Raw genomic sequence first — 72,089 nt, 5'->3', positions numbered from 1 at the left:
TTTCGGGGAATCATGGTTGCATTGTGCCAGAAAAGGGGGGATATCATTTACAAATAAAGAAAAAAGGGTGGGGGGCAGCACGCACCCTTGTCGTACCCCCCTTTTTACTGGTATAGCTTGGGTAAGTTCGCCATTTCTTCCCCACCTTACTTTTCCAAAATTATCAGTGTGAAGCTTTATAAGGTTAAACAGCAATTCATCCGGGACACCCATATTCCTTAAAGTATCCCAAAGTAGGGAACGTGGGACAAGATCAAACGCTGAGCGTAGGTCCATAAATGCTACATATAGGCTACTCTTCTTTAATTGGACATATTTCCAGCAAATACACATGAACCTATACACCTGATCCACAGTGCTTGTCTTAATTCTAAACCCTGCTTGATATTTTGAGAGGATTTTGGATTCCTCTATCCAGTCTAAAAGTCGGTTTAAAATATGCCTGGCAAAGATTTTTTGTAAAATGTCGATTAAACTAATCGGTCTGTAATTACCTGGGTTATAGCGGTCCCCTTTTTTGTAAATGGTAACTATTTCCGCCCCCTTCCACGTTTCAGGAATCGGGGTCCCTAACAGAATAGAGTTACACAAAAAATGTATATAGGGGCACCATACGTCAATGTTATGAGTAAATAAATCCCCAGGTAGTTTGTCCGGGCCTGGTGCCTTACCTGCCTTAATTGCCTTGATTGCACATAGAGTCTCTTCAGTACTAAATTTGGGTGAGATGGTACACGGGGGTAGAGAACCTAGGTTAATTTGGTCTGAGAACGCGTCTGCCACATCATATAGTTTTACAAAATGATCGTACCAAATTTTTTCATCCAGAAAAAAGTTCCTGTTGGAACTACCCATTGTGTTATTTTTTGATATCAGGTTCCAAAAGGTACTTTGGTCGTGCTTCCTAGCAGCATTTAGAAGATCTTCCCAGATCGAATTATCCCATTCCTTTTTTGCACTAGAAAGGAGTCTTTTGTATACGTATCTACACTCTCTTACCCTCATCTGGTCTTTAGATTTCACGGCATTAATTAGGTTACTTTTTGCTAGACGACACTGTTTGTTATACCACGGTGTCTCTAGTTCCAGTTGCCTTCTAGTAATACCCTTGTCAATACTACATGTTTTACTCAGGAGGGGAATTAATGATTCTACTAAATGGTAGTGCATTTTAAGGACTTCCTGGGAACCCAAACTCAAGTTGTCATATAGGGGGATGATGTCTGAAAAGGTGTTGTAAATACCCACAAGTGTATCTTTTTTTGCTAGTATGTGTGGCCACTTTATAGCTCTTCTGTTGTTGGAGACCTCAACCTCTCCCACCTCCTTAATAGATTCTGTTTCACCATCTGATGTAAAAAAAGGATGAGAGAGTAACCCCAGTTGTAAGGGGAAGTGGTCGCTTTCTGGTCTATTCACGACTTTAAAGGCCAACAGCAGAGGCAAAGGTCAGAAACGGGTCTATTCAGCAGAGTGTCCCCGTAGCACCAAAGAGTTCCTCAGAGGGTCACGCAGTTACAAAGCCCCAGGTTCCTTTTCAATCCTTTGCCGGCTGCCGGTTGTGGGCGGGGCACGCAGGGGGGCGCTGACCGGATGTTGCTTGGTCGCGCAGGGACTCCTGGAACAGTGAGTCCCTGCCGCGCTCCTCCCCTGCAGCCTCCCTGCACCACAGATGTAAGGTACTCACAGCAGGCACGGCAGGCAGGCGCAACAGTCGGGCAGCAGTCAACGTTGGTGGGTCCTCCCACGAAGCGGCTCCCGCGCAGCGGGAGCGGCGAGGAGCTGGGACAAAGGCAAAGGTCAGAAACGGGTCTATTCAGCAGAGTGTCCCCGTAGCACCAAAGAGTTCCTCAGAGGGTCACCTCAAACACATACCAGGAGAGGTGTTGGCGGTAATGACACAACAGTGGAGCTGTTGGGGCAGAGAGCAGGGACTCTGGCCAGGAGGTCAGTGGTTTATAAACACCTATCATGTTATTTAAAATACCTTTGGTATTATCTGTCATAAATGTAAGTATTAATATGTATTTCATAATTTCATCATTAATATGTTTAATAATCAATGAATTGTAAATAAATAATAATGTTAGGAAAAACTTTATAAAATGTTAATATTTTTATTTATAAATGATTTACTTCTCTCATGAAGTTGTATTACAATAAAAAGACAAAAGGAGAACAAAAGGGTTTCAAGACAGAACAAACAGGCTGTGGTTTTTTTACCCATAATTTGCCTCCTGAACAGACTCCAAAGGGTAACCTCCTCCGGAAGGGGCTTCTATTGGGAACAGAGCGACACCTCAAGGATTTTTCATGGGATGGGTGGGTTTAGGTTTGATAGAGAATAAAGGCAGGTAAGAGGTGAAGTCAGCAGGAGGAGTAAGGGTAGATGGAGTTGTAAAGGTTTGGGTTTTAGGGGTATAGGGAGCTGGAGTGCGTGATGTGGTTGTGTCTGTATGTTTGGCAGTTACATGTGGGTCTGGTGTATGTTGTGCATGCTTGGATGTGTGTTGTTTGGCTGATGTTTGGTATTCTGGTGAGTGTGTGCATTTGATTTCGATTGGTGTTGTTTATGTTAGTGTGCCTTTATGTGAGTGTGTTGGAATGAATGAGTGTGTTGATGTGGTGGTTGGTGTGGTTGTGGTGCTTGTGTCTGTATGTTTAAGAGTTACATGTGGGTCTGCTGTTTGTTGTATGTTTGGACGTGTGCAGTTTGGCTGGTATTTGGTAATCTGGTGAGTGTGTGTGTGTTTGCTTTTCGTTGGTGTTACTTTGTTTATAGGTGTGGTTTTGTATGAGTGTGTTGTGGTGGCTGGTGTGGTTGTATTGCTTGTGGGTGTGGTAGTTGTGGGTGTGGGGGTAGTTAGGGTGCTGGTGGGTGTGGTGTTGGTTGTGGTGGTTGTGGGTGTGCTGGTGGTTTTTATGCTTATGGGTGTGGTGGTAGATGTGGGTGTGGTGGTGGTTGTGGGTGTGGTGGTGGTTGTGGGTGTGGTGGTGGTTGTGGGTGTTGTGCTTGTGTTGCCCATAGTTGTAGATTCAATAGTGTGTATGTTGTTTGTGTGTTTCTGTTGATGTGTGTGTGTTATTGTGCAGCTTGCATGTTGTAGTGGGTGACTGCAAAGAAGTTAGTGTGCCTGGGATTGGGTGGGAGTTAGGATTGAGGTTGAGGAAGGGATATGAGTTGGGGCAGATGGTTGGTCTGGTTGGGAACCTGGGGTGAGTGAGGAGACTGCTATTTTGGCTAGCAATCTCTGCATGCCAGACAGTGAACTGTGATTGGCATCCACAAATGCAACCATTTGTTGTATTTGACTGCTAATGTCATTCCCTATCCCAGCCTGGCCTACAGAGATGCTGCGTAAAAGGTCATGAGCCTCCTTACTCAGCACATCCTGGGTGACAGGGGTAGGGGGTCAGGTGCCTGTAGTGAAGGAGACCCTAGTCCATTCAGGGGGTCAGGTTTGGCCAACTGGGGGAGGGAGAGGGAGGGTGGAGCTGTGCCTCTAGTTGGTGGACATGGATGATGGTGGTACAGTTCTAGCAGGTCCACCAAAACTAAGGACTGGTCACTTATGGAGGCTTCAGAAGAAGATGACGAGGTGGGGGCTTCCATTCAGGTACCCTCACCCTCGGTGCCACTGTGTCAATCGATGTCAGATGTTTCATGACCTACAACACAGTGGCCAGCAACTTTACCACCTTCTTGGCCAATGTCTCCTCCGCCTGCTCTTGATAATTCTGTAAAGACTTATACAATAGTTTTATTGTATCTGTGTAAATATAACTGATCATTAAGTTTTTTTCTAAACATTGTCTTCATTTTCTAGTTTCACCTGTTTCAAGGCTTTTAAACTTTTGTTTATTTTTATCTTTATCTCCTACATGTCGGAAACATCTTTAGAAACCATTTGGTCACAGTTTAGTAATTTTCTGTTATTGTTCCTATTTTATTTTTTGATCAATTCTCAGCCAATTTCAGTTCTCCAGGAGCTGTTTTACACCTCTGAATAGTTTGTATTTGTTTTTTTATTCGTGAACTTATTTCGCAAAAAGTGATATAAACAAAAATCCCTTTGGTCATTGTGTGTACCAGGCAAAAAGTGTTGATTGAATTAAATAAAAAAAGAATATGAATAAATGTGTGCTAATATTTACCGTAATGTTGTACCAATATTTGTGTAAACTGAAAGCCTGTCCTTTTTGTTTGGGCATTTCACACTGGCAAAACCTACTTCAAGCAAATTATGTATTTTTAAATTGTTAAAATTAATGTTATGGATTCTGTGCTTAAAATGCTTATGTATTTACTTATGATGTTGAGGAAATTCAAAAGCATTTTGGGGGTAGTTTCAAATTACTTATACAACATAAGCAAATACATAGGGCTTGATAAATCTGTAATCCACTTTAATACAGATATAAAATATCTTAAATTGATTGTGAACATAAAGTTTAAAAAACTTCTGCCTCTCTGTTTAGTCAAAAATGGATACATTGTAGTAAATTTTAAATACATTGATACATATATATTTTAAAACTTAAAAATCAAAAATCAAAATGTAATCTACAACATAAATAAATTAAACTGCAATGCATTTCAAATATTTCCTTATGAGTCATTGTTTGTGCATGATTTTGAGTTTTGCGGATGGGATACCTCACCATATATATGACGGCATCTTCCATCTGCAAAAGTCCCTTTAAGTTATCTATTTTAGTTCATTATTGACTTACCACCTGGACATAACAAAGGACATACAATTACTGTTCTTGGGTATCTGTTACTCTGTCACCAATGTGTTCACATTCCTGTCTGCAAAGTATGGCTATCAATTTTTTTTTTTTTAAAAAAGACAGCCTTACATGCACATTAGTGAATGAGTTGCTAATCTGTCATTTTGTTTTACATAAATTAAATTGTTTATTTTAATTACAAACTTAATTTTAATATGCTTTTAATAAAAAATATAGCCATTTGATCTTATGTTTCTAGTCATTTTGGCCCACATGTTTACTATTGATTGTTTATAATACTAACTTTCAAAGGTGAAGTTTGGAACCTCCTCGGCATCATTAGTTCATTTTATGCTATGTTACTTGTAATAGGGGTAATATAACATTCAGCACAATTGTGACGGAGCATCACACCCGACAAAAGTAAAACTGTTGTTGGTTTTGGTACATTTGTCCCTTATAACATCAAACAAACACATGTTTTATTATTTTTATGCAAGCATGTGCCTGCTCAAAACAGTCCTTTGAAAGTGATCTGAAATATATTGGTATCATGTTCCACAAATTTATATAAAAAACATATCACGATACACCTTGTGCAAAACTTACACCTTCAAGAACTCTTCTTGTGCATTGGTCATGTTTCAAACTTTATGTGATGCCAAAATGCGTTGCTACAACAAAGAGATAGTTATTAAAATGAAAATCTTGAATAACAACATACCCCCTTCATGCTGCTGTCTTACTCTCAACTGCCCATCAAACTAGGGATAGGCCACTCACGTTTGGGGGCCATTAGGGGAGTCAGGGTGTGGGACACACACTATGAATGTTGGGAGGACTGGTTGAGTTGGACTTCTGCTGACTTGTTGGACCAGCTTTGTAGGTCCTCCCATCTCTTCCTGCAGTGAATGCTGTGCTGCTTTAGACTCCCAGGGTCCGTACCTTCTTGGTGATGGCTTTCCATATCTCCTTTTTCTGATGCGAGTTGACCTGTATGGATGCTAAAAATCAATCAGGATTTTTAAAAAGTTAAAATAGCATAGTTTTTTGCTGGTTTTTGTTATAAAAAAATGCAGTAACCTGTTGATTAAGCATATTCTTTTGTTATGTCTTTATTTTACTAATCCAGGCCAGTGACATCATTTAGGCTGAGTTATTAGTGGGATTATGAAAATGCAAAAATATATTTATTTAGGTATGACATGAATATATATGTATGATAATTTGCAATAAAATAAATATTTTTTAAGTTAACATAATGTCAGTTTTGTAAATTTCACATGACATTTTGGAATATTCGTATACATATATGTGCAGAATTACACACCCTAAAAAAATAAAAGGTTGTCAAACACACAGCGCATAAACATTTCGGGTTATTGTCTAATTTAAATGTCTTTAAATAAACACTTCATATTTGTACTATGTAATTACAAAAATAGAACTTTCCCTTCAATCAATACACTTCACCCAGGAAATAAAAGGTCCACTCCAGGACGTGGCTTCGTGTCGAAACCGCATGGCCGCTTGCTAGAGTTTCTCTGAGGCCCGCTTTCCTACCCCGGCAATCCATCACACTAATCCATATTCCCTGGTATTGGATTCTTACACTGGAGGAGCAGTGGTGCTCCTTCCCTAAACCCCGATCCGGAACAGACGTCGGGGGCCGGAGATATCCTGTCCGGCATTTGAGGCCTCCAGCACTGAGGAAGCCGGGTACTCGAGTGAGTGCGCCTGCTGTCCCTGACGCTTTGTGTTCAGGCAGATTCCCCTCCGCCCCACCCTGGAGGGGCCGCGGACCACCACCAAAGGCTTCCAAGACATCCGGCGGCCCCCGCGGTCAGAGAATCTGCATTGCTGCACCTCGGTTCACAACCTGAAACTACTTGCAGGACCTGCTATGACGGGTCAGGACCCTGGGGGCCGGATCGGGGAGCTATAACAGCTCATCTGCTGGGAGGTACTTCTGCGTGACTTAGAGACACCTGCACTCAGCCCTACAGCCAGGGCAGGACTGGGAGGGGGACCGGCCGAGCACCTTGCCAGGGCCGGTTTTCAGCCGATTTTGTTACAGGGCCGATTTTGCAGCTATGCTGCAAAAACGGCCCTGTAACAAAAAAGGCCTCCAGGGGCCCAAATCCGGCCCCCACCCGTGCGGTGCACCGTGGGATTACCCGGTGCCCGCTATGGCCAGTCCGGGCCTGCCTACGACCTGCAACAAAATACAGGCCTAGACTTGGGGGCTGTAACACTCGCAAATTGGGGGCCCCACAGCTGCACAAATCAAGATCGGATACAGATGCAACCACCGCAGCAGAACATGATTGAGGCATTGTGCTCCCCATTTGACACACTGAAGTGGCAGCTAACCCCCAGCGTGAGGTTTGCTGGCATCGTGCACGGCCCCGGACCCATTGACATTGTTAGCCCGTGCTCTTCTCGGCTGACTGACCTCTAATCACTTGTCCTACACTGAGTGGACAATTGGTTATAACATAAAGAGGCCCAGGAAGGGCCCACAACCGTGAGTAAGAAGCAGGCACTCCTGGGTCATTGCGACTTTGTTGGGCCCACCGCTGGCTTGCAATCCTCATCCCAAGCGCCCCCCCCCCCCCATCAAGTGGCCATTACTCGGGGTACCGCATTTGTACTCAGGGGTGACAGGTCTGACCCAGGTGACCCTACCAAGCAGTGGGCAGCTGGCCATAGGTTTGGACTAAGCCCCCATCATCTCCAACGCAAAGGGTGCAAAAACGTCCCAGCAGAGCAGGCTGGACCGCTACACTTGTCCAAAGGCAGACCTACCCGATTTAAAGGGACTTGGCAAAAAACAACAGAGAGGGGCAGTACACAATCCTATGGAACCCACGATGAAGGACCTAATGGCAGCCATCACTGGAGTGCGCACTTCCATAGACACTCTATCCTCTGAGGTGACTCTGATCAGGGCTGATGTCAGGAAATATAGGGAGAAAGTCAAGCAGCTGAAGCTCACCACCACCAGCCTTTTGGAAGATGCCTTGCAACTACAAACGGACATCAGGGAACTACAAGCATTCCGCAAAGTCACAGAAGACAAGCTGGACGACTATGAGGGACGCTCGAGACACAATAACATCCGCGTTCTCAGTGTGCCGGAGAAATCAGAGAGTCCCGCCACTGACCTCTTCATCAAACACCTAATCACAGCGAAGCTGCAACCAAAGGGCCTATCCAAGCTATTCGTTGTTGAACGAGCACACACAGTACCTGAGGGTCGCACTAAACCGGGAGTCCTCCCCATCCGATATTGGCCCGGTTGCTAAACTACAGAGACATCATTCTGCAGGCTGCCAGAGTTGCTCCTCCTGTTACGATTGACAACTCAGAAATCACCTTCTTTTCCGACTTCACACAGGCGGTGTGGATGCGTCGACGCTCCTTCCTTAATGTCAAACAAAGACTGCGTGGAAAATGTCTTAAATACACCATGCTCTTCCCTGCACGTCTGCGAGTCAAGGCCGATGGGAAAACTCGCTTCTTTAATCTACCAAAGGTGGAATCCCACTGGTTGGACACCTGGAAGACATCCCCAGAGAGGAGCCCTAATGACCACTGAAATGGACAACCCGTCATCATTGGACAAACTCTTGATCACTACAGACCACCTGCTCTTTCCACATGTTGAACAATATTCACAGTCTCTTGTTACTTAAAGACGTCGAACTGTAAGCTAATGTATTGAAATACTGTTCAGTCTGTATTCTGTCTCGCAATTAAGACATGCACATGTAACTCAGTAATGGTAGGAAGGGGGGCCATCGGGGCACTTTGGCCCTCCCCCATTTTCTTCTCTTAGTACATTGTTGGGCGACAGGCAATCTGCATTTGAGTATCATGGGCAGTTCTGAGCCCAGAGTGCAGGGGAGCAGGGTGGGGGTTTGTTGGGAGGGATTGTTTTTTCTTAATTGTTATTTTTTGTGTTACCTGACCTCGATGGTGCAGTCCCAGTCTGTAACAAACAAAACTTCTATACTCCGCATATAAGTCAATGGGTGTGCTGTGCAACAAGGAAGTTAAAATCTTAAGTTGGGACGTTAGCAGGCTGAGGGACAAAATTAAGAGATGTATAGTATTTCAACATATCAGGAGATTATCATCTGGAATTGTATTGCTTCAGGAAACTCATCTTGTAGGTAACACATGCAATGCTATGCATAGATGGGGCTACTCAATGATAGCGCACGCAGGTTTTGTGTCAAACTCCAGAGTGGTGTGCATCATGCACAAAAAGTAATTCCCCCTGTCACTTGCGTCCACCTATTTGGATGACCATGGCAGATATGTTGGGATTACTGGCTCGTGGGAGGGCCGAACCATTACTTTAGTGTCGATATATCCACCTCCAGGGTTACAAGCCGCAACATTTGCCGACCTTAGCTCTGTGCTGCTAGCGCTACCGGATGGGCACTTAGTGCTCGGCTGTGACTTCAATTCAATAATATCGGGCTCACTAGACAGACACCCCTCTCGCACAATCCCTCCCACTGCACACTCCTTTTCTAGTTTCTTGGAGGCGATGGGCTTGGTAGACAGGTGGAGAGCACACAATCCGGATAAGGTCCAGCACACTTTTCACTTCGGGACGCATTACAGCCTGTCCTGTTTGGACTACATAATTATCCCAGCTCCACAAGTTGCGAACATCCAGGAGATACGACATCTGGCCAGGTGTATCTCCGACCATTCCCCCTATGGGTTCAATAGTCCTGGACCAATAACAAGTAGGGCGCATTGCCCCAATCAATCCTTGGTACTTCAAAAAACCAAAAATACGCAAAGACCTGATTAAATCCATTGACAACTACTTCTTAGAGAACAAACACATTGTTGCCTCCCCGCAAATATTATGGGAAAACCCCCAAACTAGAACAACTCAACTCTTCACACCAGAGAATATGTGTGCTGCACCTCTCAACTGGCCATGGGCCAACCCGTCTCAAATATATGTTGGATGATGAGCTTTTAGCTCTTGTGGTGTGCACTGCCACTGCCCCTGTTGTTCCCAAGAGGCAATCGTTTAGTAATAAACAACAAAAGTTCCACCCACTGTGGGTTGCACCCCATATGTCAATAACACAAGTATTAATGGAATCAATGAAAAGTGTCCATAAGTAGTTATTTGCTTTTTTAAATCTTCTTTATTCAATTTTCATTGGGTAGCCAACGCGTTTCGTTCATAATAACTTTGTCAGGGCTGTAAAAACATTTTAAAAACTTTTTATAGTACTATATACAAACACTAGCAGCCCGTCCCGACCTTGTCTGGGAGCAATCCGGCTTCCCCGACCCCCGCCTCCCTCGATATTGTCCAGCATTTCAGGCCCCCGCCCGCCCCGACCCCCGCCTGCCCCGACATTGCCCCCCGGAGCCTTAAAAAGGCGACATATGATAGTCACAGCAGTGCACTATAATGTAAAACCGTCTCACTGTATTGCAGCTATTACTCCAGCCTTTGTCTGGAAATTACCATTTCCATTTGTTTAGAGTGGGGATAAACCGAACCAGATTACCTGGCTTTCCTTCGGGCTGTTTGCTTTCCCCGTCCCTGCCCGCCCCCTCCCCCGCCTACCCTGACCCCCGCCGGCACCGACATTGTCCCCCGGAGCCTTAAAAACGGCGACATATGATAGTCACAGCAGTGCGCTTCGCACTGTTTGCTTTCCCCATCCACATGAAAGTACCACGAAAAGAGGGCACAGTTAAACACGGCTCCGAGGTTGATGGATCACTTTCGCCTGTGGGGTCTCTTTGAGCGGGGTTTACTCTTGACGGATCTCAGCGTGCCGAGATTCCAGCATAGTAACATAATGCCCGCATGTCAACCTAAACCCTTAAAGCTGAAACGCTGAAACGCTGGCGCTCTGCAGTTCAACTTCCTGAGCTGTGTTTGAGGTAAAACTAATGAGCGTGATCGTGGTAGTTTGGAGCCTTACATCACCCCCGTCCCCCCGCCTGCCCCGACCCCCGCTGCCTTACCTCAGCGGCTGCTCCTCAGTCCCCTGCTCCTCGCCGCTCGTCACCGCTCCTCCCCTGTGCCATGTCCGCTGCTCCTGGACGCCGCTCCTCCCCGTGCTCTTGGCGTCAGCACGAAGGTCGCGGCCAGCGCTACTTCGAGGGAACTACATTTTTATAATGTACATTTTTTTAATATAACGTATTTTATAACTTTATATAGCCTATGTCCATCTGCACACCCTGAGGATTCCAACGATGTATCGGGTGTGTGGATTGGTGCTGTGGTTCCAGAGTTTACCCGCCTCAAAGCCTCAAAGTTCTTCCTTTATAATAGTAGTATAGATTGAGCCTCCAATCATAATATTCACAATAGTAAGACAGAGGCAAGTTTCTTTTACACACAATTCTCTAATCCTATAAAACTCTCTATTACATATTTACAAACTATACAATAAATACATCAAAAGAATTTGATATACTCGCTGTCTGTACAGTGAGACTCTAATTCCTTGTGTATACTCCATATTTATCCACTTTAGGGCTATACTAGCATCCACTTTTGTTTATCCTCATATTCACAATTTCAGTTGCAATTAACAGCATCTAGCAATGTCATAGAGTCAGGGAAGGAACTAAATTTCTACCATCATTGTCATCAGAAAAAACATTTTCTTGTATGAACCAATATAATCCAAATTATTCAAATGGATCTCATATTTCTTTGCCTATCCAGAACAACGAGTACCATCCCATTAGATGTCAGATGTCATCTGATAATGTCTATAATACCACATTTCTTATTGTCAGTCCGACAAATTGGCATGTATAACTCCACTCTTATTACCATATTACCTGGCATCGTTTACATGTTTTGATGCCTAGTTTTATCCCCAGCAGAATCAAGAAGGAACCAATACAATCAGTTCTATTGTTTAGAAAATCCATACTGCTGTTTCCAGTGCGAGTTATTTTTCATATTTACAAGCTATGTTACTGCTAACAGCAAGTAATTAAAAAAGTCAGATCGCCACTAATCTAGAGAGAGGACAAAGTACATGATCTTAAAAAAAATAATAAAACATTTTTTTATATAAATTCTGTAAGACAGCCTCTTACCGTGCTGACTGTGTACAATATGCACAGACTTCACATCTTGTCCGTCTTTGTTCAATATCCAATTGTGTGTGAATGGCTACTGTGCACAGTAGCCGTTCACACACAATTGGATATTGAACAAAGACGGACAAGATGTGAAGGCTGGAGGATGCAATCATAGTCTCCCTTGATGCCACTATGGCTTTTGATACGATTGAATGGCCCTCTCTATTCACTGTGCTCACAAAATTGGGATTTGGGCCTGGTTTCTGCCGGTGGGTGCGCTTGCTATACAGTACTCCTATCGCTCAAGTAGTTGTAAACAACAAAAAATCTGAGACCTTCACCCTTAGACGAGGGACTCATCAGCATGCCCCCTCTCTCTCCAGCTATTTGCTTTGGCCCTACAACCCCTTGAGGCATGGATCCGTAGGGACGTGATGATCCGTGGAATACAGTGGTCGGCAGACCGGGAAGACCGCATTTCATTATATGCAGACGACTTCCTTCTGTACCTCACGTCCCCCAAGAGATCCCTTATTGCCATTTTTGACATCCTAGCCATTTGTGGCAGCTACTCTGGGTTTTGTATCCACTGGCAGAAATCTCGCCTATATGTCCTTTGTGGGGACTCTCCCCCGCTACCCCGAGACTGCCCGATACCGATAGTCTTAGACAGCTTTAAATATCTTGGCATATTCATTTCTCTTGATTGATCACTCCGATATGCCCATAACTTTGCTCCCCAACTACAGAGACTCAAACGGCACATCACAAACTGGAAATCACTACCACTCTCTCTACTGGGCAAGGCTGCCCTTTTTAAAATGATGTCCCTTCCCTGCTTCCTCTATTTCCTGCAAAACTCGGCCGACCCTGTCCCAAACTCGCATTTTAAAGAAATAGAAGCCAACCAGTGGGACCTTCTTTGGAGTGGGACACCGCTCATTCCTTTGCAAAAACTTACACTCAGCTGGTACGACAGGGGAATCGGATTACCCAACATAAAAAAATACTAATGGGCAGCACACCTTATTGCAATAAATCACTGGCCCAACAACCCTGGGTTCAATATGGACAAATTTCTTCTTCCAAATGGGACCTACACCCGAGCCCTGTACTCCAAACCAAACAGATAACCACTTACTGGTCCTACCAATCACAAAATTAATGTCTGGCATTCGGCAACTAATTCACTAGGCTGGAACAACAGATTGACTCTTGCCAAACCTCTCTGGGACTCGCAAAAACTAGGAGTCCTGGGAAACTCCAAAGGCTTTGACAAATGGGATCTAATTGGTATTTCCCACATTAGGGAACTCTGGGACAAAGAGGGTGTGAAGCCCTTTGACACCCTCCAAAGTCAGTACGCTAGGGCAGATTCGGAGCATTTTTGCTATCTGCAAGTCTGGCACGCATTGCAAACTGTATTGCCCCGCAACTCCTCCCCACCAGAATCTTCCCCACTAGAGGACAGGCTTCTAGACCGCACTTACCCAAAAAAAGCTATCTCCCTGACTTACAGAAAACTCATCAATAACATAGATGATCTCCTGCTGTCCCTACGAGAAAAATGGGCTGGAGATGGTATTGAGTTAGATGATGAAAGCTGGCAGGCAGCGGTCTCTTCCCCCAAAACTGTTGCTATCCCGGCACGTCTCCGTCTGGTGCAGCTAAAGATCCTACACAGAACTTACATAACAGGTCTTCAACTGACGCATATGGGTGGTCCGGCAGATGGGTCTTGCAGGGGTGGGTGCACCCAAATGGGCATGTTCAGGCACATAATATGTCACTGCGAGCCAATCCAGGAATATTGGCATAAGATACATGAAATAATGAGCGAGACACTGGAGATTGAAATTAAGCAAGAAGCCCCTAGATGCCTCCTCAACATCTGGGAACCAACTGACCTTAACACACATGCCACACAATGGGTCACACTAGGCTGCATGGTCGCCAAGAGAAACATCGCTCAACTCTGGGGGGCATCGCATGCACCCACGGTCACCGATTGGAAGAAAGACCTTGATTGGTGTATGATGAGGAAAAAGACAGTGTCCATGGCCCGGGGATGCCCCCGAAAATGGTCAAAGATCTGGGCCCCCTGGAATGAATATCGTGGCAACATATGTCCTCCTCCATGTACCTTTGATTGCGATGATCCCCCTCCCGTGATTTTCAATGCATTATCCTATTGTACCTATTTGTATTTTGATTTCATTGTACTTCCTATGTTTGACTTAAGTGGAACTGTACCTTTATGTCAAGGTTGTTTAATAAAAAGATTTATTAAAAAAAGGGACACTCTAGCCTGTGTTTAAATACCCAAAAAGTTAGTCAGAATTACAATTTAATTTAAAACATATACCTGTTCCTCACCAGCCAGCATCTCCAGCTCCTCTGGTGAGAGGATTGAGGTCCTGTCTACTCCTTTGCATGGAATAATTGCTCTCAGAGGTCATAATCAGCAGCAACAGTTGAAGGGGTGTTGTTGGTGGCACTGATAGGAGGCAAGTGAGCTTTATTTTTCACAACGCATACATCTACACAACGTGCAAGATTATGAACAGAAACTGACACATCCATTGGCTTTTGTATGCTGCTTTCACTCACGTTAGCCTATGGCTGTGTCCATCGTGGAGTTTCCCACCCACTACATGGTCAAATTCCACCGACATCTGTCTAATATCAAAAGTCCTGACGGCGAGGTCAGGCATCCGCAATTTTAGATTGTAAAATTATGTGTTTGTGAATGGTAAGTGCATTACCACCACTCATAATGACGGGTAGTTTTTTATGTATACAAAATGTTGTTTTGCCCAAAAAGTATTATGTAGTCCAATACTGTGGTTAAATGTGATAATTGCAAAAAAAAATTATTCACACTTCTTTTGTCAGAATTTTTGATAACTTTTTAAAAATATATAATGTGTAAATAATACATTTAAAATATATTATTTACATATTTCTTTATTTAAAAAAATATACTTGTCTAAAATGTAATTTAAAAACATATTAATGTGTAATATTATGCTTTGGAAAACTTAATGAAATGTGTGTATTATTTAAAAAAATATGTTAGCCAAAATGTATAACAATTTAAACATATAACAATTTATACCACATGTGGTAGGTGACCCAAAGCATAACAATCTCCCTTCACATTGGCAAAGTTCGCATGTCTCAACATTGAAGAAAGAACTTCTTGTTGCACATTTCTTAAAGTTGGTTGTGACATTCCACTTGATACTTCAACAGTGTATTGGAATGTTCATGTGGCCACAGAAGGGAGTATTTTCCATTATTTTCACTATTGCTAGTATTGATTTGGGTTTCCTATTGTGGGGCAGAAGATTTGGCTCCAGTTGGTGACATAAATCTATTAGAGTTTGTCTATTTAATCTAAGTTTTTTTGATTATGTCTCATCATTCCATAGTGGCAAGGTCTGGAACTGTAAATAAAAATATAGCATGATATTTTGGGATTATGCATGGGTTCTAATATATTAGGAAAATATGAAAATGCATGGACACAGGTTTGCAAATGTTGTGCCTCCCTGTGTGCTTCCACATGGCATGAGGCACCAGGGGGTTTCCTCCCTGTCACACTTTTCATGGCGGTCGCACCACCATAAAAAGTGTGTAGAAGAGGAAACTCGTAATATGCCTGGCGGGGCCACAGCGACCCCGCCAAGCATATTGTGACTTCAAAACTGCTGCACTACAGCCAGGGATCTCTGATCCCTGATGTTTGCGGTGGTCCGACTGCCCTGGTCGTAATGGGACAGTCAGAAGACTGCCAACACAGTGTCCCCGTGAGTCTGGTGGGCCATGGATCTCCAGACTCGTAATAAAGCCCTGAGTCATCATATAAACTTTACAAATTACATTTATTATCAAATCAACATTAATTCAGCATACAGCATAACATACATTAAAAAATGTAATTTAACATACATTGATTTGTGAAACAAATAACATCAATTCAATGAAATAACAAGAAATTGACAACATACAAAATTACACAAAAAATGACAATTCCGAACATAGTATAAACTAGAGATGGATAAAACCATAACACTTACATGTGCGAAAATGTGAAAGAAATGAGAGAATGACCAAAATAACATTGCAATAAAATGTGGATGAAATATTATGTCAGAGCACAAATTTCTGAGGGATTTGGTAACGCTCCCACGAAACACCACTTTAACACCATTAATGTACGACATGGGTAGGCGTCCGTTTGCAGCTATAGCCACGCTACGACCTTTACTGTTCTGGGCTTGCCTACTGCGTACCCAAGAGCTTACCAACTACGCCTTAGCCCTAATGGAGGTAATGAATCTGGATGTGAACCATAGGGTTAAGTGGCTATCATGTGTGAAGAAAGCAATGATGCAACTTGGCCTTAAAGATTCATGGGATACCCAGAATCCGCCGTGTAAAGCGGAACTTAAGAGATACTATTGGGACTGGTTTGACAGGCAAGAATTATGCAAGCCAATGTTGGGTAGATTGACAGAAGAGTTTCTCTTGTTTAAGCAAGTCAGATGTCTGGAGCCTTACCTAGAAGTGATCCATGTCCCACTAGATAGAACCCTGTACATTAAGTTTAGGTTTGGCACGCTCCCTGTTAACACCCTCATGGCAAAGTGGCATATAGCTGAGAACATGACAGAGCACTGTCCTTACTGCGGAGCGATGGTTGAGTGCATTGCCCATGTCCTCTTTGCTTGCCCTGCATACGCTATAGCTAGGAGCAAGTGGATAAAACCAATATTTAGAGACATGGTCACCTGTGACTTCCGGTCTGCTCTGCGCATTCTAAAATCCGAACCTAGTGTCCCATTTTCATGTGGAGTGGCCAAGTTCTGAGGCCAAGCCTGGCTAATCAAAAATAGAGCCATACAAGGAGTGACCCTAATGTAGATACACAATTTATTATATGTGTTTAAAATAGATACTATATTGGTCTGCAATGTAACTCTCAAAATATTAATTATGATATGGATAGCAATAGCACCATACACATTGCTTTACACTGCTCACTACAACTGACTTGTCCCGTTTATGTACATAGTGCCCCTGAATGAATTCTCTTTTATTATACTTATTTAATGTTGTTTTAACCAAATATGCTGCTATTAATTCTATCTTATGAGATTTTTAAATAGCCCTCTGTAGTACATGATCTTTTTCTCTTGTTATTGTACAGATTCTATTTTATTGTATATATGCTATTCGATGCTTTTATGACACATGCTGTAGAATAAAGCTATTTGTTTTTTAACATTGCAATATTATTTTCACAAAACACAAACAAGACATCATGGTAGTTGTAGTCATTTCAACTAAACATTAACAACTCTTGCAAAATTGTAAGTTGTACATACCTACTAAAATATATGCAGTGAAAATTAACAGACATTTACAATACGAAACACATATATGAAATATGTTATTAGGTGAAAAAATACATACAAGCACCATTACATCATGTGAAATTAAGAGGAGATTAAAACCTTTTTTCCTAAGTACAACAAAATACATTCAAAGAAACAAGGCAAAAAATTGCACATGAAGAAAAACACACATATTGGCAATATTAGCAATTAGTAAAACAGGAAAACAACAATATTGCTACAAATGTCCAAATGTAAATGAGAAAAATACATTTATAAATGGATTTATATGTTTAAAAAAGGTGTAAAACACATTAGCAACATCTAAACTAAAAGTAAGAAAGGCATTTAGGTTTAGCTACCATTTCCTTGGGGCTTCAGATGTGCATTCTTATGATGCTCGAAATTTAATCCGACTAGGAGCTCTCTGAACTCTTCGCTGATGAACAGCGGACCGTTGTCATATTTGAGAATGGCGGGGGTACCGTATGCTGCAAAGATGTTGTCCAGCCGCTCAATGGCCTTGTCATGGGGTGTTGATTATATCTCCTCTACCAAAGGGAAATGTGAATATTCATCAATGACCACCATGAGATTATGTCTGTTTCCAAGGGAACCAAATAAATCAACTGCAATCAGTTCCCAAGCTTTTGTAGAAAGGTCCAACAAGGGCAATGTATGTTGAGTCATTTTGGGGGAAAGGCAGTTGTGGAGCCCTCAAAGAGGACACTCTTTGAGCTCCCCTCAACTTGCGTGTCTAAGGGCGTGTCTAAGGGCAGAATGTGACGCATCTATGAAGCTGCGTCACTTTCCCTGCGCCACTTTGAGGAATCCTTGCACCACTATGGATGCGCCATATTTACAATACGGCACACCATGGTGCAAGGATTGACAGGCTTCAGGAATCCTGATGCATCTGTTGATGCCGAAGTCACGCATTGCTAGAGTTGTGTTGCAAGCACAACGCAACTCCAGCAATGCAGGGGGAGGCCTATCCTCATTGTGATGTGTCACTCCTTATGCCTGCTTCAAGCAGGCATAAGAATTTGACGCAGTGACGTCCTAGAAGTGGCGCAGTGTAATCTTGTAGATTTTACTGCACCACTTCTACGAGGCTTTTTGCATTGGAATACCCACCCTTCATGCATTATACCTGTCGCAGGTATAATGTGACACAGGGCTTTAAAACGTGACACATCTTCCTAGATGCATCACGCTGTAAATGGGCCGCATTTTTACACTACTGCTGCGTCACAAAACGTGACACAACTGCAGCGCAAATACTTTGCAAGGGGCTTGTAAATCTGCCCCCCTCAGTCTCTTAGGGCTCTTTTGGCAGCTACAATACCACTATGTCCGTCATGGGATACTTCAATGACTAGGCTCTTAGGTATGACAATTCTTGAGCCTCTCAATACAACATCGTCTTTGGTCACAGACAGTTCATCCTGCGCATTTTAGAATTTTTTTAATTTGACATTGTCAGCAAGAGGCTGAACGCTTCTTTTGCCAGATTGACACAGAAGGATGTCTTTGAGGATGTGCATGTTCTTGTCAGCATTGGTGGTTTCAATAATCCGTTCTATTGATGTGGCTGCTCGAGCACTGGACTTCACAAAGAGGATATACTCCTCAGCTGTCTTGGATGTGGAACTGTGACGATGTAGTGGTACTCGTGAAAAATAATCAGCAGGGTTCTTGTTTTTTTCTGGCTTGTGTACAATTGCAAAATCATACTCTTGCTGTCTCAGACCACACCTCTCAAAGAGAGGAGGTATCTTGACTTTTGAATTTCCAAAGATGGTGAGTAGCACTTGCTAGTCTGTTATGAAGTGAAATGTTTTCCATACAGAAACACAGGAAGTGTTTCCAGGCCTACACTACTGCAAGACTCTCCTTCTCCGGCTGAGAATAGGCACGTACTGAGGTTCCGTGACGATTTGAACCCGTGTTTTCAATATTGTCGGAAATACATAATATTGGTATCAGCGAACCGCAAATGATCCATTTAGCATATCCTGGTGTTTTCGCTATGCTACGAGCAAGAGTACTCTTGTAACCAACGCATTTCTGATCTACCCATGGCATCCATCTTAGATCATGGCGGCCATTTTGTGTTTCTTGCCCTCACATAAGCAATAACCTCCGATCACTTCATTTCAATTAAGGACACGTAGCCTTAGCCGGAGATTCACCTCTTCAAGGGACACGTACACCTTGGAACAGAACACGCTGTAGCTGCATGACTCGACAAAGGCTGCCTCCTCTGCCCGAGGCCAGCCCCACCGAACTGGTTCTCGTGTCCATTGTCCCGATCATGATTAGGCGGCCGAAGCCGGTAGCCTTGCCCATTTACAACCCACAAACATCCCTTATCCCACTTTTCTATCTTCCACACCTGGCTCCGTTCCTTTCTTTCTGAATCTTTATTAGGGGGAGGTAACGAAATTTACGATGAGGCGGTCCGGCTCTTGAATGCAATATTGACAAGGGATTGTGATGAACTAGTGGGAACCCCTCTTCGTAATGTTTTGGCCTCAGATATTATCGACGGCTCCTGTGTAACGCCAAATATTTATTGTTTTAGACACAAAGGTTTTGGGAATGTATTACATGTAAAGAATTTGCCCCCAGCTTAAAAATCAGTATATAAGGAGCAACCCTCTTTGTACAAATGGAACAGGCTCCTAGATTCTGCCCGTGTGTAGTATCTGTGACTTCTGTGTCCCTGCAGTAATAAACCTTTGGTCTTTGACGCCACCATCGAGAAGCCCGTGTTTCTGTTCATTTGTGCACCAAGGCAGGTGGAACTCCGGGGTCTTCGGGTGTTGTTCTCTGACACCTCTGGACGGAACCAAAAAGTCCAGAACTCCAATTGGCGCCCAACGTGGGGCGACGTCATTCGGTACCGGTCCAAAAGCCTGAAGAGTTCGAGAAGCTTCGTGTGAAGATTCCTGAGGGAGGCGCCCCACTTCATCGATCCCGGCATATCGCAAAAGTGGCCCGAAGTTCTCTTCCACGAGGGTTCCCGTTCAGGACGGCTGCAGTGGGCCGTTGCCTTGACCGTCGCCCTGTCTTGGACCCGAGGTGCAGTCCTTAGTACAGCGAAACGTGACGGGTTTCTCCTTGGTGACGTCTTCAGTACCTCAGTTAAGTATTTAGTGGTTGCTAGCTGGTTACTTCGTGAGGGTTGTTAAAATCCTTTTTGGTTCTTGGTTTGGTTTGGTTTCGTAAGATTATCACTGGTTGTTCTGGTTACGATAATCTATTTGGTTTAGTTTGGGTATCGATACATCAGTTCGTTTTTGGTAGGCCTAAGTTCTTGGTTCAGGTGCACATATCTGTTTCGTGTTTTGTTTGTTCTGTGTTCCGGATTGCAAAATGGTAAGTCGGAGAAATTGTATATTGTCTTGTTTTGGTTGCAACAGTGACTCACGATTGGAGGACTCATGTCTGGTTCCTCCGATTGGGACTCCCTTATATGACTTGTACTGTAAACATGGTGTGGGTCCTATATCTTCTAATGAGGTATGGGTCCGCTATACGAAAAAAGATGGTGTCCTTAGTTGGCCACTGCATGGTAGTTTTGAACCCGAAATCCTTGATAATTTAGAAGCGAAATTGTTTAGGAAGAAAGCCCGGCCGGCAATGTTTGATTCTTTCCGTTACTGGCGAAAAGAATCTAAACAGAGAGAAATTAAAAGATTGAAGAAGGAACAGAAAGAGCAAGAAGAGTTGACTCTAGAGCAAGCGGCTAAACAGCTGCAAGTCAACGAGTCTGAAAAGGCCATAGAGGTGGCCATTAGAGAGCATAATTTAGCGATCGACAAGTGCTATCCTGCCTTGCCATCGAAAACAGCTAAGATACTGGAGGACCCCGAAAGCGATCCTCTGTTGTCTTACTTGTTAAGGTCACCTCCACCGTATGCACAAGGTGCTACGGCTCCACCTTTACCGAATGTTCAATTGCCGGTTGCTGGACAACCTGGTATTCCTGCTCCTGCTCCTCAGAATCAAGCTCCTGTACCTCCTGTGGTCAATGTGAATATTCCTACGGCTCCTCCTCTTCCTGGATTGCCGACTTCTATACCTGTATCTGTGTCACTTACACCTACTACTCCACAAACTATTTTCCTCGATACTCCTACTGTCCCGCTATCTGTTCCTACCTCTACTGTGTTCTCTGCGTCTGCTAGTGTGTTGACTCCACTTTCTGTTCGTCGAAGAATCACTGATTCTGTTTCTAACATTCTGTCCCCTTTCTATAAAACTTTAATCAAGACTTCTACTCCTGACTCTGTTCAAAGACGTAGTCAGCTTCCGAGTACTGAGGAACGGGGAATTTTAGATTCCACGGCTCTCAGATGGATTTCGAAGAGTAGGAGATACAGTACGAGAGATGTGCTAGATACATTTATGCAGTGGAAGGAACCAACGCAACGGTATGTCTTTGATGAGATGTGCTCGCTGTTACGTGAGGAAATAGAAGAAGATGATGTTGAATCGAATTTAGAAGACTTAATTAAGGTTCAGAAAGAGTTTGCTGAGGGAATGATAGTAGGTCAAAATATAAGAGAAGCGATGGAACTGATTTTAAGCTATAGGAGTGATCCATCACTTCGTTCACCAAGAGATTTAGAGAAAAGTAAGACGAAGCTAAGTCGCCAATATCCAATGAGGGAGGTTCCTCCAATTTGGCGCGAAGCTGTACAAGCTGATAATGCCAATGGTATTGTAGCCGCTCCGGCCCAATTCCAAAGAGTGTGGATACACATTCCATGGAAACGAGCCGAAGTGCTAGCAGTGAAGCAGGCCTTGCCAGACCCGCATAAGAACCCTGCCGGATACTATAAGGAATTAACGCAGACAGTTGAGGCTTGTATAATGAACTTAGCGGACATTGATATGTTATTTGGAAATGTAGTTCCGCAACCAATTTGGGCTAAAATTCGTAAAGAGAATCATCCAGTTGCCCTAGGTGGTGATTGGGCAGCTATCATTGCAGCGGATGGTCAGCAAATAGGTGGTGCAAAACCCGAACCCCTAATTGCTAATCTTCCTGGTAGGATAATCGACTTAATGAAAACTCTGATGCCCGCATTGCGTGTTAATTGGGACAAGTTGTCCGCATGCAGGCAAAAGAAAGACGAAAGTGTCTCCGACTTCTTCACGAGGTTCGAAGAGACTTTTGTAGATCATAGTGGTCAGGATATGAGCACAGAAGGAGGACAGAGACTGTTTGTGGATAAGTTCGTGCATAATTTGTTACCTGAGTTATGCAATAAATTAAAAGATTCCGAGAGTGCGTGGGCTGTCTCTACAACTGCGCAAATACTTGCAACTGCACAGTATTATGAAAATAGGGATAAAGAGGAGAAAGAGAAATCAGATAAGAAAACGAAAGACTTAAAGACTAAAGTTCTCTTGCAACAGGCGTATCCGCCTCGCATGAATCAGACTAATACGCAACAGAGTTCGTATCAAAGAACAGATTATAGCTCACCTAGGCCTCAATATCAGTGGAATCAGTGTGCGTACTGTAAGAAAGAGGGTCACTACAAAAATGAGTGTCCGATCTTAGCGCAAAATAATGCAGCAGCAGCTCAGAGAGGTCGTGGTGGTTTTGTGCAAAATTCTAGAGGTCGAGGGCGAGGTGCTATGCCTCCACAGACGAATGATCGTCCTTCCAATCACTTTGATCAACGAAATGGACAGTCTGCCCAGCAAAATAGATCTCAACAGTATCTTGTTGAAGACTATTGTGAAGTGGATGAGGGATTTCAGCAAAATGGGTACTAGGACAGCCATGGACAAAGAGAGGGAGTAGTATCAGTTCCAGTAGATCAGAGTGGGCCTTATGTCGCAGTAGCAACATCAGGTGTAGTCGAACCGTTTCTGTTGGATACTGGTGCAGCAAAAAGTTCTATCATTCATGCGAAACTCCCTGGCGCACCTTTGTCCGGCTCAACAAATGTTTCTGTAGGTTTTTCAGGCGCCCCTGTTTATAACCCCATATCTGGTCCTTTGTCTATTTCTGTTGGACCGTGTCAATTGAAAGCACCCCTGATTTTGACGACGGGTTGTAATGAAAATCTGCTTGGTTTAGACTTGTTAAAACGGCTATATGCGACATTGTACTGTTCTCCGGAAGGAGTACAGCTTACATTGGGCAAAAGAATCACCTCTCCGATGTACTTGTCAATGGATGCACTCCCGCCAGAGCTGCGTTCACTCCCTGATTCTCTTTGGGCGACTGGTCCTAATGATGTAGGCCTTTTAGAAATACCACCATATGTAGTCACTTTGAAAGCAAATGTGAAATTTCCACGAATTCCTCAATATAAAATATCTAGTGAAGGTGAACGAGCACTTTTATTGATTGTACAAGATTTGATTAAGAAAGGTGTGGTTGAAGAAACTAGAGGAAATGGCTGCAACAGCCCTGTATTACCGATCTTGAAACGAACTGATCCTACAAAGCCTCCAGTGTATAGGTTTGTCATCGACCTCAGAGAAGTTAATAAGATTGTGGTCCCGCAGTTTCCTGTGGTTCCAGACATTACTGCCTTGTTAACATTGATTCCTGCTACAGCTACTTGGTTTTCAGTCATCGACTTGAAGAATGCCTTTTTCAGCATTCCGATAGCCGAAGAAAGCAGGGATATTTTCGGCTTCTGTCTAGGAGGTCGAAGTTTCAGATTTAAACGCGCTCCACAAGGCTATTGTGAGAGCCCATCTATTTATAGTCAAGCATTAAAAAGTCAGTTAGATACCTTTGTCCTTCCTCCAGGTTCTGCTCTAGTACAGTATGTAGATGATCTTCTAGTGGCTGCCGATGACAAGGAAACTTGTAAAGCAGCTACAATTTCGTTATTGCATCATTTGTCTAATTTGAATCACAAGGTGTCACCTTCGAAAATGCAATACTGCTGCCAAGAAGTGACCTACCTAGGTCATCTCTTGTCAAAGGAGGGAAGGAAGTTGACCCCAGAGAGAATAAAAGCAATTACGCAGATGAGTGTTCCCCGCACGCAGAGAGAAGTGCGTGCCTTTTTAGGTATCACCTCTTACTGTAGGCAGTGGATCCCAAATTTTTCTCTTTTAGCAAAACCGTTGGTAGCTTTGACTGGGAAAAATGTTCCGAGTCCTGTGCCATGGTCTGATGAATGTCAGGAGAGTTTTTCTGAGTTACGAAATGCACTATGTTCAGCTCCTGTATTAGGTACACCTGATTACAGCAAGCCATTCACGCTCTATGTTCACGAGAGAGAAGGTTGCGCGTTGAGTGTTCTGACACAGACATTTGGTGATAAACAACGTACTTGTGCGTATTTTTCATCAACATTAGATCCGGTAGCTAGAGCATTACCTAGTTGTTTGAGAGCTACAGCGGCAGCTGCGGCTTCCATTCGGCAATCTGCTGGTTTGGTGATGAACAACATGCTAGTGGTCATGGTTCCTCATGCAGTGGATACACTCATGAACCGAACCAAGACACAACACCTTACCAGTGCGAGATTATCTGGTTATGAGCTGACGTTACTAGCGAGTCATATTCAGATCAAAAGATGTAATGTATTGAAACCAGCAACGTTGTTGCCGGCTAATCAAGAGTCGAGTGATTCCGAGCCCCATGATTGTTGTTTTAGAACGGAGGAAGAGACAAAAGGACGTATTGATTTAAAAGACACTCCATTGTCAGATCCAGATGGCACGTTGTATGTGGATGGGTCATGTTTTAAATTGGAGAATGGTGATGTGACTGCTGCTTATGCGGTAACGACTCTAAGAACGATTGTGGAGACTGCAAGAGTGAGTCAGAATTCTGCCCAAGCTGCAGAATTAATAGCTCTAACAAGAGCGTGTGTTTTAGCTAAGGGAAAGAGAGTGAATGTGTTCACAGATAGTCAGTACGCATTTGGCGTGGCCCATAGTTTTGGCCGTTTGTGGAAAGAAAGAGGTTTCATTACGTCCCATGGGACTAAGATTCAACATGGTCAGCTAGTTAACGATCTGTTAGAATCTCTAACCTTGCCGACTGAAGTTGCGATTGTAAAGTGCAGTGCTCATAAAGCAATCACGGATGATGTTGGTCGTGGGAATGCTTTTGCTGATGAAACTGCTAAACAGACAGCTAGAGACATGATGAGCAGAATGTATGTTGCTACGTCCGCAAGATGGATTGCTGAGTCTGGAATGTGTGAGGATACAATGGAAAGTGTGAAAGAGATTCAGAAAGAAGCAACTGAGGAGGAAAAACGTGTATGGAGAGAAAGTACGGGCAAGTTGGATTCGAGTGGGTGTTGGATTGATTTGTCAGAACAACAGCGTTGGATGTTGCCTGATGCGTATGTGCTTGCAGTGGTGACAATGGCGCATGGAGTAGCGCATATAAGTTCTAAAGGAATCTGTAAGATGTTGGCTCCAGTCTGGAAGAATGATGGGATCAGTAAATGTGCAGAGAGAGTGGTGAAAAATTGTATGGTATGCCTGATGCATAATCCTGGCAAGGGAACTCCAACTCCTGCTGGTCACTTCGCTCCTCCTTCCTGCCCCTTTGAAGTGATTCAGTTAGACTTCATTCACATGGATCGATGTAATAATTTGAAGTACGTCCTGGTGGTAGTCTGTGCTTTTTCCAGATGGATCGAAGCATACCCACTAAAGGACAACACTGCCCTATCAACTGCCAAAATTCTTCTCAAAGAATATTTCCCTAGGTTCGGAATGCCACGGATTGTATGGTCAGATAACGGAAGTGAGTTTATAGGGAAAGTTATGCAGAGTGTGTGTGCCGGTCTGGGCATAAAACAGAAGTTCCACAGTGCGAACCATCCCCAGTCTGCTGGTTTAGTTGAGGGTTACAATGGCACCCTCAAACTAAAACTAGCCAAAATTCAAGCATCCACGGGTTTGTCCTGGCCAGACGCACTTCCCTTGGCTTTGTTATCAACGAGAGCAACTGTACATTCTAGAGTAGGGCTTAGTCCCTACGAGATTGTCTTTGGCCGCCCGGCAAATGTGTGGGGTGTGCCTAGGCCAAAGGAGTTTTGTTCTCTAGAATATCCTATGTTGATCGACTACCTTTACGACTTGACTGCTAAATTGAGTCTTATTCACCAACAGGTCTTCAATGCATTGCCAAAGCCTCCGGAGAGTCCAGGGCATCAGCTGAAACCCGGCGATCAAGTCGTGATCAGAAACTTCGCGAGGACGAAGAACCTTCAGCCCAGATACGTTGGCCCCTTCCAAGTCCTGCTTGCAACGAGAACTGCAGTCCGTGTAGCTGGTCGCAAGCACTGGGTGCATGCGTCTCATGTCAAACGCGTACCTTTGCCACTTCCTTACGACGACTGGGTGAAGAAGGGAATTGGTGCCTCCGAATTTGAAAAAACGCCAAAGTTCATCCCTTTCAGCGATGCCGAATTGATTACCGACACTCCGAAATCTGACTCTCCTCCTGAAAAGACTCCTTTGAACTCTGAACATTTGTCCCCTGCATCAGAAAAAACTCTATCATCTGCGAACTTGAACACTGCAACAACTACTAGTGATATGCTATTTGCCGATCAGACAGTACCTGCAAAGCAAAGATACAATTTACGACCTCGTAATATGGACAAATAAAGCAGGCAACTGCCCATTGTGATATTTTGAAATTTTGAACTTTTGCTTTCAGCCAGGAAGTTTGCTATTGTTTTATTGTTTTTAAAATTGCCTTGCCGTCTGGGTAGCCGTAGGGTCGTGACTGTGTGCCTAGTTGAATCTGCGGGGGTCTGACACAAGGTCGATTTTTCTGTTGGTTCTGGGAACTCCCAGGGCTGATAGAGGCATTTTCATCTACGTACACATCATCAGTGGTCGCGAGCGGATTGTAGAAGATGGAGCTTCCTGCGCTGCAACGAGAAAATGTGATTTATGTTCGCAGAAACAGACTTTACAGAATTCTTCACAGCAAATGCTATTTGATACAATGTGCCATTACGTTTTTGATTGTTTTGATAACGTTGGTGGGTGGAATCGTCTTTGGTATGGGCTTGATTTTTATGCCAGTAACTACAGTACCTCCCCTTGATCCTGCTACTTCTACTGTTTCTTCTATACACTCTTTTCATTCGTTTCCTGAACATGAACAAGCTCGACGCTCAGAATTCATTAATAACACTTTTGTACAGCTCTTGCACCAACACCAACTGGTAGTTAACACAACAGACTGCTGGGTGTGTGGCTTGATACCCCACACTATGGATAAAGGTATTCCTTACCTGGTTTTGCCTTTCAGCTATAATGGATCATTTCAGGCCCTTCAAACCATCTTTGCTTATGCCCTTGAAACCTATCCTCCGCGTCCACCACGTTCCACTAAATATAACTCTGCCAACAAAGCTTTAGTCCAGGGAATTATTGACATGATCAAGGACGTCAATAATACTCCATCTTACCCTAGAGACGAATTACGAGTATATTTGAGTTGGAACTCTTCAGAGTATCGCCTTAGTTTGGGAGAAAGCAAGCGTAAAAGCTCAACTCCAATCTGGGTCGTACCTCACCGAGGTCAAGTCTGTTTGCAAGGTAATGGGAGAAATCCGAGAGCTCAGCTAGGGAGGAGTGAGTGCGTAGAGACTTACGTGTTTCCGGCTAACTCTTCCCCTGCTTTTCTTACTGCTAGGGGTACCTACTTCATCTGTCGAGACAGAGCTTATACATGGTTGCCTGCCGACTTTTCAGGATCATGCTATATTGCTCGATTGTTGCCTCCAACATACACTGCTTCATCTGACTACCACAGGACCAGAGTAGCGAGAGGTGTCTTCAGCAAGGAAGATACTGCTGGTCAGGAAGCTGGAGACTTCTTCAAAGGCTTCCTTCCGTTCTGGGGGCCTATGGCCAATAGTAGAAACATACGTCAGCTAACACGGGTAGTTGAATCTACTATTACCGAAACTGCTGGTGCCCTTAGCAATCTGACAGCTGAGCTTCAGGCGGATAGACTCATGACGTTGCAGAACCGTATGGTTCTAGACGTAATACTTGCAGATCGAGGTGGGGTATGCAGAATGATCCAATCGAGCTGCTGTGTTTTTATTCCTAATAATGCTCCAACAGTCTATGAGGCAATCTCGAAGCTACACAAGATTTCCGACTCTATTCATGTAGACAAGGGAAACTGGTCCTTCATGGAGTGGTTTTGGACTCTGATATCAGCGTGGGGATGGAAGGTTCTAATGGTCATTGGTGTCATCTTAGTATTCCTCTTCTCATGCTGCCTGATTATCCAGTGTGGTCCTGCTCTGTGTAGTCTTTGTGCTGCAACCTGTTTTAGGAAACCACCTGCGTTTGGAGAAAAGGCGCGAGAAAGGATGATGATACAACAGCATGTCACTGACCTGATGAGCATAGAATTAGATTCTGACCTAGACTGAGTAATTGCCTATGTAAGGGCAAAAGGAGGGTCTGAGGTTCCGTGACGATTTGAACCTGTGTTTTCAATATTGTCGGAAATACATAATATTGGTATCAGCGAACCGCAAATGATCCATTTAGCATATCCTGGTGTTTTCGCTATGCTACGAGCAAGAGTACTCTTGTAACCAACGCATTTCTGATCTACCGATGGCATCCATCTTAGATCATGGCGGCCATTTTGTGTTTCTTGCCCTCACATAAGCAATAACCTCCGATCACTTCATTTCAATTAAGGACACGTAGCCTTAGCCGGAGATTCACCTCTTCAAGGGACACGTACACCTTGGAACAGAACACGCTGTAGCTGCATGACTCGACAAAGGCTGCCTCCTCTGCCCGAGGCCAGCCCCACCGAACTGGTTCTCATGTCCATTGTCCCGATCATGATTAGGCGGCCGAAGCCGGTAGCCTTGCCCATTTACAACCCACAAACATCCCTTATCCCACTTTTCTATCTTCCACACCTGGCTCCGTTCCTTTCTTTCTGAATCTTTATTAGGGGGAGGTAACGAAATGTACGATGAGGCGGTCCGGCTCTTGAATGCAATATTGACAAGGGATTGTGATGAACTAGTGGGAACCCCTCTTCGTAATGTTTTGGCCTCAGATATTATCGACGGCTCCTGTGTAACGCCAAATATTTATTGTTTTAGACACAAAGGTTTTGGGAATGTATTACATGTAAAGAATTTGCCCCCAGCTTAAAAATCAGTATATAAGGAGCAACCCTCTTTGTACAAATGGAACAGGCTCCTAGATTCTGCCCGTGTGTAGTATCTGTGACTTCTGTGTCCCTGCAGTAATAAACCTTTGGTCTTTGACGCCACCACCGAGAAGCCCGTGTTTCTGTTCATTTGTGCACCAAGGCAGGTGGAACTCCGGGGTCTTCGGGTGTTGTTCTCTGACACCTCTGGACGGAACCAAAAAGTCCAGAACTCCAGTACTGTGTCAGACAGGCTCTGACTGTCATAGGCCACAATGAATCTCTGAGCATTCTGATGACCATTATTTTGGGCAAGGATTGCCCCCAGCCCCACCGGGCTCACATCCACTGTGAATTCAGTGAGTAGTTTTGGGATTAAAGTAGGGCATCTCAGTCGCATTCTCAATTGCATGTTTTATTCTTTTGAAACTTTTATCACATTTAACAGACCATTGGAACGGGTCATTTAGTTTTGTCAAGTCTCTCAATGGAGCACGTATAGTAACAAAATCACAAATGTACCTTAAGCAATAACTGGCCATAGCTAGAAAGGATTGCAGCATGGTGATATCTTGGAGGGAGCAAGTAGCTGACAGTACTTTCACTTTATCAGAGTCAGGGGTCATTTCCCCATCAGAAAATATTTGTTCAAAGATTTTGAGCTTGGTCTTATTAAACTCACACTTTGCTGAGTTCAGAGTGAGACCTGCATCAGGAAGTAATCAGCACACTTATGTAAGAGCTTTGTCATGCTCCTTTCATGTTGCCCCAAATACCAGTATATCATCACTGTAATTTAAATAATTTGTGACAGATTGAATTATTTGACTAACATCCTGAAATATTTCTGTAGCTGACGAAAATCCAAATCTCAACCTTCTGTATTTGAACAAAGCAACATGAGTCAAAAAAGTAGTGATGTACCTCCAATTCTCTTCCAATTAGAGTTGATGATATCCCTTGTTCAGTTCAAGACAGGAGAAACCTTTCACACCGGTCAGTTGCATGATCATGTTCTCTATGTTTGAGGGATGTCTTTCTCTCTTGATTGGTTTGTAGGCCTGACGCATTTCAACACAGATAGGCACTGCACCCTCACTGTCCTTTTTTGCTACCAACACTATTGGCAACACCGATGGCGCAGAACCACTGGAGCGCTAACTGATGTCATGCTTCAACAGCATTTCTAGTTCTTTCTCAACAGCTTCTTGGAAGTGGAAAGCAACTCTGCGGTGCCTCCGGGCAACATGGCGAACGTCCTCATTCATGTGAAGTTGCACTTTCATTGTCTTGCGCCAGCTCAGGCCATGAAATAACAATGGGAACTGACTCACAACTTCATGTGTGTGGAGGTTGTAATTGATACCTATCAGACTCATGTCAGCAACGGTTGCAAAGCTAAGTAGGCAATTACTGGATGAAGCTCTGTGAAGAACACAAATTAACGCTTGCACTGATAATGCTTTAAGTCTCAAAGTAGCTGTGAATGACCCTTGAATCTGCAACAGTTTAGAAGCAGCCCACGTATACACTTTACTGTTTGACGGTTTGAGACATGACACAGGTGACATGCTGTTGAACATTTCAACTAGCATGACGATAAATGAAGCACCACTGTCTATAATGAAGGTTATTGGGCAACAATTAACATTTATGGTAATCTTGGGACCATGTCAAAATGAGTTTCGTTGTTTCATTTGGTGGTTTGCTTTTCTCATCGGTTTTTCCTTGCATGCAGCTAGGCCTAATGTGCGTGTCGTTCGTTGGTCGATCCCATCAGCACACCTCCATCTCCTTCACTGGTGCTCAATGATGATGTTGACAAGCCTCTATAGGATGAACTTGACAACAATCAACTTTGTCTGGGTTCTACTTGTCGTAACTGATGCATCTGTTTTGTAGTGTGGGTGTGGCGAGAAGGGTGTGGAGCTTTCTGGAATCCATTTTTTTTCTTGCTTTGACATAGTTAGTTTCTTTTTCACTTTGCAAATGAATATGAAATGGCTCTCTTTACCACAGCCTTTGCACATTTAGCCCATGGCTGGACGTTTGTCTTCATGTGACTATGAAAACACACATTGGAAACACAACCTTTTCTTTTGGTAGACGGTGACTTACATATATCTACTCTGTGTTTGTTCTTACTCTTCATGGCCAACGCTGATTCATTTTTCACCATTCTAGCATCCATGTCAGCGACCTGTTGATCTGGTCTTTCTTAGGCACTGGGAACCATTAATACTTTCTCTAAGCTGAGCATATTTCTCTAAATGCGTCTTCTGAAGTAGTCTGAAAGACAGCAATTGATGACTCAGAGACGTGTGGCTTTTTCATCATTAGATCCACTAAACTTGCATTGTTTCTTAAGCAAATCAGGTCTTTCAACAATCTCATCTAACCATCAGCTTGCTGTAATGCTTGAATGAAAATGTACCTTTCATAGTCAACGTTTAGCATCGGATTGAACTTGGCCTCCAATGCTTCCTTCATTTGACGCAATGATACTTTGTCATCTTGTGCTATTTTCTTTAGCACTTCTTTTACTCCATCACCGGCAAGGTTCTTTAGGTACTTAGGGGCAGATTTACAAGAAAGTTATGCATCTGTAGAGAAGCGTCACTTTCCCTGCGCCACCCTGAGAAACCCTTGCACCACCATGGATGCGCCGTATTTACAATTAGGTGCACCATGGTGCAAGGATTGAACAATGTGTCAGAAATTCTGACGCATCTGTTTGGGCAAAAGTCACACATTGCTGGAGTCATGTAGCAAGCATGACACACCTCCAGCAATGCATTTCGAGGCCTATTCCCACTACACAGTGTCACTCCTTACGCCTGCTTCTTGCAGGGGTAAGGTTTTGATTCAGTGGCGTCCTAGAAGTGAAACAGTGAACTCGTGTAGATTTCACTGCATCACTTTTACGAGGCTTTCCTGCATGGGAACGCCCAACCTGCATACATTATACCTGACGCAGGTATAATGTGATGCAGGGCTTTACAACGTGGCGCATCTCCCTAGATGTGTCATGTTGTAAATTGGACGCATTTTTTACACTTTCTATGCGGGACAAAAGTGAAGCAATGGTGGTGCAAAAGTGTTGCATGGGGCTTGTAAATCTGCCCTTAATGATTTTCTTATCATCCATCTCTTCTAGGGCATCAATCAAATCATTGAAAGTCTTAACCCATGCAGTTCATCTGGCGCCAATATTCTGCTTCTTCGCTGTGTTGAATGGTGGTGGTTGTTTTAGTAGCACAGTGGCCTCATACTTTAAGCTCTTCTCTACGGCCATTAAGAGTATAGGCTGTTCAGGTGACAGCATCTGTTCTTCTGGGCCAGTACCTCCTGCAAGCACTGGTTAAGTGCTTTCACTTAGATCGTCACTCTCATTCAGAGGTCGTAAGACGCCATCTTATATTATGAAGGTAAGTAATGGTTTCATCTCTCATATCTGTTCATCACTGCTTTCAGATTTTTTTTATTGTACTTGGTTGTGGCTACCTTTAGTGTTTTGCTTTGTATTGACGATGGCTCTGTGTTGGTGCAGTATCTCTTCTTGGCCTTACTAGTGAGTTTCTGGTGGGCTTTTCCAATGTGCTCCTCTGCATGACCTTCAGCTTCTTTGAGAGCCTTATATGGGCTTGAACGGAGCTTCGATTCCACACACGCCAACTTAAAACTGTTTCTCATCGAAATAGGTGCACGTAGCACGCATGAGGCGTTTACTGTAGCAAAGCAAACTTCGAGGGAGAGCAGTCATGTTTCTTCGTGGCACAGATCCCGGACCTGTCACCAGCTGCTGCATCCTACCCAACACAGGAACATGCAAATAAATACACCACACAAGGAGCTCAGGGTTGTACGTTTTTTTTCTCAGCATACAAATCTCCCTCTGTTCTGTGATTACGTCATTACCGTTAAAAACCACACCTTAATACCTCCCAACAAGTTATGTACTTCCTCTTTTGAGTCCACACAGGACCGCAAGGGTCCTAGCACACATATTCTCAGGGCACTACACTATCTGTCAACAAAAAGTGCTTTGCTGCCTTAGCCCTTGTAATGGATATGAAATTATATATAAGTTCAACAAGAAATGCAATGCAATTATAACAGTGCATTAACAGTTCTTACCAGAATACTTGATCCATGCAAGGATGACTAGCTTAAGGCTAGGGTTTGCATTATACCAATAATAGCTGCAGCCATGCCAATAAAGTCCCTAATATGTTACGGATGGGCACCATTAGGCAAGGCCCAACATTATTTCACAGAAAGCCAAAGTATGCCAAGATTGTTCCAGGTATGCCCTGGATGGTAAGCATTAGTCAAGGGCTGCCATTTTGCAAGGGATTGCAACAACTGCTGGTTGATCGGCCACAATATGTCAAGGCGAGCACATCCACACAGATCTGGAGGCTATAAAGCATATGTTAGGACAATCATTATGACAAGGAGTATTACCACTCAAATAGACACCCACAAACACATTCACACACACACACACACATAGTCATAAAGATGTACAAGCAGAGATTCAGAACGACGTCACCCTGCTAAGACCCAGAACCAGTCCCCCCATTCCGCCATGGTAGAGCAGCATAGAAGGAATGCATCTAAGTAGCTTTTTGACAAGGCAAGGGCTGGTACTTAAACCTCCCTTCTTGCAGGCATTCCTATTCCTGCTGACTTTTCTTTAACTTGTACACTCCGAGTGGCTACTCCATTGCCCTACAGCTACATGCAGTACACACGTGATTAGCAGCTCGTTGCTGAATTCAGGTTCAGTTTACCTTGAGAGTTCATGAGTGGCAGTGGCTCAGGGGTGGTGGTGCATCACCAGCAATGCCATAAAAGGTAAATTGGGGCTGGAATATAGCAAGTTAAATCATTAATTCTGCAATATATCCAGGCCACTAACACAATTACATTATTAAAATAGAGGGGTGCACTCTTCCCTGTCCCATGTATAAGATAGCATACAATACAGGTTCTTACTACTTTGCAATTGGCCCAGACAACTGCAGAATACATAAAATGTAAACACCACAGGGTTTAACCTAGAGGGTAAACAGCCTTTACACTGGGGTCAAAACACTGCGGTGCTATTACGACGTGTCTTTTACAACACAAGTCGTTACCACGACTTGCGCTGGAGGGCGCTCTAGACTAAGGAATAGTAGATTTACTATTCCAACACCTTCCCTACTGTACGTAGGCTGGAGTTGGTATAGTAAATCTTACTATTCCTAAGTCGAGCACCCTACAGCGCAAGTCGTGGTAACGACTTGCATTGTAAAAGATGCGTTGCGATGTACCGCGATCTTTTGGATCGCATTGTAACATCATACAACTACATAGAGCAAGTGGTATCCCTTACTTTCAGGCTGTGGTTTAGAGTCCAGTTTTGGAAATCAGCTACTCAAAGTTATTATGTTGTCAGGTGGGAAACCGAAGGCGTTGGAGAGTTCGGGAAAAGTACTGGATTGTCAGGAGTTAGGCATTCAATGTGGATTTCTCAAGTTGCAGAGAGGTGAGGTATTCGCTTTAAAATAGGGCAATAGTCAAATGTGTCAAGTTGCCTCATTCCTTCTCGCCTTCCAAAGAGGTGGCAATCAAGTTCAGAGCTACCTGCTTCTGTAGCCAACTACAAACATATAGAAGGCAGAATATTTTTTTTCAGGATATCGCAAAACAAAATCATCTGACATTAATATCATGTCTTATAATTTACATAAATATCGTCTAGTTCGATGTCGATTTTTCACTATTAGTTCCAAATAGACAATATATTTCTAAACAAAATTTTAGACCAAAGATTTATATAAGATGACATTCTTATTCTGGTATTGCACGAAAAAAAGACATTGGAGCAATTATTTGAGTCATATCTCATAAACAGGGCATGAAGTTGGTGTTTTAGTTTCCAATGACCATGCAAGTCAATGTGAGCCAACTACTCTGAGCCAATTGCATGACAAGACAAATGTAGCATCTTGTCAACACAAAGGGAGCGATTCCCATTTCAGACGAAAGGGCCCTGAACGACGTTTGGAGCCCTTCAGCCCACATCGTAATGTGCCGGCCGGATTCCTTTCTGACCGAGCCATTCCGATGGAAAGGAATCCAACTCGGATTTCCGGATGGCTTACGACTGGCTCGAAGAGCCCGTCCGCCATCCAGAAATCCTTCAGTACTCCCCCAGCCACCTCTTTACGACAGAGGAAGTACAATGACAGTTTTTTACTGCCTTTTTATGCCGGTGTTTCCGGCATGAAAAGGCAGTCAGAAACTGTCTTTGGGGGCCCCCAGTAGGGTCCCCATGGGTGCTAGGCTGCCGAATGGTGGCCTGGGGCCACCTTTGGTGCCCCTCTGTAGATCCCTGCTCCCGGTGGCAGGCACCTTGGGGTGCCGGCCACAGGGTGCAGGGATGAACTGCACCCTCCATTTCACAATGCGGGCATGCATTCCGCCCGGAATGCATGCTCCCATTGTGTGACATACGATTGCAACCGAACATGTTTCGGTTGTATTGTATTTGCAGGGCCGTAACCGACGATAGTGGGTCGGTCGGTCACGGTTCCTGACCGATGTCGGACGGACTCAGGTCCGTCCGACATCAGAATCGCCCCCAAAGTATTACACATAGCAGCGATGTGGAAATGTGTTAACGTGTAAAAGTAATAGACTAGTTGATGGTATTGTTATCTTTCCCCCTACAGAGCACACTGCTGCCTTTTGGCCAGGTTAATTTTATACATATGTAGCTAGATAGATAGAAAGACAGACAGACAGACAGACAGACAGACAGACAGACAGACAGACAGACAGACAGACAGACAGACAGACAGATAGATAGATAGATAGATAGATAGATAGATAGATAGATAGATAGATAGATAGATAGATAGATAGATAGATAGATAGATAGATAGATAGATAGATAGATAGATAGATAGATAGATAGATAGATAGATAGATAGATAGATAGATAGATAGATACATTGATTATTGGAATGATAACACTTTGTGGACATCGAAAAAGTAGGGATGGGTAGAGCTTGCAGAATCTCATTCATTTAATTCTGCGGAATTCAACACCACTCCACAAGATTCCATGGATTTCTGCCACCGGGGGAAACATGCACATCATGCTGCCAACGCTACAATTTAACTCCGGTAGCAGGAATATTGTGCTATGGGTTGCTAAATCTCACTTGTGCTGCCCAGCTCCCTTTCTGGAGACTCATGTTGTTCCTGTTGTCCTCGCATTGCTTGAATGAATAGAATTCCGCCACGCAATGATTGGCGGAATTTGGTGGGATCTCTGCATTACAAGGGATACTGCAGAGTCACCAAATTTCACCAATTCCACAAGCGGAATTCAAAGTTCCACCCGGGCCTTCAAAATAACAGAAGAGCACTGATGCATCAAAATCATGAAGCTGGACATCGAGGAATGTGTGGTCACTTGCCTGATACTTCACTTCCTCTCAGATAATGACACAATTGCAGAGTACCAGTCCTATGGCATATTGAATAGGTAAATGTGGTATGTGACTCAACATTCAGATCAAGGGTAATGTTAGTTAGATGGTTGATTTTTCAAGCACAACATTTCTGGGAAAACTGAGCTTCTCGATCCTCAACTGCACATAATACCTAACTAATAAGTAAGCAGTAAAATTGTAAAATGAAAGTCACGATCAGAGGAGGTCATCAAAGATCCATTTAGTTTCATTGCACCAGAAATGATTTAAGTTGTAGCTTAAAACTAGTAAAGACCTTTATCTGCCTGATGTCTTTTAGTATTTCATTCCTTTGTTTAGCACCCATCACTTTCAATAATTTCCCCCAAACCTGGTTAGACAGCAGTTTGGAATACCAAATTATGTTCTATACTGGATCATGCAAGTCTGTTGGGCATGTGGTAAGAATGCAGGTTGACCAATAATGTTAATACTTTGCCATGTAAACCTTTCCATCCCAGTGTTATACACTGGTGTTTGTTGAGGTGAGAGTGTCCCCTGCATAGGAAGCAGATGTATTCTCCCACTCTGTCCCCTGCATAGGAAGCAGATGTATTCTCCTACTCTGAGTAGTGACTAATGTATTTGGAACAGTCTTTCATTTTGGCCGTACTATTCCACTAATCTAGAATGTACAAAGAGGCTCAATAAGCATAACCTATTTGTAGGGAAAGTCGGTTACTGTAACGGTCAAGAGCTTAGCAGATAGACCATTGGTGGAAGGTACTGTGGTTTGTGAATCCGGAGTTGTCGGCAAACCTTTTATCTGTGTCACTGGAGTGGAAGCCAGCTGGCCCACTGCAGTAAAATTCTGCTTCTATTGGCTAACTCTGATCTCAATGTATGTTCTGCATGTTTATGTGTGTACCCTTTGTGTTACATGCCTGGTATGTATGAGTAAACCAAAATAATGGATGCTTGTGGGATCAATTTTGGTTACCTTAAATATGCTTTACGCACAAGATCCAGCTGAGGTATTGTTCCCAGACAGTGCAATTGTATTGCTGACATTCCTGAAGCTGGATGGAGGAGACCTAGAAATTGAAGTGAGCAAATACGATACAAGACTCCTTTAGAAATTATTTTGCTGAGAACAGCTGCTGATTTGTCTTCCTGTAAGATTACCACTTGATAGATGATGGAGTGAAGGGTGGTACTGTAGTCTCTGTTGTTCAAGGTGAAATGGAATGCTTAGTTGAGGCCAGCCTTTTGTCTTTTCCCAGATCACTCTTCAGTGTGGCTGATTAGAGTCAATTTCAGAAGTTCACAGCTCTTTGTGCCTCTGTTGGTGTTGCTCTTGGCTAATGCTACCTCGCTGTGAGAAACATCACTCTTAACAACTGTGTCTGGAGAGCAGCATGAAGATGATACTTGAAAGGGGAACCCACCCAAGAACAGTTTTAAAAGACTGCATTAACACCTCCTGTTTGCTTTAATTGTATGAAATTGAGACTCACTATCCTAGTTATCGTTTCGCTTCCCAGTTCCAAGTTCTCTATGATAAAAGGAAGGAGTGCTCCACAGAGTACTCAGATGTCTGCTGCTCATCCAGAATGGGTGTCTGACTAACAGCCAGCTTCCAAGAGGTGAGGACATCCTCTAAGCCCACCCCTTACTGCAAAAGCTTATTACCTTTCCTGAAGTGCTTGGAAACCAGCCTGCCTGCTGAAGAAAGGTTGAAGGTTGCCATCCCTGCAGGAGGAGTGACAGCCCAGGAGGACTGAGGTGTAGTGTGAGCATGGTGTGGGGAATCGGAGGTACAGTAGGACTGTACCGCACAGTCTGTGTGCCCCTGTATCAGAAGGCCCCATATTCTTCTGAGCACTTCCTGGTATGAGTCATAAAGATTGTGGTGTATCCTGAGCTTCTCTACCTATAATGAGAAGTTAGGTGGCACCTGAACCACCGTGCCTGATCTAAGAACCGTGACATGACCTGTGGCACTGTGCCCAATCTCAGATTTGCAAACTAATCTGTGACACTGTGCCTGAACCTTTGAAGATTTCAGTGTAACCTGAGCCACTGTAGTCGAGCTATGAAGATAGCAAATCATCCTGGGTCATTGTACCTGAACTGCCTATCTTTGGAGTGGCCAAAGTCATTGCACCTGGGTGTAAAGCAACGTATACCTGAGCTACAGTGCAGCCAAGATCATGGTATTCCTAAAGCCGTGGCCCATTATCAGACCCTTTATGAGGCCTCTAGCTCTACTTGAGTCCGTCCATGATAGGTCGTACCAATCTGAATCCCACCAGCTCAAACGGGCACTCACCAAAGAAGCAGTGAAGATAATCCAGCCATCCACGACTACAGCCACATTGTCTGACGCAACTGCCAAGGAGGCAGACAAAGACAGTGGGCTTTCACTCAGCTCAGAAGCGGATGGGCAAGCGAACCGCAGAGGAGCCTGAGGACTGCCAAAGAAGGTATACCCCCCCTGATGACTGCCAAAGAAGCTACACCCCCCCCCAAATTGCTAACTGAGAGAGACTTGAGGGTGAGAACCAAAAGAGAACTGTGTAAAACTTTGCACCTACACTAGAATAAGACGTTCATCTGAGTCAAATCACGCTAAGTACCTGATCTGGAGTAGGAATCCCCTGGACCACAATGGGGGCAAGGTCAGTTGAGGGAGGAGCTGTTAACTTTCCCTAAGTGCCAAATAGCTAAATTACATTGTGTACATATTTTTTATGTCTATTAATAAGTTTAAGTGTGCATTTAAAGTACTTTCTTCTTGAAAGTCAAGGACCGGGTTGGAAAATCACTTGTTATACATATGTGTGTTTCTTTACCTGTGTGCTCGAGCATCGCCACACTGTTTCTCAGAGAAGCCTGTGTCTGCTCCCTATCGCTACCACTGAGAGCCATACGCTGAAGGAGTTTGCAGAGCTGTAGTACGACGGCCATTGGGATGACAGATCCAAACAACCTTGAGCCCCCAAGATTTGAAGTCCAGAATCCTCTGCTTGTCCCATAACCCCCCAAATGGGATCTGACAGTGCTGTATCTGTTTTACAACTTGGATTCACTGTAAAGTAGCTCACTTTTGTTAGAAATAATCATGCTGCTTTGTACATAAACTGATACATATTGCTCTGTTATGGATTATTTGCAACTTAAATGATTCCTTTTTTTGGGTGGACATAAGTAAATAGCCTTATAAAAAATACATTCTAGGGAAGACAACAGCTTGAATTAACATTAAGGGCCAGATATAGGTAGGCCAATACCGGTCGGTAACGGCCGAAAATCAGTATTTTCGGCCATTACCGACCGTTATTGAGCATTTGGCATGTAGGAGTCCGGAAATCGTCCGAATCAGTAAATTTACAGAATCGGTAAAGTTACCGAATCGGAAAATTACCGAATCGGATAATTTACCGAATCGGTAAAGTTAATGAATCGGAAAAAATCCGAATCGGATAATTTACCGAATTGGTAAATTTACCGATTCAGTAAATTTACCGAATCGGTAAAATACCGAATCGGTAAATAAGAAGTGGAAAAATTGAACAATGAGATGTAAGTAAGCCCTGAAATACCGAATATGCTTCAAATTCGGTATTTAAGAGTCGGTATTTACCATGGATTGGAATCAGGTGGTAACCAGGTGCAACCTATAAAAATGGACCCAACATGCAATTCTTCTTGCACAATGACGGCATTTTATGTCATTGCAAGACGGCTACGGGAGGAAGGAGAGAGGGAATGGCTGAATCAGGAGCAGGTGTACAGGCAGAGGATCACCTTGTTCATGCTGACAGAAGCAGAGATTCTCCAGGGGTACAGGTTGGAGCCAGACACCATCTTGGACCTCATCAGGGGCCTTCAACCACTGTTGGAGCACACTACCCCAAGTGTCATGGTTCTGATTCCGGAAGGAATTATATTTAGAAAGGTTGTACATAAACCAACGAACTACATATCCCAGAAAGCCTAGCGAATAGGGAGGAGTCAGACTCTATATAGGCACCTGCGTACTGGTGAACTGTGTACGTGATTTTGACCAGTATTTTGGAGCTTGGAACTTTTGTGTATCCCGCTTTGTGGCGTTCCACCAAGGCGGAGTTCTCTCTCGAGGAAAAGTGAGCGTGCGGCGGTAGCCGTACGCCCCTTCAGGAACCTGGGTGTGCCGGAAGTCCTTTGGTCCGGCGTACTGGCACGAAGAGCAGCGTTCGAGTCATCTGGCTGCTACTCGCATTTATCGGAGTTTTCTCGGCTGAGAGAACAGAAGGAGTGGGAAGCGGCGGCTTCTCTTTAGAGCGTGTGACGGCTGTTGCACGCTGTTCTAGCACCGGCTGGTGTTAGCGGAGTCCTGGTATCGAGCGGAGTTGAAGTCATTCCGCTGTTCCGGATTCCGTGAGTTAAAACTTGGTGTGGAACTGTGGAGCTTGCTAAAGCATTTGAAAACTCTTTCTTGTACTTTGAACTTGTGGCGAATTCATTTGGCTTTGATAAACATTTGGAATTCGGCTTTTGGAACTGAGAGTTGCTAAGACGGTGTTTGGACAAAGCTTTAATTGTGGATCTACACTGAGAAGATTTTGGAGAGCACTATTGACATTTTCGTTATTTCTTTTGAAGATATTACACTATTGGGGAATTTTTGTTGGAATCACCAGGAAGGCTGGAAGGTGTGTGTGACAGTGGTACGGAAGGAGAAAGGTTTGGGCTGATTGATTGCTTGTTTGAATGCTGATTTTCTTTCTTGCATTTCAGAATAATGGTTTTCGTGGATTCAGGTTATTCACTACCTACCAAGAGGGAGAAGAAGAGATTGTAGCTAGTATCCGTGGTAGGTGGTGTCCTAGCGAGAACATTTGAGAGTAGTTAGTATTGTTGTGTTACTAATGCTGGTATTTCTCTGTTGTTTCTCTTTACAGCCTCCCGTCCTGTTCCAGTCCTGTCCTGGTTTTCTTATTTTTTCCCTCGCCTGATTACCTTATGCTCAGTGTAGTTGAAATTCTGAGCATAGGGCAGTCTGGAGGTGGACCCCATATAGCATCACCTGATCCTGAGAACACTTGATCGTGACAGAATCACGTTCCCAAGTATTGTAGTTCTCCCGGTCAGGGGGTGCTTTTGGGATGGCCACTCTAGAAGATGTGTTGCGTGCGTTGGGTGTGGTCCAACATGAACTTGAGGCTTCTAGGGCTGAAACTGCAGCTTTGAAAGAACGGTTTGATAGGCAGATACGTAACCCGTTTGATGCCACTACGGGTGGTACACCTATACAGGTAACGGTGTCTCCCCCTATCCTGTTAGCCAGCCCAGAGAGGTATGCGGGAGATCCTGCAACCATCCAGACCTTTTTGACCCAGGTGGCATTGCATTTTTCGTGTAGGCCGGCCTCTTTTCCAACTCATATTTCCAGAGTGTCCTTTGCTATATCCTATCTTACAGGGGATGCTGCCAATTGGGCGGTGCCAATGGTGAGATCTGACGATGCTCTGTTATCCAACTGGGAAGCGTTCCGTGCGGAATTTGAAAGGGTCTTTGATAGACGGGCCACCACGTTGAGCGCAGATAAAGAGTTATTGGGGTTACGTCAAGGGAAAAAAGAGCTGGTAACCTACATGACGGCCTTTAATCGTTTGGTTGTAGAGACATCTTGGCCCGAGGCTAAACGGATGGCGTTGTACTATCAGGGATTAAATGATGACATCAAAGATGTGTTAGTACAAATAGACCACCAGCCTAAAACCTGCCTTGATCTCATTAATCTCACTTTAAGATTAGATCATCGTATGTCGGATAGAGGGGGTGAGCGTAGGAAGGGGGATCGATCCGGGTATGGATGGCAGTTGGGAGGTAAGCCTAGCATAAAAGAAGTGGGATCAGAACCCATGGAGTTGGGAGCCATTCGGCCACCATTGACGAAAGCCGAGAGAGAGAGTAGAAGAGCAATGGGCTTGTGTATGTATTGTGGCAAAAAGGCGCACTTTGTTAGGGATTGTACCATGCGGCCCAAAAAGACTAATTATTCCCCTCCATCGAAGCAACTAGCAGTAACCGCGGTAGTAGAGGGTGATTTCAAATATCCCAACGTGGAGGCCTTGTCCCTGGATAGTAACCCTTCACCAGAGTGGAAAATCCCATCGTTAGAAGTACCCATGTGTAAAAGGACCGAATCTCATATTTTGTTGTCCATGTACCTCAACACCCCTTATGAGAGTCATTCGGTGGTGTCCATGATTGATTCAGGAGCTACGGGTAACTTCATAGATCAAGGTTTGGTGGATAGATTGGGGTTGGTAAAGGTGCCACTTGACAAGCCGGAAATGGTGTTGGCAGTGGATGGTACGCAATTGAAGTCTGGCCCGGTTACAGCCCATACTGAACAAGTGGAATTGGTGATGCCTGGGGAATTGAGGGAACACTGTGAAAGGATTGTGTTGAACATAATCGAGGCCCCTCAATATGAGGTGATCCTGGGAATGCCCTGGTTGTGGCAACACAATCCATCCATCAACTGGAGAGCTAGAACTGTGGAATTCGAGTCAGGGGAATGTGAGGGGGGTTGTATGAGGTTTTCGGCCCCTCATGTCTCTTCCTTAGCCCAGGGATTTGCCATCGCTACTGCGGTGGAAAAAGATGTGGAACTACCCTCTGCATACCATCAATTCAGGGACGTTTTCAGTGAAGCAAAGGCGGAAACATTGCCCCCGCACCGGGATTATGATTGTCAAATTGATCTGGTGGATGGGGCGGTGGTACCTTCGTGTAGGGTTTATGCGCTGTCAGTGTCGGAAACGGAGCATCTGAGGAAATACATCGAGCACTTTAGCGCCCTTGGCTTCATTCGTCCTTCTCGTTCCCCGGCAGCTTCGCCACTGTTTTTCATAGCTAAGGCCAACAAGGAATTGAGGGCATGCATTGATTATAGACAACTGAATCAGGTGACGGTGCGAAACAGGTATCCGCTTCCGCTCATCGCCGTCCTTCTAGACCAAGTCGGAGAGGCCAGGATCTATACTCGCCTGGACTTAAGAGGGGCTTATCATCTGGGTAGGATTAGGGCGGGTGATGAGTGGAAGACGGCCTTTAAGACTTGTTTCGGACTATATGAATATCTGGTAATGCCGTTCGGGCTTTGTAATGCCCCGGCGGCATTCCAGTTCTTCATAAATGACATTATGAAGGAATACCTGGACAAGTTTGTTATCATCTATATTGATGATTTGTTGATTTACTCGGTGTCCTCTGCACAGCATGCCAGTCACGTATTGCTGATCCTTCAGAAATTACAGGAGCATCATCTATTCTGTAAGTTGAGTAAATGTGAGTTTGGGGTGGATGAGGTAGAATTTCTTGGAGTGATCCTTAACCCTCGGGGGTTCAGAATGGCTGATCGGAAAGTGAGGGCTGTTTTGGAGTGGCCGGTTCCTTTGAATGTACGTGATATCCAGTGCTTCCTGGGGTTCTCCAATTATTATAGGAGATTTATCTCACATTTATCACAGTTGGTTGCCCCTATCACCCGCCTGTTACAGAAAGGAGTGACCTTTAGATGGAACCAAGAAGCTGGGGAGGCCTTTGAACATCTAAAGAAGGCATTTAGTTCAGCTCCAGTACTTATGCATCCCCAGATGGATGTGCCGTTCATTGTTGAAGCCGATGCCTCGGATGTGGCCATTGGGGCAGTTCTATCTAAGAGAGAGCACACAACCGGATTGTTACACCCAGTGGCATTTCTCTCAAAAAAACTTAATCCAGCTGAAGGTAACTATACCATTGCCGAGAAAGAACTGTTGGCAGTGAAGAAGGCCTTTCAGGAGTGGAGGCATTATTTGTGGGGAGGTAACCATCCAGTGACAGTGTATTCCGACCACCGTAACTTGGTGTACTTGAAAACAGCCAGGCATTTGTCTCAACGGCAGATGCGCTGGATGCTGTTTTTTGCCGAGTTTGAGTTCACCATCACCTTTCGTCCAGGAGTGGAAAATAGAAAGGCAGACTCTCTATCAAGGTGTCTAAATACGGATAGTGATAGAAAAACGGATCCCAAACCTATTCTATCACCAGAAGTGGTGGTATGTACCATCCAGGTGGAACATTTTTTGGAGGTGGTAGCCAAGCAGCGTACTCCGCAACAATGGAAGGAGTGGGCAGCGGTGGCTGGTCCTCGATACCTCAAACATGGTTTACCTATGGTGCAGAACAGGCTGTTTCTACCGAGCCATGAACTACGTCTGATGGCTTTCAATTGGTGCCATAATGCCCTCATGGCCGGTCATCAGGGTCATCAAAAGACAGTCCATGAGGTACAGAGACATTTCTGGTGGGAAGGACTGGTTCGGGATGTAAGACAGTGGGTGAACCAGTGTGAGACCTGTGCGAGGGCCAAGAACATTCCATCGAAACCGGCAGGGTTACTTATGCCGTTGCCAACGCCTTCAAGGCCATGGCAGGTGATTAGCATGGATTTCGTGGTAGGCTTGCCTATGGATAAGGGAAATGACGCCATCCTAGTAGTGGTGGATAGTCTCACCAAGATGGGACATTTTATCCCCTGTAGGAATCTACCCTCAGCGTCACCAACAGCTCAGCTGCTACTAACCCAGGTGGTTCGACTTCATGGGGTTCCCCAAGTTATCATCTCAGATAGGGGTCCGCAGTTTGTGGCCAGGTTTTGGCGTACTTGGTGTAAGGCCTTAAACATCTCGGCGGCTCTATCGACCAGTTTCCATCCTCAATCTGATGGTCAGACTGAGAGGCTGAACCAAACATTAAAGAAATATCTACGATGCTATGCAGATGAAGCGGCTGAGTCCTGGGTTTCGTTGTTGTGGTTAGCAGAACTGTCTTATAACAATGCTTGGCATGGTTCTACAGGGGAAACACCTTTCCGGGCTAATTCAGGTTTCAATGCTAATATCCTACCTGTAAACATACCTTGTGATGTGGCCAATCATCCTACAGTGGCGGGCCAAGTGAAGGCACTATTACGAATCCATCGGAAGGTGCAGGCCTCTTTGGATAAGGCAAAGGTATCATATAAGCAATGGGAAGACAAACATCGGAAGGAAGGGCCAGTGTATAAGGTGGGCGATAGAGTATGGCTCTCAACGAAAAACATCCGTTTCAGATTCCGGAGCGTGTTTCATCCCCGCTACATTGGGCCATACACGGTGGTGAGACGGGTGAATCCGGTTGCATACAAACTAAAGCTTCCAGCGTCATTACGGATTCATCCTGTCTTCCATTGTAGCTTGTTGAAACCAGCCCTTGCTGCGCGCAGGAAGGCCGCTCCTCCAGTGATGCGCGATGGGAATCTGGAGTATGAAGTGCGCAAGATATTGGACTCTCGTTTCAGGCAGCGAAGGCTGTGGTTTCTGGTGTCCTGGAAGGGGTATACTGCAGAGGATGATTCATGGGAGCCAAGCTCTGGGGTACATGCTCCGGTAGCGATCCGCCGTTTCTATGCGAGTCATCCGAGAAAGCCAGGGGCCAATCGGCGCTGGTAAAGAGGGATATACTGTCATGGTTCTGATTCCGGAAGGAATTATATTTAGAAAGGTTGTACATAAACCAACGAACTACATATCCCAGAAAGCCTAGCGAATAGGGAGGAGTCAGACTCTATATAGGCACCTGCGTACTGGTGAACTGTGTACGTGATTTTGACCAGTATTTTGGAGCTTGGAACTTTTGTGTATCCCGCTTTGTGGCGTTCCACCAAGGCGGAGTTCTCTCTCGAGGAAAAGTGAGCGTGCGGCGGTAGCCGTACGCCCCTTCAGGAACCTGGGTGTGCCGGAAGTCCTTTGGTCCGGCGTACTGGCACGAAGAGCAGCGTTCGAGTCATCTGGCTGCTACTCGCATTTATCGGAGTTTTCTCGGCTGAGAGAACAGAAGGAGTGGGAAGCGGCGGCTTCTCTTTAGAGCGTGTGACGGCTGTTGCACGCTGTTCTAGCACCGGCTGGTGTTAGCGGAGTCCTGGTATCGAGCGGAGTTGAAGTCATTCCGCTGTTCCGGATTCCGTGAGTTAAAACTTGGTGTGGAACTGTGGAGCTTGCTAAAGCATTTGAAAACTCTTTCTTGTACTTTGAACTTGTGGCGAATTCATTTGGCTTTGATAAACATTTGGAATTCGGCTTTTGGAACTGAGAGTTGCTAAGACGGTGATTGGACAAAGCTTTAATTGTGGATCTACACAGAGAAGATTTTGGAGAGCACTATTGACATTTTCGTTATTTCTTTTGAAGATATTACACTATTGGGGAATTTTTGTTGGAATCACCAGGAAGGCTGGAAGGTGTGCGTGACAGTGGTACGGAAGGAGAAAGGTTTGGGCTGATTGATTGCTTGTTTGAATGCTGATTTTCTTTCTTGCATTTCAGAATAATGGTTTTCGTGGATTCAGGTTATTCACTACCTACCAAGAGGGAGAAGAAGAGATTGTAGCTAGTATCCGTGGTAGGTGGTGTCCTAGCGAGAACATTTGAGAGTAGTTAGTATTGTTGTGTTACTAATGCTGGTATTTCTCTGTTGTTTCTCTTTACAGCCTCCCGTCCTGTTCCAGTCCTGTCCTGGTTTTCTTATTTTTTCCCTCGCCTGATTACCTTATGCTCAGTGTAGTTGAAATTCTGAGCATAGGGCAGTCTGGAGGTGGACCCCATATAGCATCACCTGATCCTGAGAACACTTGATCGTGACACCAAGGGCACACGCTATTCCACCGCACGTGCAGGTGATGTGCAGCCTACACCTGCTTGCGTCTGGTAGCTACCAGAGTGTGGTTGCTGCGGTAGGTGGGGTGACCCAGAGCAGCCTGTCAAGGTTTTTCCACAAATTCCTTGACGCCATGTTACAGAGGATGGACCGTTACATCTCTTTTCCTGCTACCCATGCTGAACTGGTCCAAACAAAATCTGACTTTTACCAGATGGCTCGATTTCCAAATATAATTGGCTGCATAGATGGCACGCATATTCCCATTTGTCCTCCTGCTACCACAGAATATATCTACAGAAATAGAAAGTCCACGCACACCATCAATGTGCAGGTGATTTGCAATGCAAAGTACCACATCACTGATCTTGTGGCAAAATTCCCTGGGAGTACCCACGACTCCTACATATTTCAAAACAGCGGCATCTATGCACGGCTGACTGCAGGGGAATTTGGTGAAGGATACCTGCTAGGTAAGACACAGTGTGTGACACCCATAAAGCCTATAGCTGCAAGAAGTACATGTATGCATGTGAGTGATGTATTCCCATTTCATTTCATGAGACAGTGCATATGCCCTCCGCTCCTTCATACTCACCCCCTACCTCAACCCCTCAACACCCAGCCAAAGGAGATATAACCGGGCCCACAAGAGCACAAGAAATGTGGTTGATCCCCACCGAGACCAGGAAGACGGTCACCCAGGCCCTCGTCACCAGCCGACTGGACTACGGCAACGCCCTCTACGCCGGTACCACCGCCAAGCTCCAAAAGAGACTCCAGCGGATCCAGAACGCCTCAGCCAGACTCATCCTCGACATCCCATGAACCAGCCACATCACCGGACATCTGAGAGACCTCCACTGGCTCCCCGTCAACAAAAGAATCACCTTCCGCCTCCTCACCCACGCACACAAAGCCCTACACGACCAAGGCCCGAGCTACCTCAACAGCCGGATCAACTTCTACGCTCCCAAACGCCACCTCCGATCTGCCAACCACGCCCTCGCCGCATCCGAAGAGCGACTACAGGAGGAAGGTCCTTCTCCTACCTGGCCGCCAAGACCTGGAGCTCCCTCCCGACCGACCTGCGCCTGACCCAAGACCACCTCTCCTTCAGGAAGAAGCTGAAGACCTGGCTGTTCGAGCAGTAGCGGCACCCCCCCCCCCAGCGCCTTGAGACCCTACGGGTAGGTAGCGCGCTATATAAGTGTCACTGATTGATTGATTGATGGTTGAGCGTACGTTTGGGATCTGGAAAAGCAGGTTCAGGTGCTTGCACTAGAGTGGAGGTGCAAGGCAGTATACCCCCATCACCTGCTGTAAGATCATTGCTGCCTGTGCGATGTTGCACAACCTTGCTGTGAAGAAGGGTACTGAGGTGGAGTTGTCAGACTATGAGGATCATGACGACGACATTGCTGTGACTGAAACACAACCTGCTGAAGTGTCAACACCAAGTGATGGAAGATACAGACGTGAGGAGATAACATGTAACTATTTCTGAGTAAGTAATGAGACTAAGACCTATGTTGAAAGCACAAAAGTTAGTTTAATCAAGTAAATATCTTGTTACGTTAAAGAACAAAAGTGCACCAGTGAGCATTTCACTGCAATGCTCACAGTGATTAAACACACACAGACAGGTGTAGAATGCACCCACTGTATATGTAGATTGTCACAACGCAGGTTTAAATGGCACAAATGTGCAACACTAACTTTCAAAATAACACTTTCTGTCCAATGGCAGTAGCCCATGCTAATAACTGTTCATTTGCGGCCACGCTTTGCACTGGCAGGTGTATGTGGCTCACTCTGTTCACTGGGCATTTGGCCTGTAACCTCCAGTCGCCTGCTGCTCCTCCTAGTCTCTACAAGAGGGTGGCTTGATGTGCTGCTCCTACTGGTGCTAGCTTCACTCCCCGGCATGTCAATAGCAGCAGTTTGTGCAGTTTGAGCATTGAGTAGAGCCTCTAGCGCACCGGTCATTCCGGCTATGCCCCTCGTCAGCTGATTACTGTTTTGAGTCAGGACTTCCTGACTGGTCATGCTGCGCCTACATAGCAGGGATGTGGCTGTTGCCAGGTGGTGAATGGCTTTCTCGGTTCTCTCTGCACGCTGCTTCTCCCTGCGCCTTGATGTCATTTCAGAGTCCAGTTTTGTGCACAGTTGCTGCATGGTTTGGGTCATGTCGTGTATCCCCGTGGCCATGCTCTTGTTTACTTCCACCAGTTCACTGATGCCCTTACCAATGTCCTGCATGTTTATATTGAGGTTACGCATTTGTCTTTGACAGGACATGATGCCCTTCCCCTGCATCCTCTGAATCCTGACCATGGATCCCTCCAGGCCTTGGAAGACACTGGACCCCTCCCCACATGCACCTACACTCCTTCCTTGTACTGTGCGGCCTCTAGTGGCAGTAGGTACAGGCTCTGCGCTGGGCTGCAGTGTGGCAGAGATGTCAGCTCCAGGCAAGTTCTGTGAATCTTGACCCACCATTTCACCAGCAGCTGTCTCCATTTCCATCAGTGGGGAAACTACATGCCTCCTGCTACGTTGTGCTGCAGGTGTTTGGCTATCCAGTGCTGCTGGCATTTCTGGTGAAGAGACCAATAGTGGGGACTGTGATGGTCTTGGGGATGCCTGCAGTTCTTCTGTGTTGTCAGGTGCTGCTGGGGAAGGTGGCTGCCCACTCGGTATACCTGTGTCCTGTGATGCACTGGGACCTGGCTCATGACTTTCATCCCTCTCGGGTGCCGTGTCCTCTGCCTCCTGTGACTGCCTTCTTGAAGTGTGACCTGTGGACATACGAGCACATATTAGCTAGATGCAAATGTCTCACTGCCACTGCAATAAAACTTTCGAAATTGCACTTATTACATGCTGCCTGCCCTTGTCTGCAATCATTTGCCTAACTTGGTGGTGACTCTGCTGTATGACATGGTCTTTCATTAACTGACTTCATGTAACATGATGCATTGCTACTGCTTTGCACAAACACACTGGGACTGGGGCAATCAAGGGGTGAGGGATGGATGAGGGTGTGAGGGGGATTGCTGTGCATGCATCTTACCTTTTCTGCTTGCAGCTTTCGCCGAGCTGTCCACTTCTCCCAGTCCATGGACGCTTTCTGGCTCCAAGGTTGTGGCCACCATCTCCTCCAGGTCAGTGAGGGGGGGGGGCTGTGTTCTTTCCTCCACCTGTTAGCGAGGCCTGTTTTTGGTGGTCAGCTAATTTTTTTTGGTGAGGCTCCTTAGATCATAAATCCTCTTTTTTAATTCTTCTATGACTCTGGGGGTCACTCCCACTGCATTTACTTTTTCAAGGATTTCAAGCCAAATCTTCCTCTTAGCAGATTCAGGCACAGACAGGGACTGCCTTCAAAAAAGTCTGTGGTGCACCTTTACAACCTCCTCCACAAGAACCTGTAGCTCAATGCTACTGAATTTGAGCTTTCTTTTTCTTTCTGTCTGCTCGGTGTCCTTGCTGCTTGCCATGTGTAAGTTTTAAAAGTGCACAAACTCCGTCTGCTGCTGCTCCCACTCTCTCTGCTCCAACTGCCTCTCCAGAACCTTCTAATTAGTTGCAGCTGCCTGTGTAGTCACTTCCTGGTAGGAAGGGGGAGGGTGGTTGCACCTGATTGGCTGTTGTCTTAAGTTTCACTTTTGCTTGCTTTCTGATTCGGTATTTACCGAATCGGTATTTACCGATTCCGTATTTCCAATGTATTCCTATGGGCCTTTTGGCCCATAGGAATGAATGGGAGATACCGATTCGGTAAATACCGATTCGGTAAATACCGATTCGGTAATTTCCGAAAGTCCGATACCGAATTTTACCGATTCGGTAAAAAATAACGATTTTTTTCCCTACATCTCATTTACCGATTTTTGAATACCGAATCGGTAAAATTCGGTATTTAAGAATCTGTAAATGACATTTACCTACATCTGGCCCTAAAAGTAGATGTTGATCGGATGACACCTAATTACCTTTCAACTCTAAACTGCTCCCTGTTGAATTCCTTGTGCTGTTTCCTCATAATCTTCATTTTGCTTCCCCCTCTCACTTACTGGTGGCTTGCAGACATAACATTGGATTGCAATGCTGTAATGCTACACCATATAATCAAAATAAGAGACAAATCTTAAGGGACTTATATTAAGACCCGCCACTCGTTCGTATACGCTTTATCCATACTAATATAATAAGGAGAGAGCCCAAACCTTTGAGGTGGGTAATCTCAGGAACCACAGCACCAATCACAACACCCAATACAGCGTTGGAAAGGGCAGTTGCAGCAGAAGGACATAGGCTATGCAGACGCCCACCATATGCATTTAAAAGGTAAAAGAACCGTCCCAGCAAAGTAGTCCCTTGTGGGTGTGTCTGCATTGTGCTGTGGGCGTGTGCTGGGGCGTGACAAACGCTGGGGTCATGTGGTACGTTCCGCCCTTCATGCCATGTCTCATATCGTGTGCTGTGGGGGTGTGCTGGGGGCGTGGGCATGTGTGGGGCGGGGGATTACGGGAAGAAAAAATGCGAGCGTTGTGCCCAATATTTCATTGTTTTTTCTTCCCAGGTTCTGTACATTCCAGCTCTGGGTGTGCTTGCCCCGCGCTCCCCTTTACACCCTAAAATCTAATTCCACCCTGCTCCCTTTAAATATCCCTGCACCCCATAATCATAACCCACCCTTACTCCTTAAAATACCCCAACATCCTTAAACACTAACCCATCTTAACCCTATAAATATACCCTGTACCCCAAAACCCAAACCTATCCCTAAACCCTAAAAATACCCCTGTACCCCAAAACCCAAACCTAGCCCTGAAACCTATAAATACCCCTGTACCTCAAAACCCAAACCTACCCCTGAACCCTAAAAATACCCCTGTACCCAAAATCCAAACCTAGCCCTGAACCCTAAAAATACCCCTGTACCTCAAAGCCCAAACCTACCCCTGAACCCTAAAATACCCCTGTACGCCAAAACCCAAACCTAGCCCTGAACCCTTAAAATACCCCTGTACCCCAAAACACAAACATACCCCTGAACGCTAAAAATACCCTGTACCTCAAAACCCAAACCTAGCCCTGAACCCTAAAAATAACCCTGTACCCCGAAACCCAAACCTACCCCTGAACCCTAAAATACCTCTGTACCCCAAAACCCAAACCTAGCCCTGAACCCTAAAAATACCCCTGTACCCCAAACCTAGCCCTGAACCCTTAAAATACCCCTGTATCCCAAAACCCAAACCTACCCCTGAACCCTAAAAATACCTCTATACCCCAAAACCCAAACCTAGCCCTGAACCCTAAAACTACCCCTGTACCCCATAACCCAAAACTATATCTGAACCCTTAAAATACCCAAACACCCCAAAACATATACCTCAGTACCCCAAAACATATACCCCATACCCATACTTACCTTATACAAACATTTAAAAAAACATGCTTTTACCATTCATGCATTTACAACGAATTTCGTTGTAAATGTGTGCGTGGTAAAAGCATATAAAATGTAATGCCATGCGTTATAATGGCATTGCGGAGTCATGGTACTTTCGTAATGAAAGTATGCAGAGTGATGGTATGCGGAAAGAAAGTTGCGGAATAATGGGTGTTTACCCTCCGGTAGGTACATTGGTGGCACGGCGGCACACATCTCCAGCAACATACACATATTTCTTCACCACCCATTTGAAAAATGCACAGGTCTCTCTCATTAATGGCCAGCACCGACATACACTTTTAGACACACCTCCCGCCACAAGTTCTAGATTTGCGAACTTTAGAGCTGGGGAGCTACGTTTGAATCTCAGCATCAGCTCAACATCCTGTGATTCCAGGCAAATCGCTCTGTCTGCCCGTGCCTACCACAAATGAATGTGTTCTTCTGTAATGTAAATTGTGCTCATGCCATGTTGTCGAGTTCGCACTATATAATATTGCAAGGAAAAATAAAGTAGGGAAACTCGAGTTCAGACACTACTGAACGTGCACTCTTAAGTGCATCAGCAGTGCACTGTGAATCGGAGCGTTTCACAGGCCTGTCACAGATAATGCTATCAAAATGAAATCCTACAACACAATATACTAGTGGCCGGCAGCAATTCATACCCGGACAATGTCGGGACGGGCTGCTAGTTCGGTATAAAATCAATTAACCAGAAAAGCACATAAATGACAGCTTAAAATTTAACAATATAAAATTTAGATAAATACAGAACAATTAAAAACCATCCATTGTTTTCCTAGTTTTGACCATCAATTAAAAGAAATTCGTAATTTGCACAGTCTGTGATCTATCTGCCAATAGTTGTAGTTCAATAAAAGCAGGGCGACGTTGTCTAAGATCAAACTGTCTTAAAATAGGAAGGATCCACTTTTTCCTGATTACGCTGTTATACTTGCAAAACAATACAACATGAATAGTCGACTGAGCGGAGATATGGTCGCAGGGGCATACACAAAGGTGACGTGACCAGTCATTTGTACTAGGAAAGGTAACCCATATGTGCGCAAGGTCAAGGCATAGGTATAAAAGTAACGTCCTATCATAAAATCCATCTATATCCTTCAAATAAGCTTGTAGTCCAGACATGCTCAGCAATAACTGGTGGGATCTTACTGTAGGTTTACCGATGTTACCTGTAAGCCTACTATCCGCCAGATATTCCATGCAGATAGATCTCAAGTATGTAATAGAATCTACTGCTAAGAAGACCAAGGGCATGCTTAATGGAAATATTCCTCTGGATGTGTGTTCTGTTTTACCCCAATTCTTTTGGGTATATTTGGGATTTGCACTAGCACAAATACTCATGGCATACATAGGTCTTGATTTTTATATGACAGCTGTGTTGTTGTGCATAACGTTTTCTTTCACTGTGATGTAAACTTTATATTATCTCTTGCTTGTATATTCCCCATTTAATTTTTATATACTCATTTGAGTGCGCATTTTCTCAATTATAAATACATATAGCAATTTGTATTGTTAGCACACGTATATAATGGTTATTTCAGCATGACTTCATAGCTCTGCAAATGTTTATAAATTACTTGAAACAGGCAATAATATTGTTTAATGTTTGTTTTAACAGTTATATATAATTCATTCAGCCAATGTTTCATAGAATCAGAAGTAGATTAATGTGCATGCTGACTGCTATATTTTTTTATTGTAAAGAGTATTTAAGCTAAATACAATTAAGTATGAGGGGGAGAGGAATCCATATGCCTCCAGGAAGCTAAGACTGAGAGCTGGAGGACTGGGCTTGGCCAGACAGGGCCTAAGCGGATAGCTTTGACACTAGCTTTCTTCATACAGAAAAGTGTCCCCATTGTTCCACTAAGGTATGTGATTGAAAGGCAAGGCCACCTAAGAAACTCATACATGCTCATATTGGTGCTAAGATATCTTAAAGGCAAGAAGGTAGAGGTTGGAGAACAAATGCAAGGAAATTCTAAAGTAATGTTATGATGCTGCATTTCTTTCTAATATTCTGTTTATTAGGTGCAATGGTTGCCAACATTCAGATTTGTTTATATAGTCACCACTATACAGATTATATGCATCTGAGTAGACTTTTGGATTTGATAAAAGTATATTCTACGTGTATATTCTTGAGTGCGTCTATTGATGATGAAAGAAGGGTTAGAATCTAGTAACAACAAGCACTCCTGTGAGTCTCACAGGAATAATCGTTGCCAAAAGGCACACTCCTCATGTAATGTGCCGGGGGTTTGTAGGTTACAGTCTACTGAGTTCCCTGTCTCAAGTTGGTATGTTTACTAGGTCAGCGGCGCCAGAGGGTCTAGAGATCTCAAAGTTCAGAATGTATTCTTAATCAGTTACAGAAAACCTATCAACTTCAATTCTCACATCTGCATTTCTAATATAATACACTTACCTATCACCCATGCCCCCCTCTGTTGACATCTGTAAGCTCACTGCTGTATGATACTGTTTCATAAGCTCCTGGATTCATGGAAATATCCAGGGAACAGGGCAAAGATATTTGAAAACAGAAAGTTTGCATTTCGGTTTCACATAGCCTCAGGGCCGGACTGGGAACGTGCAAAGTGCTCGGCCAGACCCCATTCCTCCCTCTGGAAGGAAAGGTGCAACCGTGCTCTGTGACAGGGCCAGTTTTCTGCCGTTTTTGTTACAGGGCCGTTTTTGCAGCATAACGGCCCTGTAACAAAAAAGGCCCTCAGGGGCCCAAAACCAGCCCCCAACCATGCGGCCCACCGGGGGATTGCCCGGTGCCCTCAACGGCCAGTCCGGGCCTGCATAGCCTGCACATTGATAAAGTGAAGAAGTAATTCTTATCCCAAAAACTTATGGCCACATAGGTGCAGCAACTAGACCTAATCATATAAGATAGACTGCCAATGCTGTAACATTCTTCTCTATTATGATTCATTTATCTGTCATTTGAGTAAATAATCTTTCGTCTATTCTAAAACCATAGTTAGTGTCTGCTTTTGGATACTGCAAGAAGCAGGGGGAAAATTAAAAGCCCACTTAAACTCTGGTTTGCAAAGAGCCATTTGCACAAAAGTGCAATGGAATGAAGGCTTTCACAAGTGATTATATTGGTGGTTGTGAAGCTTCTGTCGACCTCCAGACCTCTGTCCCTCTCTCTCGATCACCTTCTGGGTCTGTCATGGCGTGACTGCCTGACCCCTGTCTGCGACAGGACAGGCAGTGGAGAAAGGGGCGTGGGAAGGGAAAGGAAGTTAGGGGATTAGTAGTTCGGATGTGAGCATGATGAAGTAAAGACGTGCTTCACACCACCTCTCCTGGCTCCGGTGACTTACTGTGGGGGGAGCGCGTCACTGGCGACGAGGGTGGGATGACACTCGATTCCAACATCGCTCGAAACCCCTGCCGCCCGTGAGCGGCCGAGAACGGAGCCTGCAGCCTATGTCGGGGCGGCGCGGGTAGAGCGAGAGGAATGAAACGCTCGCACGCTGCCCCTGATTGCTGCCAAAAGAAGCAGCTGGCGAATTGTGCAAGCTGCCGCCTGACAGAGAGGAACACCTGGAGTGCGACGCCACAAGCGGCCAGAGAACGGCCGAAAGCAAAAGAAATCAGCGTAAAAACAGCGCGAACGTCAAGAAACGCCCACCGATCGGCTGCAACGATCGAGAAAGAGAGGGTGAGTCCGGGGAAACAAGATATTAGCCCATATGACTCAACAGAAATAGTGAATATCGTCAGACACCTGGGAGAAAGTATTAGGGGCTACAAGCATAGACTTTGAATGAAACCACGTGTCCCGAGCGGCGACCATCTTGAGGTCAGGCACCCCTCATAGCCTCTCATTGAAAAATTTGTGTCGGCCATTTTGAGGTCATGCACCTTTAAAATAAAAGATACAAATATCGATCAAAAACACTGTGAAAGCCACATAAACAGAAATGTCAGTCACCAGCTCATCCAGTGAGTCAGGAGGAGCACCGGCAGCACAGGCAGCACCAGGTAACCCACCAGTGGCGGCCCCAACGCACCCCCCAGTCATGGGAGTGCCATACCTAAGACCACCAGAACCCCTGGAACTGACCTCTGGCAGCAGCATGGGACCCAAGTGGAAAAGCTGGTCCGAAGATTTTGAAGACTACATTACCGGGTCACAAGTACAAGACCCCAAACAGAAGCTGATAGCTCTACGGAATCTGGTGGGAAAAGATATCGCACAGATCATTAAAGAACTGCCAAATGCGGCCACCGCCCCATACGAAGATGTCAAGGGAGCTCTTGACCGACGATTCCTACACAAGTACAACTTGGACTATGAACGGTACACTTTTAACCTAGCCACTCAGGAGAAAGATGAGCGCATGTGCGACTTCATTGTGCGTATCAGACGACTAGCCCGCCACTGTGACTTTGACGATTTCCACACTGAGGATGCATTACGGCTTCGCATAATTGAAGGGTGTCACTCTGATTCACTACGCCGGCGGCTACTGAAGAAACACTACACCCTTGAAGAAATCGAGGAAATGACACGCATAAACGACCAGGCGGAAGACCACGCAAAGAAAATGGAGGTCAACAACACGGATAGGAAGAAGCAAGCATTCAGGATGCAAGTACACAAAGATAAGAAACATCAGACAGATCGACACAAATCAAGCAGGTCAACGCATTCCACATCATCCCGGACACCGCGTTCCACATCATCCCGGAGGCCGACTGCACGCTATGAATCGCGTGAATCGCGACACAACAAATCCAGCAGAACGGCTCCCGCATGTTACAGATGTGGTCAAGAATACCCTCACTCAGGACAATGCCCATCCATCGGACAAAGGTGCCACCGCTGTGGCAGGGAAAACCATTTCGAGTCTGTCTGTCAAACCCAACGCTCAGGACGAAGATCATCAAAAACTCAATCGTCCACACGACATCACGCCCGTGCAGTGAAGGGGCGAGAAGGACACTCCTCCAGCTCTTCCCGGTCAAGTGTCCGGTCCATAAGCTCATATCGATCACGAAAGTCAACATCCAGTGAGTCACCGTCACGCACACCAGTATCACAAGACAGTGACAAATATATTTGTATGGTCTCAGATCCAGACCGTCTGAAGAAATACCCAAAACTAGACATCCGGATAGGGGAACACCCAGCGAAATTTGTTTTGAATTCGGGAGCCTCACTAAATTACATCTGTGCACTAGAATACCAGAGCATGAAACCACATCCCAAACTAGATCCGGCAGCTGTTCGAATATTCATGTGGATGTCCAGAAAGCCACTATCATGCCTAGGCCGTTTCAGCACTACCGTGTCATATAAAGACCGACAAATCCCAGCATATGTCCACGTTGTTGAGGGCCCAGATGTGGCTGACTGCCTGCTCAGTTGCCGACGGCAGAAAGACTGAGGCTCGTGGAACTTCTTTATATGACAGAGGACGCCCCGGACATCGTTGCAAAATTCCCCAATCTTTTCAAAGGACTAGGAAAGTTAAACCACTTCAAGGTCAAACTTCATATTGACGAGCGTGTTACGCCAGTGGCACAACACCACAGGAAGGTACTGTTCCATCTACAACAGGCCGTGGATGACGAACTTCAAAAGCTGCTCAAGACAGACATCATTGAGCGCACGTCAGGCCCAACTCCGTGGATATCGCCTGTGGTGGTTGAGTCAAAAAAGGGACAGGACAACAAAGTGTGTCTATGCGTAGAGATGCGTGCACCCAACGTAGCAATTGAACGAGAACGTCACCCTGGGCCACATATCAGTGATATGATTGCTCGTCTCAACGGAGCCACAGTATTCTCAAAACTTGACCTCAATAAGGGTTATCACCAGCTTGAACTTCATGACAAGTCACGCTATATTACCACATTCACAACCCATCAAGGACTCTTCCGTTACAAGCGCCTGAATTTTGGCATATCATCAGCAGCCGAAATTTTCCAAGAAGCCATCAGGCGTGTCATCCAAGGAATTCCAAACGCATTCAATTATAGCGATGACCTTCTAGTATTCGGACAAGACCAAACCGAACATGATACGGCCTTGGACAGAGTGTGCCATGCCCTGTTAAATGCAAACCTGACTCTGAACGCATCCAAATGCGAGGTCCACAAATCGACCTTGAAATTCTATAGCCACATATTTTCAAAGGATTGCATGACACCAGACCCTGACAAAGTCTCAGCCCTTGCAGACACACCAACGCCGCAAGATGTAAGTGACCTTCGCTCATTTCTTGGCATGGCGAGCTATTGTGCTCGATACATTCAGGACTTCGCCACCATCAGTCACCCCTTGAGAGAGCTCACTCGCCAAGGTCAGCCTTTCGCATGGACAGATGCCTGCGACTGCTCGTTTCACAAAATCAAGCATGCTGTCCGCTCTGCCATTAACCTGGCCTATTGTGACGCTAAAAAACGGACTGAAATTACTGTTGACGCCAGCCCGGTGGGCCTTGGCGCCATCCTGGCACAATATCAAGATGACTCGGATCAGCGCCACATCATCGCCTACGCCAGTCGCAGCGTCACCAATACTGAACAAGCATTGGAAATGCAATAGGTCTCGCATTAGAAAAGTTGGAGCTATTGGTCTTGTAAATGACAAATATTTCATTTATTTGTTGGTTTTTAAAATAGCTAAATTGATAGCTTTGTCATTTACAACACCAATAGTAATAACTTTCGCGAATGTGACACCTATAGCATTTGGAATGCAACATGTTTTGTATTTACGTTACTTAGATGGCAGCTCTGGTAGTTAGGCCACATCTCTAGAGAGCAGGGGAGAGCAGCACAGCAATGCAATAGGTTTCGCATTAGGAAATTTTGAGCTATTGGTATTGTAAAGGACACATTTTTTATTTATGTGCTTGTTTTGAAAGTAGCGAAAGTAATAGCTTTGTTATTTACAATGCCAATAGTTTTATGTTTCGCAAATGTGACACCTATTGGAACACAATATGTGTTGTAGCACTGAGTGGTGTGAGGGTGAGGGGGGTGAGGGTATGTGAGGGTGAGTGAGGGTGAGTGAGGGGGGTGAGGGTGTGTGACGGTGTGTGAGGGTGAGGGTGTGTGAGGGTGAGTGAGGGGGTGTGAGGGTGAGGGTGTGTGACGGTGTGTGAGGGTGAGGGTGTGTGAGTGTGAGTGAGGGTGTGTGAAGGGGTGAGGGGGTGGGTTAGGGGGTGTGAGGGTGAGGGTGTGAGGGTGACTGAGGGTGTGTGAGGGGATGAGGGTAAGGGTGTGTGAGGGTGAGGGGGGTGATGGTGAGAGGGCGCGAGGGTGAGGGGGGTGAGGGTGAGGGTGTGAGGCGGAGTGAGGGTGAGAGGGTTGTGAGGGTGTGAGGGGAGCGAGGGTGTGAGATGGTGAGGGTGTAAGAGGGTGAGGGGGTGTTAGGGTGAGGGTGTGTGAGTGTGTGAGTGTGTGTGGGTGTGAGGGGGTGAGGGTGAGAGGGCTATACAGATAAGGCTTAGAGTGCATGTACAGCGCTACATCGATAGAGCTCAGAGAGTGCATGTACAGCGTTACATCGATAGGCTCAGAGTGCCTTACAGCACTATGATAAAACTCAGAGGGCATGTACAGCACTATACAGATAAAGCTCAGAGTGCATATGTAGCGCTACATCGATAGAGCTCAGAGAGTGCATGTACAGCGCTATATCGATAGAGCTCAGAGAGTGCATGTACAGCACTGCATCGATAGAGCTCAGAGAGTGCATGTACAGCGCTACATCGATGGAGCTCAGAGAGTGCATGTACAGCGCTACATCGATAGGCTCAGAGTGCCTTACTGCGCTATGATATAACTCAGAGGGCATGTCCAGCGCTATACAGATAAAGCTCAGAGTGCATGTACAGTGCTAATTCGATAAAGCTCAGAATGCATGTACAGCGCTATGATCGAACTCAGAGTGAATGTACAGCGCTACATCGATAGGCTGAGTGCCTGTACAGCGCTACATGGACAAAGCTCAGTGTGCATGTACAGTACTGAATGCACAAATAGACAGTCGTTAAGCGGGGGTGTAGGAATGACTGGCTTTTGACATAAACAACCCCTCCGTCGGTCCAGCCGAGCCTGAACAATACAGCTTTTGTGTGGCGCTGCAGCTCGCACCTTGCACCCGGGGCTATTTTTCCACCCTGTCTGGGTCTGTGCACCGCGTGTGGCTCCCCGGGAACCTGGTCTGGTTTAAGTGCGGTGGAGGCAGGAGACCATGTATCCTGACGTGCTGCTGTTGTAGAGATTTTGTAGAGAGCCAACAGGTTTTTTCCAAGCGCTTCGGAGCTTGCTGCAGCTGTGTCCTTGCAAACGCGCAGGACTTCAAGAAGTAAAGGAGTGCAGTGCAGTGACAGTAGAAAACCATTGTACAGTTGTAAGTTTAGTGATTCTGTGTAAAAAAAAAACTCAAAATATCTTCACGATCAACAGGGCGGGTCACTCAAAATTACAGTTCATCAGCCAAGTAACAACACTTCCCAAAGATGTTCAACAATCAAAGACCACTTTCGCCCTAGTTGCTTGCTGCTCGGTGTTGGATGTTTGACGTGTTTTTACAGTAGCGGACGTTCTGGTGTGGCCAGTAATGACACCATGCCAAGGAAACAATGAATTAACACCTATTACTATGGTAACAATAAAACCTGTGGCCATCTAGGCACTGTACAACCCCAGAGTAGCCCTTCATTAGAGAATTTCATTCCAAAATCAGGAAACAGAAAGAAGCCCTGGGTATGCAAATTTGCTGTAGCAAATTAGCGCAAGTGACTTTAAGCCCACTTTGACCCTTGTCACATCACACGTTTGCCCACTTATCACAGCCTGACCTCTCGACAACTGACTCCTCCTAAAGTAAAAGGCTAGAGGGGGCAATGGGTGGAGTTTAGAGAAATTAAACAGAATTCTTAGAAGATTGTTTACTTTCTTTTCCTGACGCTGCCTTCGTGGTTTCTGAGACCAGGGGTAGAGAAGTACCAGCAACAACGAGCACTGGCAACAACTACCCCTTTCTACTTTTATTTGACACTCATGCCCTTTTTTAGCTTTAATGAATCCAAGCAGAAGTTCTGATCATTAAAGCCATTGGATGGTGGGAGCAGGACAGCCAATCAGATTCCTTGAAATGCAAAGGCTCTAAGATTCCTGGTTTCCGGAAGTGCCGACCGGAATATTATAGGAGGCAGCAGGCAGAACATTCATGTGCTAACAACATTACGGGCCTTCACGCCGCTCATGAAGGCCAAATAACGTTAGTTATTGACTGGCGGTGCTGCTGGGAATACAATAATGTCAATCTAAAGCCGCCGCAACTTTAAATGGACACTAGAAAAAGACAGATAGCACTCAATGATTTTCTGCAGCTTTGTGCATTGTGCTTGTGTCCATTAGTACAGGAAGATTCACAGTCAGTGCATTCACGTGAGAGCCACTTTAGCTTTTCCCGAAGGCCCCTCCAAATTAAAACAAGTGTGGTAGTCAGGGCAATAAGTGGAATGAAAAAAAAAACAAGACGGAGGGCATTGCTGTGGGGAGGGGGGGTAGGAGAAATGAGACACGGCAGGCAGGGGAGGGGGCGAAGCGGGGAGAGCGGCGATGAGGGTGTGAAGCAGCAGGGGCCTTTGAAGTGAAGCTAAGCTTCACTTCAAAGGTGTGGGAGGAGTGCGGCTGAGGGAACAGATGGCGATTTGATGATGTGCACACGCATTTTAGGTCAATGCGCTTGCGCATTGACCTAAAAGCGCACGGGCACAGCACCAAATCGCCCAGTTGGGTAAAGTCTGTTTAAGTCGCTATAGTCTCGCTCTGCTCAATGCGCATGCGCATTGAGAGGCGAGACCTAAAAATGTGTACACATGCATACACACCAAAGCATGGGCATTACAACACAAACATTTGCACTCTTGCATGTTTGTACATCCACAACCATTACCCAGGCCTTAGAAAGGAGTGGCATCTTTAACTGTCTCAGCTGTGGAGCCTCCCAGTCTCCTCGGCTCCTGGCCTGATGATGCACTCAAATCACTCACAACGGGTCAGGCGTCTTTACTCCCACATTTAGTGACTCCACTATGGTTACTGCTGTCACTGTAATTTCCCCTATTTGTTGTTTCCCTTACTAGGAGGCAGCCATAACGAAGTCTACGACGGGCATCTAGTTAATTTTAGATTCCATTTCTGTGATGGTGTCCATAATAAAACCATCTCAACTTTGAATACTCCTTCATTAAGGCGATCGAGCCCACTCGAAGCAAAGATATATAGTGTGAGTGAAAAGCCGGCCCTATCATGAAACATGCCACGCTAGGGTGAATGAGGGCTTGGCGTCCTTCTTGTAAACAAACACCACATACTGACCAGGAGAGTAAGCACACACCTGATGGAGGGTTTGTTCGTTTTCCTTCCATATTTGCTATTCCCTGGAGTATCAATTGTGATTATACATTGATAAATGTAAAGAGGTTGCCTTGCGCAGAGAGCCAACAGGTAGCTTTGCATAAACAGCATTGCACAAAAAGTCCTTCAAGCTGCCCCTCACACCATAAACCCTAGTGACATTTGTGTGCAAAAGTGGCCTTGTGCAGCCCTAATCCCTCTCTGCTTTACTTGCAAACTTCTGGCAATGGAGACAACATTGTGATCTGCCAGTCAAGCAGACTGACAACAGCAGTCAATACCAGCCATGGCTTCTTTGCAATGCCGGCGGGCACAGAGCTTGCCAGTCAGGCATAATGCCAGCCATTAAAAGTTGACTGTGATAACGCCCTTGCACTATACCAATCTTGTTGCTTTCCAGCCCTGCACTTCCCGTAGGTCTTGTAAAGAGAGAGCCCTTTAGGCAGCCTCGTGCATTGCCAGTTCTGGTTGTCTGACAGCCACAACAATAATCTGCCAGTGCTTTCCACTGTAAACCATGAACGTGCAAGTTTAGAAAACATCTAGGCGCTTGCCTGCTTTGCAGACTTTGTGAAAGCCCTGCATCGTGAGCACGTAAATGAATACGCAAACATAAACCGTGCGAAGAACGGCAGCTGAATAGCACTATGCCATTTTGCCTTTTTAACCAATAGCGCTTTGACCTCATACTTTGTTTTTTGTGGTTTTATTTATATAGCGCTGACTCGACCCGACGGTATTGGAACGCTTAACCAGTTACATTATATAAGGACACATGCATTTTTTGGGGGAGCCACGGGGAGATGAAGTGATTTGCCCAGAATCAAGGGGTGTTACTCACATTTTGCCACACACAAATACATATCCCTGAAAGCAGAAATGCCCTTGGCAATCTAAAAACAGCAGGCACCGAGTAAGGTGCTGCACATAACACGGGACCTGCATGGCAGCCAAGAGCATAGCGAACGAAGATAACTTTTTACGCAGGTTTTTCAGCATCATGTCCTTCTTTGGTTATCTTTTTAAAGCGCTGTTATCCCTGCTAAAGAAGCAATTCGCTTGAGAGGGGTGGATGTTGATCAAATGTAGCGAGCCAGTCACAATTAAACAGGAAAGCAACAATGCAACTTTGAGCAGCTGCGCAATGGTCGGTGAAGGTTAGCCGCTGCTGTCACAGGCTCACACAAAGTGGCGCGAATTGTTTTAACATTCAAATGTATCACATTACCAAATACTTTAACTCGCAAGCAGCATTGTGGAACTTACGCGCACAACGTCAAACATACGTATGACAAACTGAAGTGCAAGCTTCAACTTTGAAATAATAAAAAAATTAAGTGCCCAAAGCGACAACGTGAAATCATTTTGCTCTAATTTCGATTGAGTTTGTTTAGAGGAAACACTGATGTTAATCTCATAATCTGGAGAAACCAGAGACTGAACTTCACCTACCGCCCCAAGAACGCCAGGCTTCTTATTTTTCTTCGCTTCCAACTCTAACCATAGCCAACCAGAGAGAGATAATTGGGAAAGCTGGGTTTGTTGCGATGGACAGGTCAGGGCGCCGTGCTGGGAGTGTCTGTCTGGCTGCACCTCCCGCTAAGCTCCTGCGATTGGTTGGGACGAGCAGCACGACCATCCAATACTGATGAAAACAAACCCGGCTGCACCGGAAGAGGTCGCCGAACTGCCCTGGAAAACATTACTCAGCCGTAAGAGGACCGACATCCCAAAACTGTGTGTCCTGAAACATTGTAAGCCCGAAACCTGCAGCCAGCTGATTATAGCAAAAGGAGCGAAAGATGCTGGCAAAATCTGAAGCAGCGCTACAGCCGCAGAGTAGTGCGGAGGTCGGTGCCATATTAATGTTTGAGAAGACGTCAGTGTGTTTTGGAGTACGAGTGGCCGGCAGAAGCCCATGATCTAGCAGGAAGGGCCAGTTCTAGTGTCAGGCGGTGAGCGGAGCCTGTGGCTGGAGGCAGGGTCGGATTGGGATCACAATTCGGCCCGGGCACTGACGAAACAAGCAGTGAGCGTGCACTCTCCCGAACTTCCGGTCTCGGGATGTGCACGCTCACGGCAGTCGTGGGGCGGGACTTCCGTCTTTTGGAGAAGCCCGCGCCCACTCTCACGAAGTGGATGGCAGCAGAAGTCAGGAGAGGCGGCTGAGGCGGTAAGTGGGGCTTGGCACCTCTGTGTCAGCGTGTGTGTATGCAGTGTGTGTGTGTGTGTGCGCGTGCGTGTATGCAGTGTGTGTGCGCGTGTGACTGGAGAGGCATGGCTGACCCTGGCAATCGGCTTCTGGAGATGTGCACGGCTGGGGGGGCGGGGCATGCGCGTCCACGCTATGAAATCGCCGCGCGTTCCCCTCTCGACGTCCCTTGAGAGCCGTCTTAATCACAATAGGTCTCGAGCGAGACCTAAAAATGATACTCTCAACCTGAGAAGGAGGGCCTGGCAGTGGTCTGGGCCTGCGAACATTTCCATCTATTTGTTTATGGCAAGCACTTTACCATCATCACTGACCACCAAGCGCTTGTTACTATTTTTGGCAATCCTAAGGCCAAGATGCCTCCACGCATTGAGCGTTGGGGCCTACGCCTCCAGGACTACATTTTCACCATCGTCCACAAGCCCGGGAAGTCAGAAAACCCAGCAGACTACATGTCCCGACACCCCAAACTCACCACCAAGTAGGTACGTTCTGTGGCCGAAGAATATCTACACTTTGTCATTGACACGGCGTGTCCTCCAACAGTTCCTCTTGAAGCTATTCAAGAAGCATCCATTCAAGATCCAATTATCCAAGACGTCACAGAACACATTTGCAACAACTCATGGCGACATGTGAAAGCAGACCCAAGTCAGAAGTCTCAGGAACTCATGGCGTTCAAACACATCCATGATGAACTATCCATCAGCGAAGACGGCCTAATCCTGAGAGGGGGGAGGATTGTCATTCCTCAAAGATTGAGACATGGAGTGATCAACCTCGCTCATTAAGGTCACTGAGGGATAAGTGCCACCAAGAAAGCTCTACAGGAGCGTGTCTGGTTTCCGACACTAGACCAGATGGTAGAAAACACACTCAAAGACTGTATATCGTGTCAGCTGGTCAGCCGTGATGAACCACCAGCCCCCTTACAGATGTCGCAACTACCTGAAGGAGTGTGGCAACAAGTCGCCATGGATTCCTTCGGGCCCCTCAAATCAAGTCAATACATCATTGTCATTATGGACGAATACTCACGATTTCCATTTGCACACCTGATACCATCTACCAAGGCAACCGCAGTGATTCCAATACGCGACGAAACCTTCGCAGCATGGGGCATCCCACTGCGAGTCAAGTCAGACAACGGACCCCCATTTAATGGCCACGAATTTGCAGACTTTGGAAAACACCTTGACTTTAAACATCAAAAGATCACACCATTATGGCCCCAAGCAAATGGCATGGTGGACCGATTCATGGAAACTCTGAAGAAAGCAGTACAGCAAGCGGAACTGACTCACCGAGACATCCAACAAGCTCTGAATGAAGTGTTGAGGGCATATCGCACCACGCCCCACAACACTACCAATCAATATCCAGCCACTCTAATGTTGGGAAGAGTTCCTCGTACCCGACTACCCACTCTGGACAACATTCTTCAACCCCAAGCTCCAAACATTGATCATGAAACACTAGTCAACATAAACTATGGAAAGAAACTGAAGATGAAGACATACGCTGATCAACGTAGACACGCGAGATCCGCAGACATCCAAGAGGGAGACTGGGTGATGGTCCGGCGTGATCGAAGGACAAAAGCAGACAGCCACTACCTCACACATCCCTTAAGAGTCAGTCGCCGAAAAGGAACCATGATTACGGCAGAAGGCGATCACAAGCGGATTACCAGAAACATTTCACATTTTAAGAGATGCAGCCCTCAGGGACAGCATGGAAGTCAATACTGGGAGTCCTCCAAGGACTCAGATGGTCGAAGCAGGGGTAGTGATCACAGTGATTCCAGTCCGACAAGACAGGATCACACCACACATCACCGAATCAGGACACCGGAACAAGTCGATCGACCCAGAAGGCAAACCAGACGGGCGGAGTGCCTCATCGAAGTGATTTAAGGGGGAGATGTCATGATGTGACTGCCTGATCCCTGTCTGCGACAGGACAGGCAGTGGAGGAAGGGGCATGGGGAGGAAAGGAAGTTAGGGGATTATGGGTAGTTCGGATGTGAGCATGATGAAGTAAAGACGTGCTTCACACCACCTCTCCTGGCTCCTGTGTCTTACTGTGGGGTTAGCGCGACAGGGTCCAGGGCTCTCCGCATGCAACACCTTGATGTTCATACTTGTCAAAAAGTGTGTACTCTTTTGCAATACAATTATAGCCGCATCTTCATCCATGTTATCTGAAACATGTGCAGGGTCCAAGTGGAGTCTATGGGAGGAAAACAAGTAAGGTAGAAGGGAGAAGCATTATCAGCAGCTGTGTTTGCGTATATCTAATCACAAATATCGAGTTCATGAACACAGCCATGGCATTCATATTAAGAAGTGAGCAAGTGCTTTATATAGTATGCAAACGGTGTAAGGGGTTCCAAAAGACACGGGATCACTAAAAAGGCAAAATTAGTGTTATTGCAATTCTATACAAGAGGCGTGGCCCATGAAACTAAGTGTCTAACTTAAGGCCCAACCAAACAAATGAAACAGGAAACACATATAAGAAGAGCATATTCCTGAGCAATACCAATTATGGCGAGCTCCTTAAAAAATGAATAAAAACATCAAGTTACTAGTTTCTGTGGGGCCTCGGCATTGTTACATCATTAGAGATATAGCATAACATGTCCACCTATTGAAATGTTCATGTGACTCCAGGATTCGGCTTTCAAAGGGAGAAAAGGAACTAGGCAACCAACATCACTTTTGTCCTTCTACATGAATAGCATCACTTTTTTTCACTTACTGTTAATGAGTGGAATGCCCTGGACCCAGCTGCTTGCATCTGTGATCGGGGTAGTGCACTGTGTACAGAAGGAGCAGGGCTGCTCTTGCTGTTCCTGCAAATGCTGCACCATACCCAATTACATCTGGAAGCAGCTGACTACTAAACATGGCTGCCAAAAACAAACAATGGCTAAGCCAATAGGTCTTGCTTTGACCAACCGCCCTTTGGAGTTGCCAACTCTCATAGTTTTTGCAAAACTTTATTGCTGTCTAACTTGCAGGGATATTGCCAATCTTAAAACAAACATTATCTAAAACAAATACATTTTTGGCCTCAAAACGCACCCATGGCCATTGAAGTCCATGTTACTCAAGGGACCTACTTGGGGTGTGAATGTGCATTGCTTCACTCACAGTGAAGTTTACCAATGACTAATGTGGACTGACCTATGCTGAATGCTGTAGGGGGAGGAAGAAAATGTGAAAGACACAATAACAGAACAATAGAAGAAGGCTGGCTGATAGCTCCTCTAATTAACCATATTGTACATATAATACCTATAATTTTAGTTAAATCGAAAGGTTTTGGCTGTCGTCAGACTTAAAAAGTGGCATGGAATGATGCCAACACACAGTGGTACATGCGCAGAAGGGCTTCCATGATATGCTTCAGTGTTGTTGGAAGTCTTCTGAGGGCCTGGGTCTGCATGACCTCAATGTACACACCCTATTTCCACATGCAAACATGGATAATCACTCGGAGGGGGCCAGTGGAGAGGCAGCTCTGCATCTCTATGTAACACGGCTGTAAGGACACACAGAGGCCTGGCCCCTTTTTGGAAAAGATGTAGCATTTTATTTTCAGCCTGTTTTACTTTAGGTACGGCGGGTGTGTTTGGGACCCATTTCATTGCCATTTAATTTTAGAGGAGCAACCTACCTCCAGGTCATTAGGGAGGCTATTGACACGGTTTCCAGTTCTGAACTTTCCTTCGATAACCTAATGCATTTTGGTTGCTGTAGTCTTGTTTTTCATCGATTGAACTAATTATCCTAACTCACCTTAACCGATGATTTCTAGACAGGAAACAGGGTCAGTAATGACCTGGAGCGAGGTGGTCATTCGATGTGTGTTTTACTACTGGTGCTGAGCCATGGAAGGATACACCTCGCTTAAAATCAGTGCAGGCAAATACATCAATAGCATCGAGGACACCTTTCCTCTAGTAAATCATTGTAGCTACCAGAGGTACCATGAATGCTGGTAACGCAATATGCTCCGGGCCTCATTTATAAGGTTTTGGCATAGGATAGCGCCGCAAGGAATCTTGTGGGGCTGCCCTCCCTCGAAACAAAAGGGCAGGAGTGTGCCGTTTCTATGCGATGCAGTGCATTCCTGTCCTTTTCATTAGTGCTCAATGCGCTGCCATGCATCAACGCTGGCACCTTTGATCCATGCAGCAAATGTTGCGGGGTTGATTGATTTTGTGCAGAAAGGGTTACCATCCTGCACAAAATCAATCAATTCAGGCAATTTCCTCTTTCTATGTGTGCACACATAGAAAAAGGTTAAAAAAATTAGGAGAAATTAAAACACTTCTCCTTCTTGCACCTCCATAATGCCATTCCAGTGGTGGCGTTAGAATCTAAAGTATTCACAGGTTTTTGATTGCTCGTAAATTTGGGAATGCTTTAGATTCCATGAGTGCTGCGTGGGAACACACACAGCAACACCTATGGAACGCCCCTTTCACATAGTGTTCTGCGTGAAATGGGCACATATTTACAAGTTCATAAAAAGCCACATAAAGTGGCTTTACATGGCGTACGTGTACAGAATGGGCAAAACCCTGCGAATTCCGCTGGCAATGAGCAATTTATTGCCCACCCCTAGAGTTTTTCACTAACAAAATATGTAAAACTTAAGAGTACATGTCTAACCTTTTAATTACACAGCACCCTGCCCTATGCACGACCTAAGGCCTACATTACGGGTGTCATACATGTAATAAAAGGGGGGATTGAGGCTTTGCAAGGGGGTTTCGATGGCAAGTTGGCATGGCAGTTTAAAACTGCAATCAGTCTGCAATGGCAGACCTGGGACATGTTTTAAGGTACTTCTTAAGTTGGTGGCACAATAAGTGTTGCAGGCCCACTGTTAGCATTTAATATACAGGTCAGGGGTATATAGTATACCACTCTACAAGGGACTTATAACTAAATCAAATATGCCAATTGGTTATGTCAGTGTAACCATGTTTTAGGGTAGTGACCACAAGAACTTCAGCACTGATTAGCATTGGTAAAGTGCACAGAGTCCTAACGCCAACAAACAAAAGTACATCAAAAATGGAGGAGTTGAGGCAACACGTTTGCGGGAAGGCCACTCTAATGCTGACAGATTTAACAGGCAACAATATACAAAAGAGAATTAAAGAAGGTGTTAAAAAGCTTTGAGGTTGATGTTATTTTGTAGAACATGGAGGCACCCAGAGTGGTTCCCGCCCCCATCAAACTGAAAGGAGTCAAGGACAGCACAACTTGTCCAATTTGGATTCATGATAAAGGTCATGTTCATTTAAAACACAACAAAACATTTGATTATCAAAACAACAGCTCTTTTAAATAATACAATCACGGCAGTAACCTCATGTGACCGAAAAATTAGAAAAATTCAGTTGTAATCTAAACTAGACAAACATGACACTGCAATGTTTACATCAATAGCATGCTCGTTGATTGCATACTCATGTTCACAGCACTTGGGTACTAAATTCCATTGCATCCATCCATGGCGGCAAAATCTCCTCCATTTTGGGAGTGGGGTGCTCAAACTCTGCACAACTGCAATGCCCCCTCCCTTTGTGATCCAGGCGCTACAGCCCCATGCCCTGCGCCCTTTACTCCCCAACAATGTGGTCTTACCACGTCTATTTCACAGAATCAAATTGTTGTACAATAACTGCAGTGCTATTCGAAGGTGATTGTCGAGAAGAAAGTCTCTAAGGTGACTGCTGATATAGGGTGCTTTACTGACTCATTAGTGACGAGCACAGTGACCTTCAATCTCCCTACCCACAAACAGGGACACAGTAAAAGTTCATATTATTTCAATTAATAGATCAGGTCAGTCTCCAAATCAGATAGGTGCCTCCATCTCAATGAAACATTGCTGGGCCTCTCATCATTGTCTGCAGAATATGCCTCAATTGACAACCCCCTGCACATAGTTTGGGGAGTTGTGCCTTAAGATATCTATCTGAAATATTCATTGTTTAATTGCAAACTCCCTGGACCCAATTCTGCCTAGGGATCATGTGGGACTAAGCAATGTGTGCAGTCAGGAATGTCCACCCCAGCAATGCAAAGTATCCTGAAATAAATTCACAAAGTCCCTTGCAGACCATTGAATATGGTTGCTGCCATCAAGATGCAGCATTACCAGATTTGGGGACTGAATATCCTCACAGCCTTCTTCTGTCTCACACAATCTTGACAACTGCACACCATCAACCAAACTGAGGAATATCTTCTTTAGAGGTGCTGTTTGTGGCTTATAAGAGGGTTTCAGTGGGTGGACCTCCACCCAGACAAACGAGTGACTGACACCA

The sequence above is a fragment of the Lissotriton vulgaris genome, chromosome 11 (genome assembly GCF_964263255.1).
Source record: "Lissotriton vulgaris chromosome 11, aLisVul1.2, whole genome shotgun sequence".
NCBI lineage: Eukaryota > Metazoa > Chordata > Amphibia > Caudata > Salamandridae > Lissotriton > Lissotriton vulgaris.
This window is presented reverse-complemented; position numbering follows the sequence as displayed.